This window comes from Cucurbita pepo, chromosome 13 (assembly GCF_057944985.1).
Source record: "Cucurbita pepo subsp. pepo isolate OVF chromosome 13, ASM5794498v1, whole genome shotgun sequence".
Classification (NCBI taxonomy): domain Eukaryota; kingdom Viridiplantae; phylum Streptophyta; class Magnoliopsida; order Cucurbitales; family Cucurbitaceae; genus Cucurbita; species Cucurbita pepo.
The window spans coordinates 9,990,747-10,047,556 of record NC_141810.1 but is presented as its reverse complement, the minus strand read 5'-3'; the positions used below and the strand labels follow the sequence as shown (position 1 = coordinate 10,047,556).

The following is a 56,810-nucleotide window of genomic DNA, read 5'->3' as shown; positions in this document are numbered from 1 at the left end:
ATTCTTATAGGGTTATGTGTTATCCGAATTTAATAAAAAAAAAATTAAGGTAAATGAAAACATAAGAAAAGTATTTATAGAAAATAAAGTTGGATTGATAACATGGTTTAGGTAACAACGGTACAATCGATCGTCAGGGATCTTCTTGGTGGGAAAAGTTTAAGAAAGGGGAGCTCAAGGTAACACGACCATATGTGATCGAGATCATGTACTTTGATCAAATCCAGATCTCAAATCTTACTTTGATCAACTCACCTTCTTGGTTCGTCCATCCCATCTATAGCAAGTTTGACTATTTCACTTCAATTCCAATATACTTGTATTTTATGATTATGCTTTAAAAAAAAAAAAAATAGTTAAAACTTGTAATAGTATATCATTCAAATTACTCTCCACTCAAAAGAATTTTGAATTATATATATACATAATTATGATTTAATTTAGTTTGGTTTGGTTGGGTCAAATGTGATTATCCAAGGGCTTACCATCTTGGCTCCCGTTACCGTACCCAACATCGACGGAATCAATCCAGGTTCCCTTCTTCTATACCTTTAAAACTTTAGGGTTCTTTTCTTCATCAATCTCTCTCCCTAATTCTCTATTCAATTTATCCAATTCTTGTTCCAACACTCGAATCAAATACTGCTACATTGTCTCTGGTGACGATTGCATCACCATCAAGAGTGGATGGGACCAATATGGTATCAAGTTCAGAATGCGGACTGAGACCTTGTCATTTGTCGCCTCACTTGCATCTCACCAGATTCTGCAGGTATCGCCCTTGGCAGCGAAATGTCGGCGGAATTCGAAACGTCAGGATCGAAAACGTCACTGCAATCAACACACAGTCTGCTATCAGAAACTACTTATCTATAGCAGACTATACAATATTGTTGTCCATCATGCTTCCTTGGTCATTTTCATTCGAAACTACTTACTTGTTAGTCTACATTGGTAAATTTATTTCTATCTCAATTGTCATAATATTGTGTATTTTAACTATGTTTGAGACGTCTAACTGAAACATCTTACCTTCCATAGCAAAATCATTTTCATGCATATACTAGCATTTAGTAGCTTACTAAACTATAGCTTCCCATTTACAGTACCAACTTTGCTAAACCTAAACATCATCCATACTTCAATTTACATTTACATTCCATGCAGGTAAATCATAACATATTCTACATTATAATAAACATAGAATCATGGCAACAATAATTTAGTTAACTGTAATATAGTAAATGGTGTCAAAATTCAATTATGAGTCATATTTTATAATGACCATGCAGTAACAACATACCCAATCAATGATGTTTCTTTTTTTTATCTTACGCATGACATACCTGACGGTGACGGGACATCAGCGGTGGGACCATAGAACATTCACAAACTAGACATGTCTTGGTCATTCTTAGGTTCCAAAGAGGTCTACTAGGTTCCTAAAGAGGCAATGTGACTTAACACAAACTTTCAACTTAGGAATCTCTATTCTAACTCCTCAAATCTTTCTTAGTCTGGAAGCACTAGGGTTTAGACACTTGATCACCGCTCATGATCCTAGGGTTTTCAGTCTACTGGATGCGTCTTGATTTAGGTCATCATCTAACTAGCTTGACTCTAGCGCCCTAGTCTTAACTATGTGCAGATAAACACACTTTACAAGGAGAACACACAATCGATCACTTGAAGCTAAGCATAATATATCATGAATTCATTAAACTCAACGAGGGGATAACGTCCATTTGTTGCTTGAAGCACAAACTACAGTATCCCAATCTATTTTCTAGCATAGTGAAAAGTATTTAAATCATCACGCAGCGTAATTCCTCATCCTAGGGGCATTTTAGTAATTTTTCTTAATATAAATAGCATTCTCATCCAAATTACCCTTCTAGTATCCTAAACATGCATATTTTATGTAACGACTCGAAATTTTCTACTTAATTTAAGGTCGCTACTGTATACGTACCATAAACATTGAATGCGGAAGACTTCTTTTAAATTTCATAAAACATAACCTTTATCTTAAAACACAATCATGGACTTACGTGTTTCGAAAACATCCTTAAAATGACACAACAAAAGACTAAATAAAATGAATAAGAGCTTAAGTTAAAAATATCCTATTCTAGCTATGTCTAAGAAAATAAATACCACTATCCTACGCATGTGTCATGGTCTCGAATTGCGATGCCGTCGTCAGCCGTACAGGAAGGCCTTGCCTTAACCTGAAAAATGTAGAAGCACATGGCTTTGAGTATTTAAAGAAATACTCAGTCAGTGACCCCACTATTGGGGTTAAATGCAACAATTACATGCAATGAGACGATGGGATCTATCTTTCATTCCGTTTTTCTTACGGTGCTGCCCTAACGGGTAATTTTGAACGTGTACCATATACTCTACACACAGCCCATACGTGCGAGTATGGGCTCACCAGCTAGTTAGCACACCGCTGGACCACTTTTCTTATCCGGTGGGCATACTCTGGTTGCCCCTTAGGCCGGACACCCGCTAGAACTAGTAACCGTCATGGCAGCGCTATGCAAAGCATAACGACCGTTGTCCTGCCATTAGATGTACACGTCCATACCCTCGTGATGGGATAGAGGTATCCTCCCAAATGCATGAGCACACATAATGCATAAGGTCCCAAAACTTTTCCATTTTCATTATCCTTTAATACAACCCCGCTAGCATTATGTACATATCACATCATTTTTCATATCGTTTCAGATATCGTTCATCATTCATATCATTTCGTTTCTCATTCTTCAGTTCTCAAATCATCTCAAATCATACATAATTCTAACGGGGTTATATTTCATGCCATTTATCGTGATTTCATGTCATTCATATCATGCTGTATACACACAATTTAAGAGACCTAACATAACGTTCTATGTTTTTAACATAACATTTCATCCTATACACATCATACCATGACATATTGCATCACAATGTATCATATTATAAACAAGTCATAATGTAAACACTTCGTAGTCTTATCGTTCTCTAACTTATCATAGACTTAACGTTCTTATACCTATCATAGACATATCATTACGTGAACGTAGCTTAGTCATATCATCACAAGAACGTATCCTAACGCTATCGTTCTATCAATCCTAACGCTATCGTTCTATCAATCTATCACAAACCTATCCCTTTCTACCCGTAACCTAACCGTATTCTTCCATCAATATCTCTTATCCATATCACTACGGTATTTAACCTAACCTCAACGTTTCATGAACGTATTTTACTCCTAGCGCTACATTTCGTTTTGTGCATCCTTCTCGTATCCTATCTCAAACATATCCTTGAACACATCGTATTGTAATTATTATCATACATTTCACATATTATAACATATACATAACATATAAGAAGCATATCGATCCACAGACAATTCACACATATCAATATATATGACACGTGCAGAACCACGGGGCACGTGTCAACATCAAATATAACCATGCCGATAGTAAGGTCACTTACCTGGCTAGCTTAAGTCATTGTCACGAATATATCTTTAATGAAAGTTCGATTTCGTCCTTTGAAATTCGAGTCAACCTATATGAGCCCATGATATTAGTTTCAGGTTTGAACTCTACAACATTATTTCTCTAATTTACATTGGTCCATTGTTAAAAGTCTTGAAATGTAATATATCAATAATTATATTTTTATTAAAAATCTTATATTTCATGGTTACCGTTGTATAAGAAAGTAGATATAGCTAAAGAAAGTAGATATAGCTATTTCAAGTTATTCTAGCCTTTACTCCTCTCTGTATTTACGTTCTGTATTTACCTTCTCTTTATGTTTAGTTTGTGGTTTTTAATTCCCTAATTTTTTTTTATCTGTTTTCTTTTAATTCTAATTCTGTTATCATATATTCCAAATTTACAGTGGATCCTGTTTCCAAATCTTTCCTTTATCTCAATGTTTCCTATTCAAAAGTTTTATTGGTCATTCTATTTTTAATCTATTCATTTGGCTACGGATAAAAATTTAATCTAATAACTAATCTGACCTGATTTACTAGAATAGTGTAAATTATTGACATTTAGTTTCTAACTCAAACCTTGACCATTATAATAATTGAAGGAAAATCTAACTATAATTGGTTGTGATTTTTAAAAAAGATGGATAAAAGAAAATGAAGATTTAATATATACCTTATTGATCAGATATATCTTCACATAAATCTACTGTGAATCTCATGGGTAAAAGCCATTATTTTTTTTTTCTCAAGTAAATCTAACGATGATTGTTTTTCAGTTTTTTTTTTTTACTTTTCAGTAATACTTTCTAGCCTAAGGATGGGTTGAGTAGAGATAATTGTGGGAAGGGAGAGAGGTTAGTAGAGTAGGGGAAAAGTTGTTTTTTTGTTTATTTATTTATTTTTTATTATTATTATTTTTTAACTATTTTTTATAATTATTTTTATATTTTTATTTCATTATTTATTATTATTTTTAGGCTATTACCTTCTAACTATCTAAGGCTTGATATCTCGTATTCTAGCATATCCTCTAATCCCTACAAATATTTCTCCTAACAAGATTATTTATGTTTCAATTTCATTAATGATTTCGAGATGGAAAATGCATGCAAAATTGGTCTAAAATAAAAAGCTCACCATTTCTTGAGGATCGTTGGAACTCCACCTTCCAGTTCTATTCAACTCTGGACCACTCCACGAAGTTTTGCAAAATTCTTTTCAGAAGAACATACTCAAATTTCAGGATCTAATTCTACATCAATCTTTTGGATCTAGAGAAAAACCTCAACTAAAAACTCCAAACCTTTACCTCTCAATCTTTCTTTTTTCTTTTTTTATTTTTTTTACGTATTTGTACCGTACAATTTTCCAAACCTAACTTCTACAACATTCTTAGTAGGTTTCATGGAGCATCCACGAGAGTTTCTACGTGATACCTGGGAGGCTAAAATGACCAAAATGTCCCTCGAACGTTGACTTTATTTATTTATTATGAGTTTTTACTATTATCTTTTATATTTTTCTAAGCGTTTTTCTTTTTAAATAATTTTGTAATTCGGCAGGTAAGACTTTCAATAAAATCCTGTCATTTTAAACTTTAAAGGAAAAATCGGGTATCTAATTATTGTGAGACTCTCAGGTGTTACACACTCACTTAAATTTTTAAAAAACAATAAAACTAAAATAGTTCTATCAATTTTTAATTAAATAGTTAATTTTTTATCGTAAATTTTCATTAAAATGGCATGGAAAGAAAATAATCAATATATCAACTTATTTAATTATCTCCAAATGAGATTCTAGAATATGGAAACTTTTTAATTCATAATTTTGATATTGTCATATTAACATTATTCCTTTGTTTTTAAACTCCTTATTCGAATCACTCCAAAAGAGAGCTCGACCAAAACTGCTTGGAAAACTCTAGCATCCGAATCTCAATACAAGAAATGCAAAGGGACGACCTTATGCCTTAAAAAACAGAACATGCAACTTTCATTTTAATATAAAAAATCTTCCTACCAAAGCAAAAATATGAGATTATTTATAGCCTTGAAAATGTTGTAATTCTCGTGCTGATAAATACGATAATAACTATAAATACGATAATAACTATAAATACGATAATGACTAGTAAGTAACCGTAACTTAAAACCTTAAAAATAATAGTCTAAAATTGAAAAGTACAATGAAACCTCCTAAATCCAAACATTTATGGTACTTGTGTCCACAATGAAGTTTTTGTATCATGATTATCACACCTTGTTTCGTATCACTAAATGTGTAATTTTTTTTAGTACAACAATTATATGGTGTAGGATTTGAACCTTCTATCTCAAAAAAGAGTGTACAACAATTAATTTTTTTTTGCAGGTCAGACCTACACGCTACCAATCAGCATCACCATTCAAGAAATTAACAAGCTTTAGAGATGTGCCAGAGTGCTAATATTTTGGTGTTGTAGTGTAATTTCGATAAATAGTGTGTTGAGAAAGGCATCAATGATTTTTAAGCAATGAACGGAGCCTAAATATTTCTTTTGAATTCGTGAGCTTGCAAAATTTGAGCAAGTCTCTTGGGAAAATTAGGTGCCATACTAAAAAGTTGCCCAATATTATATGAATGAGTACATGGCTGACTAGAACTCTTTGAGAGTTTTGATGCAAATTGGAGCTATGAAATCATGCTAGATGAGGTTCTAAGCATACTTAAGCAAGTAGTCAGGTTGAGTTCTCTTTAAGTGTTACAGGTGGGTATCTTATGGTTTTCTTAGAATTTAAAATATAAATGTAACCCCCACAATATTGTCCTCTTTGGGCTTTTCATTTCGGGCTTTCCCTCAAGGCTTTAAAACGCGTATGCTAGTATCACATGGTTTGCTTAGAATTTAAAATATAAATGTCACGCTCCAGATTCACTGCTAGCAGATAGATATTGTCCTCTTTGGACTTTTCCTTTCGGGCTTCTCCTCAAGGCTTTAAAACGCGTATGCTAGTATCACATGATTTGCTTAGAATTTAAAATATAAATGTAACGCCCCAGATTCACCGTTAGCAGATAGATATTGTCCTCTTTGGACTATTCCTTTCGGGCTTCCCCTCAAGGCTTTAGCTTTAAAACGCGTCTGCTAGGGGAAGGTTTCCACATGCTTATAAATGGTGTTTTGTTCTCCTCCCCAATCAATGTGGGGCATCACAATCCACCCCCCCTTCGAGGCCCAGCGTCCTTACTGGCACACCGTCTTGTGTTTACCCCCTTCGGGGAATAGCGAGAAGGCAGGCACATTGTCCGATGTCTAGCTCTGATACCATTTGTAACGCCCCAGATTCACCACTAGTAGATATTTTTCTCTTTGGGTTTTCCCTTTCGAGCTTCCCCTCAAGGCTTTAAAACGCGTTTGTTAGGGGGAGGTTTCCACACCCTTATAAATGGTGTTTTGTTCTCCTCCCCAACCAATGTGGGACATCACAATAAATGTTATGATAGAACGGAGTATGTTTGAAGACATAGATCATGAGACTAACTTGAGATGATTCTTTGACCATGTTAAGTTTAAATATACCCCAAACATGTTTGATATGCCATATAGGAGCCATTTCACTACTTCAAAGCATGCAATCACCTTGTTTACTTCATGCTTCATGCTATAGTGAGAATAGGGCTTATATGTAAGGTTATAACTTATGTATCCTTGTTTCATTTACGTCTAGCATTGTTTTACGGTTGAGATTTATGGATGTATAGTTGTAGATATATATAATGCATACTTATACATTTTTATAATTTTTATCCTCTTTTTGTTTTTAAATATGAAAATTTTTACCATATGTTCCTTCCATATTTTTAAATTAAAAAAAAATATTTGTTATAGGTAATTTCTATATTAAACAATAGACTTATCGTATGAAATATTAAGTGATTTTTATAAGTATTTTATTATAATATGGTTTGACCTTTTATTTTTCATCTTTTAAATCCATACACTTTCTTTTTTTTTTTTTTTTTTTTGAAAAATAAAACAAATTCACCCTAATTGAACCATAAAATATTTAAGTTAAATTGATTATAAAAATAAAATGTTAATATAAAAACGTTTAATAATTTATTTTTAAATATAAAATTGATTGATTTGGTTTGATCTGGTTCCTAGAGTGAAACTATTTTAACATCCTAATACTTCTGAAACAATTTTAATAAAAACAAACAAATAACCAAAACAAAATGCCAAATTTAAAACCCTTTCACTTTTATATTTCTTTAGACATTGTATTGTCTTTTATTTACAAAGTTGTATGGTCCTTAATTTGACATTTATTCACGCTAAATTCAATCGTTTCCTTTACAACTAAATTTTTACCCTCTAAATAATAATAATAATAATAATAAATTCCTTTTCTATTTTTAATTCTTAAATTATCCTATAAAATCTTTTCTCCTCTTTGATCTAAAAACCTTAAACTCTAAAAGAAAATCCATCATGATCTTCCTCGAAAATCTAGGAAAACCAACCTAATTTTTCTTCTTTTTTCTCTTCCAATCTCCTTTTGGTTCTTTGTTTTCTATCTTTACTTTTCATTGTTTTTTCTTTTGGGTTATTGGAAATAATTATGGTTTTTTTTTTTTTTTTTTGGGTTCAAAACTCGGATTGGTTCTGTTTATTTAGGAACTTTTTTTTCCAAGATTCTTACTTAGGAGAAAATTGGACAATGTAACAAAAGATGAACCCATAAACTCAATTGAATTTTCTTGAATCCTCTTCTGTGTTTTTTCGAAAGGTTACCACACCGAGAATCTCGACAATGATTGTATTAACATTGGTGAGCTTAGCCACCATGGACGCCATGAATCCACGTTTGAGTTCGAACTCTCTGAAATTTCAAGCGAGCAATTGCCGGAAACACTCGACGTTACTGACGGAGTTTGGTGGCATCAGCGACGGAGTAACTTCAAATACTCATGCATTCTGGCAAGCGATTGAACATCTCAGTACACTAGCGGCAGATGGCGGTGCTCAATTGGTCGTGTCGCTGGGAAAATGGTTGACAGGAAGTTTTAATCTGACCAGTCATTTCACACTTTTTATTGATAAAGAAGCTAAAATTCTTGCATCACAGGTTGGACCTTTGAGTTTATTATTTTTATAAAACTAACAACTTTGAGAGTGATGATTTGAACTTTAATCCTTAATTAAATTAGTTAGATTTGTTTCTCTTAAACTTGCACAATGAATCGGAATGGCCACTTGTGAAAGTTCTCCCATCTTATGGGGAGGGCGGGTGGGGGGGGGGGGGGGGGGGAAGAGATGCTCCTTGTGGGCGGTACACCAGCCTCATCTTTGGAACTAATCTTACCGATGTGGTTATCACAGGTGATTATCTTTACCTTTTTAACATTTATTTTCTTAAAAAAAATGGTTAGCAAAATCATAGAGGAATAAAATTGGATTGTTGACATGGTATAGGTAATAACGGCACGATCGACGGGCAGGGGTCTTATTGGTGGGATAAGTTTCACAAAGGGGAGCTCAACGTAATACGAGCTCAACGTAACACGACCATACATGATCGAGATCATGTACTCTGATCAAATTCAAATCTCAGATCTCACTTTCATCAACTCTCCTTCTTGGTTCGTCCATCCAGTTTACATCAGATTAGGGTTTTCGTGAGGGTTCGGGCGAAGAAGACGCAGAGTCGGGTTGGGTTTCGGCTCATTAACCGTCCCACAGACGAACGCGGGCCCTATGTGTTTCGGCCCAACACGGACACGCGCTGAAGCTTTGGTCTCGGCTCCGCATGCGTGCTCTTGGCTCGGCTTGACGTGTACGGCGGCTTGGCTCTGTCAAATCCCGCATCTCGGCTTGGCGGCTCGATATCACTATAATATATTATGTCCAAGGTTTTCAGCCCTTTCGAAGCCGTTTCTTTCCTTAGTTTTACCATCTGAGGTCAGTATGGTTCCTAACCGTCAAAGACAAATTGGGTCGAGAGTTTATTTTGATAAATAGCATGAGATTTAGCTAGGGTATGTTATGAAAGGTTCCTAAGTTTTTATGTGGTTATTATAGGACGTATTTAACCATTGGGATTAGCTTGTTGTGAGTGACTTCGGCCAAGGCCATCGAGGTAAGTGATCTTACTGTTGGAGTTAGCTTACTATGTGTTGTGTGATGGTGCGTGCCCTGTGGCCCCTAAATAATGGTGTTAATATAACACATGCGGAAGCAATTTGGATCTTAGGCACTTTTAGAACATCAATTATAGTAAATAACTAGCATGTTCATAAGTATTAAAACTTAATGAGTTTGAATACTAACCTTTTGTAGTTCAAACTTTTTTTCCTCACGAACCGGTTTCGAACCACCACTAGTGTCTTCTCCACTATCCTCCAGCCTTAGAACGGAATTGTGGAATCCGGTGAGTGACTAAACTTGGGAGGGATTTTGTATATATGAAGAGAGTGTTTGTGAGAGGTTTTTCTCAAGGTTTCTCAAGGTTCATGCAAATTTGAGATCACCAAATTTTGACACTTAAAATTTCACTCAAATGTTTGTGATTATGTGGCAAGCATGCATGTTTGAGTTAACCAAATTTTGACACTCAAAATTTCACTCAAACTTGTGGGGTTTATTTGGCAAGCATGCAAGTTTGGTTAAACCAAATTTTGACACCTCAAAATTCCACGAACATGGATTTTTCCATTAAATGAAGTCAACATTTTGACTTTCTTCATTTTAATTTAACAATTAATTTGAATAATGAATTTCAAATTAAAGTAACATTAAATGATTAATTAAACTATTTAATTAATATTTAATATTAATTCAAATGCCAATCCCAATCAATTCCGACACATAATTGATTAAGATATTTAAATCTTATTTAAATATCTCAAATTCTCTCATTTTGTTTAATTCGTAAATAAAACAAAAATGCGGTTAAATATATCGTATATATGTAGCGCATATTCCCTAATTTGAATTCGAACACTTCGAACTCACTCGTCACACTGTTCTATGGTTTAGTCCGATATGAGCTAGCAGAGGGACCTAATGGACCTATAGATCATGGGCTCCAACGATCCAAGATTAACCAACTAAACTCATTAACCTTGTTAACCAACATTCGTTAACTACTAGGACACTCCACTATAGCCTAGTAGTTGCACTCCCCTCACTATAGATATATTTCTGTCCATTTGATATAACCATGATTAGTAAGTCGATCCTTCACAGGTTGTTCGTAACTAGAGCTGGGTCAATTTACCGTTTTACACCTAAAGTTACTTCTTGTTCCTTATGTCTCACTAATCCTCTAATGAACCATTGGTTTGTGGTCCAACCAGTAAACCGAATCCCTCTCAGGCCAATGAGAGGGTGGAGCTCCTTGTTCAAGACCTGGAGTCAGTGCTTAAGGGAACTACCTTTCTTCTATCCCTAAAAGTGGGTAGGAGTGAATTCCATCTTGCACCCCACGTCCCCAGCCATTCACCCAGTCTTACCTTGAAATGGGAGGCCTATTGAGTCGGCGAACTAGAGTCACTCTCACCCATGCAAATCTAAGGATAATTCTGAATAAACAGGAGTTCATGGTTAGCTCAGGATTAAAACCGGTTACCTAGGTTATCGAATGAAAAGAAAATCAGTCTCAACAATAAACGACATTATAAAGTGAGAGTGGTTTTCTTCATGGTCCGATCTTATGCAATACTCATTGCAAAGGATGCCCCCACTCACATGTCTCCACATGTACAATTTAGTGATCACATTGTTTATATCATATACAAAAGTGGGCCGCATCCATAGTGTCCCCAGAATAAGGTACTCAGCCTTATCCTTATACTATAGATCATTTTGACTATATACTTGAACTTGATCCACTCTTATGTCTCTACATATAGTTCAAGTAATCATACTATAGCCAGAGTGTTTTTAGTTTATTGGATTTATATTAATGATCGTAAAGTTCATTTTATTCAATAACAATCTTTACTGAATAAACAACAACAATAACTTTATTGAAAATAGAATATGTTTTTTTTTTTTACAAACTATGAGTTTTAGGACATAAAACCCAACACTACATGCACCATATTTATGTGATATGACTATGTGATGTATAGATTGTGTTGACTATCGATTGTTTATGTTATGTGATGTATGAATTATGTTGACTGTTGACTGTTTATGTTATGTGAAGTTATAAATGATATGTTAGTAATATATGCCATGAAAATGTTGATCGATGCCATGTATACACGTAGTATTCTCGTGTCATGTCATGAAGTGCTTATGGAACTAGAATGTATTTTCATATTATGTAATATGTCATGTAATGTAGGTCATGTGATATGCCATATAATGTAAGAAATGCATATGTGAGGTCGGCAATGCTTATTTAATGTCATGTTAGATATATTAAGGGACCTCATGCATGCATGTATGTCACTTGTATCGGCATTCTTCCCTTTTATGATACGAAAGAAGGAATTACGATATTTATGTTCGCCATGATATCATGCGGGCCCTTTTCTGTTTTGTGGTGTCCGGCGATGTGTAACACGTGTGCCCGACCAAGTCAGTCCCAGGGGTATGTATACGAGCCCTCCTGGTGGGTCCATGTACGCGTACATGGGCCGTGTCTGAAGGAGTACCACACACCCAACCCTACCCGGAATAGAAAAACGCCCAAGGCTATGTAAAGTTTACGAAAAGTTAGGTCCCCCTCATATGTTGCATGTGTTTGCATTTCTAACCCCAACAGTGGGGTGACTTAATGAGTATTTCATAAAATACTCGAGCCATGTGCTACCTACATTTTTAAGGTAAAGACAAGACGCCAATATACGGTTAACGGCTGAGCTGAAGACACCATAGAAGTTGGACAGGGAATATTTTTAGGAGTTTACGTCTATTTCACTATTTTAAGTTATTGAATATTGTTTTATTTAGATTTATTTTGAATTCAGTTACCGAAGGTTTTATTTTGGGAGATAGGTTTGTTTTTGGATTTGTAAATCTATATGAAAGACTTTGTTGTGTTTTTCGAAGGTTATTTATGATAAGCTTCCCCCTAATGAATTATGTATGCATGGGTGACATCAGCCTTGAAAATAGGTCCAAGAGTATCATGTGGTCGATTGAAATGTTGTAACTCTCATCCCCACCAATACTAGGCCAATATCTAATTGCAACTTAAAACCTTAAAAATAATAATCTAAAATTAAAAAATTAAACTTCCTAAATCTAAACATATATATCCCCTCAAGTTTTTTTGGTATGATCAAAATATTTTATTTTATATCATTAAATGTTTAATTTTTATTTTATTAGTACAACAACAATAGGATCCGAACCTCTTATTCAAAATAAGAGAACGTATATAAATTACTATGACATTATAGTCATGTTAGTGGCATTTTTAAACTAAAACACCTAAATTAGAAATAATTACTGCGAAACTACGAGATCTTCCGTTCTTGCAACCTCCAGTTTGTGAACCTCCACCAATCTAACTACAAAGCTGCATGTTTCATGCTCACTAAACATGTTTGATATATCACCCACGAGCTATTTCACTACTTCAAAGTATGTAAAAACGTGTTTGACTTCCTACTTTAATTTTGTATGATTCATGATTATAAAATAAGTCTGTCTAAGCATGATTAGAACGTCTATATTGAGAATAGACATTATACGTAAAGTTATGAATTTATATATCCTTGTTTCATCCATGTCTAGCCTGGTTTTACTATTGAAATTTGTCATATGTCTAAAATTTCATGAGCAAAAGAATTCAGGTGGTAGGTTTGTGGCTCATGTGCTTCACCTTAAAATACTTAACTTTAACTTCATCTTTCTCACTTTGTTCAAGACTTGGTTCCTTCCATCAACTAGATCAATATTTAATCCATTTATTGCATTACATTGTCCTCTGAGTAATAATAATTTGTTTTTATATCAATACTTTAATTTCATATTTACATATTTCATAGTGGCGCAATTTTCTTTCGACACTACCACTTTTAATGTAACGACCCGAAATTTTCTACTTAATTTAAGGTCGCTACTGTATACATACCATAAACATTGAATACGGAAGACTTCATTTAAATTCCATAAAACATAACCTTTAACTTAAAAACACAGCCATGGACTTACGTGTTTCAAAAACATCTTTAAAACGACACAACAAAAGACCCGAAATAAAATAAATAAGCGTTTTAGTTTAAAACATCCTATTCTATCCTAAGTCTAAGAAAATAAATACCACTACCCTATGCATGTGCCATGATCTCGAGTTGCGATGCCGTCGTCAGCCGTACAGGAATGCCTTGCCTTAACCTGAAAAATGTAGTAGCACATGGCCTGAGTATTTAAAGAAATACTCAGTAAGTGACCCCACTATAGGGGTTAAATGCAACAATCACATGCAATGAAATGATGAGACCTATCTTTCGTTTCGTTTCGTTTCGTTTCGTTTTCCCTACGGTGTAATCCTAATAGGTAATCGTGGACGTGTACCATATACTCTACACGCAGCCCATACGTGCGAGTATGGGCTCACCAGCTAGTTCGCACACCACTGGGCCACTGTCCCTAGCCAGTGGGCATGCTCTGGGGGCCCACCGGGACACGTTAAAACTAAAACCATCACGGCAGCGCTATGCAGGGCATAACGATCGTTGTCCTACCATTTGGATGTACGCGTCCGTACCCAAGTGATGGGATAGGGGTATCCCCCAATATGCATGATCACACAATATGCATGAGGTCCCACTAGTTCTATAGTCATCATTTAATGAACATAACCCCGTGTCACGTTTTCATGCTTACATGTTATTCTCATTCTCATTTCGTTACATATCATACATATTCCTAGCGGGGTTATGTATCATGCAATTTACCGTATTTCATGTCATACAATTCATTAAGTTAAATTTCAATACTCCTACAACAAGCCATAATCGTACAAGGGCCACACATCGTCACATGCATTCATATCACATCAACTAAGCAGCATAAATAACATACATTCACGTTCACATGATTTCGTACTTAAGCACAATAATCTAGCATACAATGTATCATATCATAACCAAGTCATAACGTAAACACTTCATAGTCATATCGTTCTCTAACTTACCATAGCCTTAACGTTCTTATACCTATCACAGACATATCATTACATGACGTACCTTGGTCATATCGTCACAAGAACGTATCCTAACGCTATCGTTCTATCAATCTATCACAAACATATCCCTTTCTACCCATAACCTAACCGTATTCTTTCATCAATCTCTCCTATCCATAGCACTCCGGTGTGTAACCTAACTCTAACGTTTCATGAACGTATCTTACTTCTATCGTTACATTTCGTTTTGTGCATCCTTCTCGTACCCTATCTCAAACATATCCTTGAGCACATCGTACCATAATTATTATCATACAAACCACATATTATATAACATAACATAACATATAGGAAGCATATCGATCCACATACAATTCACACATATCAATATATATGACACGTGTAGAACCACAAGGCACGTGTCAACATAAAAAAATAACCATGCCGATAGTAAGGTCACTTACCTGGATAGCTTAAGTCGTTGTCACAAATATATCTTTAATGAAAGTTCGATTCCGTCTTTTGAAATCCGAGTCAACCTATATGAGCTCATGACATCAGTTTCAAGTTTTATCTCTATAAAATTATTACTCTAATTTACATTGGCCATCTTAAAATTCTGATCTTTTCTGTTGGACAAAATTTAAGGAAGCTCACTGCCTTCTGTTGGACAAAATTTAAAGAAGCTCACTGCCCTCTAATGAAAATTCTGAATGTTTTCTGTTACACAAGATTGAAAGGAGCTTCTGATATTTCCTATTATTGTTAAATACTATTTAACAAATCTTTCCTTACTCTCCCTTCCTCTCTCCCTAATTTTTTTCATTCTGTTAATAGGTTTTAAAATTGAAAGCCCTCTTTCTGTTCGACAAAATTTAAAGAAGCTCACTGCCCTCTGATGAAAATTCTGAATGTTTTCTGTTACACAAAATTGAAAGGAGCTCACTGTATATTTCCTATTATTGTTAAATACTATTTAACAAATCTTTCCTTACTCTCCCTTCCTCTCTCCCTAATCTTTTTCATTCTGTAAATAGGTTTTAAAATTGAAAGGAGCTCACTACCGCCTGATATTTCCTTTTATTGTAAATACTATTTAACAAATCTTTCCTCAATCTCCCTCTCTCTCTCTAATCTTTTTCATTCCGTAAATAGGTTTTTCAATTGGGTAAACTGATATTACTGACCAATTTCCTACGATCTTTTAGTTTATAGATTTGCCACCTAGAATTTTATTGAATCTAACTTATAACCTTATTTTGTATAATTAAAATGCTAACAAAAATCTAATAATTGTATATGGATCTGATTATTACAGACTGTTAAAGATAGGAAAGAAGATTGGATCCTAAATTAATTTCTTATCACCATAACTATAAAGGAAAAGAAATCTGATATAGGATTTTACCGTAATAACTGACAAAAATCTTTAAATCTCCAATAGCCATTGTACTTTTTCTCAGATCTTGACCATTGTTGTTTGTCTGTTTTTTTTTTTTTTGGCAGGTGGGATGGAGGAGAGATAATTGTGGGAAGGGATGAAGGGTTAGTGGGGAGAGGTGGGGAATGATTCTTTTTTTTTTTTTTTTAATCCTAATTTTAATTAATTAATTAATTTATTATTATTATTATTTTAACTATTTTTTTTATAAAGTTTTTTTTTATTTGTTTATTTCTTTATTTATTTTTCGGCTATTACATTTAATATCTGTAGCAGACTATATGATATTGTCGTCCATCAAGCTTCCTTGGTCATTTTCATTTTAAACTATTTACTCGTTAATATACATTGGCACATTACTTTCCATCTCTATCGTCATAATATTGCGTATTTTAACTATGTTCAAGACGTCTAACTGAAACATCTAACCTTCCATGGCAAAATCATTTTCATGCATATACTAGCATTTAGTAGCTTACTAAACTACAGCTTCTCTCTCATTCACAGTACCAACCTTGCTAAATCTAAACATCAACAATACTTCAATTTACATTCACATTCCATGCAAGGTAAATCATAACATATTCTACATTATAATAAACATAGAATTAAGGCAACAATAATTCAGTTAACTATAATACAGTCAATGGTGTCAAAATTCAATTATGAGTCATAGTTTATAATGACTATGCAGTAACAACATATGCAATCAATAATGTTTCATTTTGTTATCTTAAGCATGACATACCTGACGGTGATGGGACATCAGCAGTGGGACCATGGTTCATGCAAAGCCCTACATCGTAAGCTAGTCTACAAAATCTATAACCTAGAGCTCTGATACCAATTGTAACGGCCCTAAATTTTCTACTTAATCTAAGGTCGCTACTATATACATATCATGAACATAGAATGCAGAAATACTTTATAAACTTTTTCATAAAATATAACTTTCATCTTAAAACATTGTCATGGACTTACATGTTCGAAAACATGTTTAAAACGACACAACGAAATACTAAATGAAATAAATAAACATTAAAATTAAAAACACCCTATTCTAACCTAAGTCTAAGAAAATAAGTACAAGTACCTTCTACATGTGTCATGGGCATATACTATATCATAACTTATCATATCTTTGCACGTGTCAATTCACATATCATAACATATCATATATCATAACAGTTACATAACATAACCCGAACATGCCTTCAACATATCACACCATAACATATTGCATCACAATATATCATATCATAAATATATCAATTTAACACATATAGCATAACATTCACGTAACATCTCATTTCATAACAATTTACATATACAAGCATAAGACATGTGAAGCCATGCGAAGCCATGGGCATGTGTCATCAATCACCACACAATTATGACCAAAAATAGTGGGGCTACATACTTAGTTGGGCTAGGCCAAAGTTACTTCGAATCCTTGATGCTTGATGCTAGAGCTACTTAACGCTGCTCTCAGAAATTTAATTCGGTCTAAAGAGTCCAAAATCATAAATTAGAACTACTAAAGGGTTCACTCACCTAATTTTGCATAAAATAATTTTAAACTTATTTCTAATTATTTAATTTAGCTAAGCCTAGTTATACCTACAAACTTACCCTAATAATTTAAACTAACTAAACCTAATTATACATAAATAATTTGGACTCGATGCTAAAAATTTAGGTAGCCAAAAGGTAGTCATACTAACTTTAAATGCTTCCAAAGAATTGAAACTAGGAGGAAAGGGTTCGAGCATATGAGACCCAAGTTAGATCAACCAAAATACTGGCTTTGGGCCGTCAGATATAGTGGAAGCAAACTCTTCACTTCTAAGTTTTAAGCGATGTGGGACGACTTTTTTTTTTTCTTTTTCTAATTTTTGGTTAGTACAAATAATACAATCTTGAACCATATGTACTTCATTTAATGGAGGATCAAGTTCTGAGTAATAATCTAAAGAGTTTGTAGTAAAAGAATAAGGTTGAGTTTATTATATTCGTATCACTATTGATTCGCCGCATTTGTAATCGTTACAAATGATTTGATCCAAATTATTCTTGTGGAGGCATGCGAGTGTGGTTATCTATATGGAGGATCAAGTTTTGAGTAATAATGTAGTAAAAGAATAAGGTTGAGTTTATTATATTCGTATCACTATTGATTCGCCGCATTTTGTAATCGTTACAAATGATTTGATCCAAATTATTCTTGTGGAGGCATGCGAGTGTGGTTATCTATACAATGAATTTGTATAAGACTGGACCACAAAATTTAATTTCTCTTTGTAAATCAATTAATTGAGAAAATTAATATTTTGCATGATGATCATATGTGACTCGATCTTAATCCTCACTTAATTATGAATTCCTATATGTTATGTGTTGTTCATTGATTTGTATGGGTGAGAATGACTTTTGTATCCAATTTAATATCTTTACCATTTTGAGGACTTGGTCAAATAGGTATCTCGAAACATAATTTCATGAAATGGAATTCACGTTTTCTCATATAAGGTAAGTAGATGAATAATGTTCTTATGTGCTGATTTCAAGACTTGAAGAATGGATCCCACCTTCTCAACGTCCCAAGAGGGGCTTAATTTATAATTAGATTATAAACAAATTATTCATTAGAGAATCGATGATATTAAGGTAAAAAATGTAATTACATGGATAAAATGAACTTTTGATCCCGTTGTAATTATGAGCAACTCATGAAGAATTGACTAGCTTGTAATTGTGAATGTTTGCTGAAACCACCGCACTAAATGGTGGTGAGAGTTCTCTTATTTATAATCATTTACCGAACAAAGAAATATAGTAAATTACAAATAATATGAAAAGAACAAGAACAAAAGGAAAGAATAATAAATGAATACAGTATATTTGCCCTTAATAAAAGGGCAATACTAGATATTTGCCTTATAATGAATGGTCAACTATCCTTAACACCCCGCAAGCTGAGCGTCTTTGTATCCAATTCAACTATCATTTAAATGTAAGACAAATAAAAGGGCAAATATTTAATACGAAACACCCATTTAGAGCCCACGATGTTGGTGTTGGCAGGGCGAGGAACCAAAGTCCAAGTATCATTTTGTTGTAACGCTCGAATTTCTTCATCCATGGCAACAACCCAAGCAGGATTCTTAGCCGCAGATTTGAATACTTTAGGCTCAATGGATGCAAGAAGAGCAGAAAGAAGTCCAAATGAGCCCAAAATACCAAGATTTGTTAGATGACGAGTCTTGAATATACTAGCTTTGACTTGTGTGATCGTAGGATGAGTGCCCAAAGAAGAGGAATCAATAGAAGTATCAAGACTCATCCACAAGGTGAGAACAAATATCACACGAGGATGAACTGGATTGAGGAATGTGCGATGATGAAGTGGTAGGAGAGATGAATCAATATGATAAAAATGTGGTTCCAAGATATTTGAAATAGGAAAAGAGGAAAGAGGTTGGGCCTGGGAGCTAGGTATGGCAGAAAAGTGAGTTTCATCAAATGAGCATGGCGGGTGATATATAGCTTAGTGGTGGCGGGATCAAGACAGCGGAACTCTTTATGAGCAGGACTATAACTAAAAAAAAATACAAGGAATGCTGCGGGGAGAAAACTTGTTAGGTATATAATCACGCAAGTAAGGATAAACACGACAACCAAAGGGATGAAAATTGTCATAATGTGGACTGTAGGCATAGAAGAGTTCAAAGGGTGACTTACCTCCAAGAAGTGGAGTAGACAACCGATTGATAATATAAGCTGCAGTGCTGAAGGCGTCAACCCAAAAACGAGGAGAAAGATGAGGGTGAAAGAGAAGGGCCAAGCTAGTCTCAGTCACATGACGATGTCTTCTCTCAACATGACTATTTTGAGAAGGTGTATATGGACAAGAGAGTTGATGGTGGATGCCAAAATTATGTAAATGAGTTTTGAAACAAGTGCTAATAAATTTGGTACCTCCATCGCTTTGAAATACCTTAATACGAGAAGAATATTGATTTTCCACAAATTTTTGAAATTGAAGAAAAATATCAAAGAAATCATATTTAAATTTTAAAGGGTAAAGCCGAGTGAATCGAGAATAATCATCAATAAAAATAACATAGTAAAGAAAACCCGAATTTGATTTGACGGGGGAAGGACCCCAAAGATCACAATGAATAAGATCTAACACATGAGACGACCTACGTTCATTGCAAGAATAAAGCAATCAATGACTTTTCGCAAGCTGACAAGTATTACATAATGATGGAGAAGGCAATAAAGACTTAAGAGAAAGAGATGACCTTTTCTATTTAAAAAAGAAATAACAGAATGATTCACATGACTCAGGCGAGTATGCCATAAAGCATATGGAGCACGTAAAGATTTGTTTCTAAGGACTGAAATAAAAGCAGAGTTGCAGCACTTCAGCACATATAGCCCTCCATTTCTTTTACTGGTGGCCACCACCCTTCCTATTTGACGATTCTGGATAGTAATAAGATTATTAATAAATGTAACGGAGAGAGGAAAATCAGACGTTAATTTACTGATGGAAAGAAGATTTTTAGTGAGATGAGGGACAACCAAGACATCTAATAAGTGAATATTTTGAACAGGAGAAAGAGTACCGGTGTGGGTAATGGGTAGGGATGCACCGTTTCCTACAATCACAGAGTCCTTACCCGTGTAATTTTTAGACTGATCCAAAATAGATGGGTTGGCAATCATATGGGCCGAAGCCCTAGTGTCCAGAAACCAATCAGCAGCATCGGGTCCAGCAATAAAACATGACGTGTTAAAGGCTTCAGCAAGATGAGCATGAGAAGAATCAGGTCGAACATACCGTTGGTTGCAGCGGTCAGCATAATGGCCCTCTTTGCGGCATATTTGGCAATAAGGTGGTCAACGACCCTAACCTGAGTGGGTTCATCCTCAATTGGAAGAGTTGTTTTTGTGGAAATAAGAACGACCTCGCTGGTTGTTAGAGGAACCAAGGTAGCTTCCATGGGTGTGACCACGATTAGTGGATGTGAATGCTGTAGGAGTTGAGTCGGAGGTTTTCTATGTTATGTATTTGTATATAGCACATACCTATACATTTTTTTAATTTTCATCCTTTTTATTTTTAAATGTAAAAAATTTACCATATATTCATTATATATTTTTTTATTAAGAAGGATTTGCATTAAAATTTCAAATATCTACTTAATAATAATTATTTATTGATAAAAAAAATTAGCTAATTTCTATATTAGATAATGACTCTCTATTAAATAGTTTCTTAATAAATAAAAAAATACAAAAGAATAGTTTCTTAATAAATAAAAAAATATAAAAAAAAATTTTAACAAAAATATCAAAAGAATAAATGGAGATTAATATTGAGTTATACTTACCATATTTGAAGAGATTTCTGCCCATATTCAAGTCATGTGAGTAAATAACTGATTTAATTAGAGGTTAATCAAATCAATATAGAAATATCATTTAAAACTAAACAAACAATTCTTTTGAATAGAACATGTTTTAGACCTAATTTAATTTTTTTGGATAGTAAACTTTTTCAATCCAATAAATCCGTATCAAATAATGAATTCGCCTAATCTAACCATAAAATATTCGGTTGATTCGAGTTGTTCGAATAATTTACTAAAAAAAATTTAATAAAAAAAATTACTAATATAGAAAACCTTTGTTAATTTGCTTTTTAAATACTTATTTAGTTTACTTGGTTTGATCGTGTTCTTGGAGTAACTATTTTAACACTCTAATACATATAAAATAATTAAAAAAAAAAAAAAAAAAACAAACAAACAACAAAAATAAGATGCCAAATTTAAAACGATCTCACTTACTATGTTTCTTTACACGTTATATTTTCCTAAACAGTTTGTTGAGCTAATATTTTTAATCAATCCAACCATTTCATTTACCACCCAAATTTTCACCCTTAAAAAAAAAGTAATAATAGTAATAGTAATAAATCCCTTTCTTATTTTTTATTCTTAAATTATCCTATAAAATCATTTTTCCCCTTAATCTAAAAATCATAAACTCACCAAGAAAATTAATCATGGAACTTCCTCCAAAACCCACAAAAATCAATGTAATTTTTCTTCTTCTTTCTCTTTGAATTTCACTTTTTTTTTTTCTTTGTTTCATTCTATTGATGGTGTGGGCTTGACTTGTTATTCTACTTTTCATTGGTTTTTCTTTCCGATTACTTAAAATGATTATGAGTTTTTGTTCAAAATCAGGATTGGTTGATTGAAAAACTTTGTTTCTTTCATGTAACCAACACAAAGATGAACTAATAAACCTAACTGACGTTTTCAACATTATTTTATCGAGAAACAAAAAGAGATTGAATCATCTGTGATTTTGTTCGGCAGGTTACCGCGGTGAGAATCTCAGCCGTGATTGTACTGGCATTGGTGAGCTTAGCCACAGTGGACGCTATGAATCCACGTCTAAGATCGAACTCTCTGAAATTTCAGGCCATCAATTGCCGAAAACACTCGGCGTTGCTGACGGAGTTTGAAGGCGTCGGTGACGGAGTAACTTCAAATACTCACGCGTTCCGAAAAGCGATTGAACATCTCAGCACACTCGCGGCAGATGGTGGTGCTCAATTGATCGTGCCACCGGGGAAATGGCTGACTGGAAGTTTTAATCTGACTAGCCATTTCACACTTTTTATCGATAAAGAAGCAAAAATTCTTGCATCCCAAGTTCGACCTATCGAGTATTTTATTTTTATAAAGCTAACTTTGGGAGTGGTGATTTGAGTACTTTAATCTATAAGTACTTCAATCCAAAATAAATGAGTCAAATTTGTTCCTCTTAAGTGCAGAATGAATCAGAATGGCCACTTGTGGAAGTTCTCCCATCTTATGGAAGAGGAAGAGATGCTCCCGGTGGACGGTACAGCAGCCTCATCTTTGGAACTAATCTCACCGATGTGGTTATCACAGGTGATTATTTTTCTATTACTTTTTCACCTTCTATTTTTTTTTTTAAATGGTTTGCAAAATTATAATGATTATAGGCTTCTGTGCTATTAGAATTAAATAAAAAAAAATTAAAGTAAATGAAAACCTAACAAAAACATTTATATAGAAAATAAAGTTGGGTTGGTCACATGGTGTAGGTAACAACGGTACAATCGACGGGCAAGGATCTTCTTGGTGGGAAAAATTTAAGAAATGGGAGCTCAAGGTAACACGACCATATATGATCGAGATCATGTACTCTGATCAAATCCAGATCTCAGATCTCACTTTGATCAACTCACCTTCTTGGTTTGTCCATCCGATTTCAGCAGGTTTCACTATTTCACTTCAATCCCATTATACTTATATTTTAGGATTATGCTTGAAAGAAGAAAAAGAAAAAAAAAAAAAAAAAAAGAAAAAGAAAAAAGTTAAAACTGGTAATAATATACCATTCAAATCATTCCAACTAAAATTTTATATATATATATATATATTATTATTATGATTTATTTTTAATCTAGTTGGGTTTGGTTGGGTGAAAATACAGAAATGTGATTATCCAAGGGCTTACTATCTTGGCTCCCGTTACCGTACCCAACACCGACGGAATCAATCCAGGTTCCCTTCTTCTTCACCTTTAAAACCTTAGGGTTCATTTCTTTGTCAATCCCTCTCCCTAATTCTCTATTCGATTTATCAGATTCTTGTTCCAACACTCGAATCGAAGACTGCTACATTGTCTCCGGTGACGATTGCATTGCCATCAAGAGCGGATGGGACCAATATGGTATCAAGTTCGGAATGCCGACCGAGGACCTTGTCATTCGCCACCTCACTTGCATATCACCAGATTCTGCAGGTATCGCCCTTGGCAGCGAAATGTCTAGCGGAATTCGCAACGTCAGGATCGAAAACGTCACTGCAATCAATACACAGTCTGCTGTTAGAATCAAAACCGCTCGCGGACGAGGTGGTTTCGTCAAGGACATTTTCGTCCGAAGAATGTTTCTATCCACGATGAAATACGTCTTCTGGATGACTGGAGACTACAAATCGCATGCAGATGACAAGTTTGATCCCTCAGCATTGCCGGTGATTAAGAACATTAATTACAGAGACGTGGTGGCTGAGAATGTTAATATGTCGGCGAATTTGGCAGGGATATCGAGAGATCCATTCACGGATATTTGTATTTCGAATGTGAAGATTGGATTGTCGAAGAAGCCTAAAAAGTTGCAGTGGAACTGTACAGAAGTTGAGGGATTTAGTAGTGATGTGGATCCGCCGCCATGTTCTCCACTGGCTAAGGCAGCAAAAAGTGGTGGATGTGACTTTCCTGAAGATAAGCTGCCAATTGAGAATGTTCAGTTGAAGTCGTGCTCTATTGAAATTCCTGCCTTCTAAGTAGAGACTTTGTTTTTTTAAAAATTCTATGGAATAAATGGTAATGAAAAATTTAATGAAGATATAGATCAAATGTCTTTTCCTTTAAAATTTATAAAACAAATAATAATAATAATAATAATAATAATTTTGAAAATGAGTTATTTCAACTAGATTTGTAATATTTAGTAACACTCAAACTCAAAATCATCAAGATAATACTCTAAATTTGAAAAAATAAAATGAAACCTCTTAAATCCAAATATGTATGAATCTACCAAGAAGTTTTTATGGTATTATTACGACATTGTATCAAATTCTGTGTAATCTTTTTTATGTTTTTAGTACAACAATTATATGAGGTAGGAATTGAATCTTCCATCTTAAAGAAAAGAGTGCATATCAATTACTAAGTTTGAAAGAATTTAGAGAATAAAAGATAAGAACGAAGAGAAAGGAACCTAAAAAGGAAATTAAGTGATGTTTAAAGAGAAAAAAAAAACGAAGAAAATAATTTAGAATCATCAATGAAGAATTAGGAGATTTTATTTTAGTTGTTTTTAGGAAGTGTGGGTCCATATTTGCTCCAATGGACCATGTGTAGAATAGTAAATGGTTAGCAAAATCATAAAGGAATAAAATTGGATTGTTGACATGGTATAGGTAATAACGGCACGATCGACGGGCAGCGGTCTTATTGGTGGGATAAGTTTCACAAAGGGGAGCTCAACGTAACACGACCATACATGATCGAGATCATGTACTCTGATCAAATTCAAATCTCAGATCTCACTTTCATCAACTCTCCTTCTTGGTTCGTCCGTCCAATCTACATCAGATTAGGGTTTTCGTGAGGGTTCGGGCGAAGAAGACGCAGAGTCGGGTTGGGTTTCGGCTCATGAACCGTCCCACAGACGAACGCGGGCCCTATGTGTTTTGGCCCAACACGGACGCATGCTAAAGCCTTGGTCTCGGCTCCGCATGCGTGCTCTTGGCTCGGCTTACGTGTACGGCGGCTTGGCTCTGTTAAATCCCTCATCTCGGCTTGGCGGCTCGATATCACTATAATATATTATGTTCAAGGTTTTCAGTATGGTTCCTAACCGTCAAAGACAAATTGGGTCGAGAGTTTATTTTGATAAATAGCATGAGATTTAGCTAGGGTATGTTATGAAAGGTTCCTAAGTTTTTATGTGGTTATTATAGGACGTATTTAACCAATTGGATTAGCTTGTTGTGAGTGACTTCGGACAAGGCCATCGAGGTAAGTGATCTTACTGTTGGAGTTAGCTTACTATGTGTTGTGTGATGGTGCGTGCCCTGTGACCCCTAAATAATGGTGTTAATATAACACATGCGGAAGCAATTTGGATCTTAGGCACTTTTAGAACATCAATTATAGTAAATAACTAGCATGTTCATAAGTATTAAAACTTAATGAGTTTGAATACTAACCTTTTGTAGTTCAAACTTTTTTTTCCTCACGAGCCGGTTTCGAACCACCACTAGTGTCTTCTCCACTATCCTCCGGCCTTAGAACGAGATTGTTGAATCCGGTGAGTGACTAAACTTGGGAGGGATTTTGTATATATGAAGAGAGTGTTTGTGAGAGGTTTTTCTCAAGGTTTTTCACCAAGAAGAAGAAGACCTTCCATGTACCATGATCACTTTATTTAACGAGTCATATTTGCATGTTCATGCAAATTTGAGATCACCAAATTTTGACACTTAAAATTTCACTCAAATGTTTGGGATTATGTGGCATGTTTGAGTTAACCAAATTTTGACACTCAAAATTCCACTCCTTGTGGGGTTTATTTGGCAAGCATCCAAGTTTGGTTAAACCAAATTTTGACACCTCAAAATTCCACCAACATGCATTTTTCCATTAAATGAAAACATTTTGACTTTTTTCATTTTAATTTAACAATTAATTTGAATAATGAATTTCAAATTAAAGTAACATTAAATGATTAATTAAACTATTTAATTAATATTTAATATTAATTCAAATGCAAATTCCAATCAATTCGGACACATAATTGATTAAGATATTTAAATCTTATTTAAATATCTCAGATTCTCTCCTTTTGCTTAATTCGTAAATAAAACAAAAATGCGGTTAAATATATCGTATATATATAGCGCATATTCCCTAATTTGAATTCGAACAATTCGAACTCACTCGTCACACTGTTCTATTGTTTAGTCCGATATGAGCTAGCAGAGGGACCTAATGGACCTATAGATCATGGGCTCCAAAGATCCAAGATTAACCGGCTAAACTCATTAACCTTGTTAACCAACATTCGTTAACTACTAGGACACTCCACTATAGCCTAGTAGTTGCAATCCCCTCACTATAGATATATTTCTGTCCATTTGATATAACCATGATTAGTAAGTCGATCCTTCACAGGTTGTTCGTAACTAGAGCTGGGTCAATTTACCGTTTTACACCTAAAGTTACTTCTTGTTCCTTATGTCTCACTGATCCTCTAATGAAACATTGGTTTGTGGTCCAACTAGTAAACCGAATCCCTCTCAGGCCAATGAGAGGGTGGGGCTCCTTGTTCAAGACCTGGAGTCAGTGCTTAAGGGAACTACCTTTCTTCTATCCTTAAAAATGGGTAGAAATGAATTCCATCTTGCACCCCACGTACCCAGCCATTCACCCAGTCTTACCCTGAAATGGGAGGCCTATTGAGTCGGCGAACTAGAGTCATTCTCACTCATGCAAATCTAAGGATAATTTCGAATAAACAGGAGTTCATGGTTAGCTCAGGATTAAAATCGGTTACCTAGGTTATCGAATGAAAAGAAAATCAGTCTCAACAGTAAACGACATTATAAAGTGAGAGTGGTTTTCTTCATGGTCCGATCTTATGCAATACTCATTGCATACGACGCCCCCACTCACATGTCTCCACATGTACAATTTAGTGATCACATTGTTTATATCATATACAAAAGTGGGCCGCATCCATAGTGTCCCCAGAATAAGGTACTCAGCCTTATCCTTATACTATAGATCATTTTGACTATATACTTGAACTTGATCTACTCTTATGTCTCTACATATAGTTCAAGTAATCATACTATAGCCAGAGTGTTCTTAGTTTATTGGATTTATATTAATGATCGTAAAGTTCATTTTATTCAATAACAATCTTTACTGAATAAACAACAATAATAACTTTATTGAAAATAGAATATGTTTTTTTTTTACAAACTATGAGTTTTAGGACATAAAACCCAACACTACATGCACCATATTTATGTGATATGACTATGTGATGTATAGATTGTGTTGACTCTCGATTGTTTATGTTATGTGATGTATGAATTATGTTGACTGTTGACTGTTTATGTTATGTGAAGTTATAAATGATATGTTAGTAATATATGCCATGAAAATGTTGATCGATGCCATGTATACACGTAGTATTCTCAGTCATGTCATGAAGTTCTTATGGAACTCGAATGTATTTTCATATTATGTAATATGTCATGTAATCTAGGTCATGTGATATGCCATATAATGTAAGAAATGCATATGTGAGGTCGGCAATGCTTATTTAATGTCATGTTAGATATATTAAGGGACCTCATGCATGTATGTATGTCACTTGTATCGGCATTCTTCCCTTTTATGATACGAAAGAAGGAATTACGATATTTATGTTCGCCATGATATCATGCGGGCCCTTTTCTGTTCTGTGGTGTCCGGCGATGTGTAACACGTGTGCCCGACCAAGTCAGGCCCAGGGGGTATGTATACGAGCCCTCCTGGTGGGTCCATGTACGCATACATGGGCCGTGTGTGAAGGAGTACCACACACCCAACCCTACACAGAATAGAAAATCGCCCAAGGCTATGTAAAGTTTACGAAAAGTTAGGTCCCCCTCATATGTTGCATGTGTTTGCATTTCTAACCCCAACAGTGGGGTGACTTAATGAGTATTTCATAAAATACTCGAGCCATGTGCTATCTACATTTTTAAGGTAAAGGCAAGACGCCAATATACGATTAACGACTGAGCTGAAGACACCATAGAAGTTGGATAGGGAATATTTTTAGGAGTTTACGTCTATTTCACTATTTTAAGTTATTGAATATTGTTTTATTTAGATTTATTTTGAATTCAGTTAGGGAAGGTTTTATTTTGGGAGATAGGTTTGTTTTTGGATTTGTGAATCTATATGAAAGACTTTGTTGTGTTTTTCGAAGGTTATTTATGATAAGCTTCCGCTTAATGAATTATGTATGCATGGTGACATCAGCCTTGAAAATAGGTCCAAGAGTAACATGTGGTCGATTGAAATGTTGTAACTCTCATCCCCACCAATACTAGGCCAATATCTAATTGCAACTTAAAACCTTAAAATAATAATCGAAAATTAAAAAATTAAGCTTCCTAAATCTAAACATATATATCCCCTCAAGTTTGTTAACCTCCACCAATCTAACTACAAAGCCGCATGTTTCATGCTCACTAAACATGTTTGATATATCACCCACGAGCCATTTCACTACTTCAAAGTATGTAAAAACGTGTTTGACTTCCTACTTTAATTTTGTATGATTCATGATTATAAAAAAAGTCTGTCTAAGCATGATTAGAAGGGCTATATTGAGAATAGACATTATATGTAAAGTTATGAATTTATATATCCTTGTTTCATCCATGTCTAGCCTGGTTTTACTATTAAAATTTGTCATATGTCTAAAATTTCATGAGCAAAAGAATTGAGGTGGTAGGTTTGTGGCTCATGTGCTTCACCTTAAAATACTTAACTTTAACTTCATCTTTCTCACTTTGTTCAAGACTTGCTTCCTTCCATCAACTAGATCAATATTTAATTCATTTCTTGCATTACATTGTCTTCTGAGTAATAATAATTTGTTTTTATATCAATACTTTAATTTCATATTTACATATTTCATAGTGGCGCAATTTTCTTTCGACACTACCACTTTTAATATCTGTAGCAGACTATATGATATTGTCGTCCATCAAGCTTCCTTGGTCATTTTCATTTTAAACTATTTACTCGTTAATATACATTGGCACATTACTTTCCATCTCTATCATCATAATATTGCGTATTTTAACTATGTTCAAGACGTCTAACTGAAACATCTAACCTTCCATGGCAAAATCATTTTCATGCATATACTAGCATTTAGTAGCTTACTAAACTACAGCTTCTCATTCACAGTACCAACCTTGCTAAATCTAAACATCAACAATACTTCAATTTACATTCACATTCCATGCAAGGTAAATCATAACATATTCTACATTATAATAAACATAGAATTAAGGCAACAATAATTCAGTTAACTATAATACAGTCAATGGTGTCAAAATTCAATTATGAGTCATAGTTTATAATGACTATGCAGTAACAACATATGCAATCAATAATATTTCCTTTTCTTATCTTAAGCATGACATACCTGACGGTGATGGGACATCAGCAGTGGGACCATGGTTCATGCAAAGCCCTACATCGTAAGCTAGTCTACAAAATCTATAACCTAGAGCTCTGATACCAATTGTAACGGCCCTAAATTTTCTACTTAGTCTAAGGTCGCTACTATATACATATCATGAACATAGAATGCATAAATACTTTACAAACTTTTTCATAAAACATAACTTTCATCTTAAAACATTGTCATGGACTTACGTGTTGGAAAACATGTTTAAAACGACACAACGAAATACTAAATGAAATAAATAAACATTAAAATTAAAAACACCCTATTCTAACCTAAGTCTAAGAAAATAAGTACAACTACCTTCTACATGTTTCATGGGCATATACTATATCATAACTTATCATATCTTTGCACGTGTCAATTCACATATCATAACATATCATATATCATAACAGTTACATAACATAACCCGAACATGCCTTCAACATATCACACCATAACATATCGCATCACAATATATCATATCATAAACATATCAATTTAACACATATAGCATAACATTCATGTAACATCTCATTTCATAACAATTTACATATACAAGCATAAGACATGTGAAGCCATGCGAAGCCATGGGCATGTGTCATCAATCAGCACACAATTATGACCAAAAATAGTGGGGCCACATACTTAGTTGGGCTAGGCCAAAGTTACTTCGAATTCTTGATGCTTGATGCTAGAGCTACTTAACGCTGCTCTCAGAAATTTAATTCGGTCTAAAGAGTCCAAAATCATAAATTACAACTACTATAGGGATTCACTCACCTAATTTTGCATAAAATAATTTTAAACTTATTTCTAATTATTTAATTTAGCTAAGCCTAGTTATACCTACAAACTTACCCTAATAATTTAAACTAACTAAACCTAATTTTACATAAATAATTTGAACTCGATGCCAAAAATTTAGGTAGCCAAAAGGTAGTCATACTAACTTTAAATGCTTCCAAAGAATTGAAACTAGGAGGAAAGGGTTCGAGCATATGAGACCCAAGTTAGATCAACCAAAATACTGGCTTTGAGTGATGTGGGACGACTTTTTTTTTTTTATTTTCTTTTTCTAATTTTGTGTTAGTACAAATAATACAATCTTGAACCATATGTACTTCATTTAATGGAGGATCAAGTTCTGAGTAATAATCTAAAGAGTTTGTAGTAAAAGAATAAGGTTGAGTTTATTATATTCGTATCACAATTGATTCGCCGCATTTGTAATCGTTACAAATGATTTGATCCAAATTATTCTTGTGGAGGCATGCGAGTGTGGTTATCTATATGGAGGATCAAGTTCTGAGTAATAATGTAGTAAAAGAATAAGGTTGAGTTTATTATATTCGTATCACTATTGATTCGCCGCATTTTGTAATCGTTACAAATGATTTGATCCAAATTATTCTTGTGGAGGCATGCGAGTGTGGTTATCTATACAATGAATTTGTATAAGACTTGACCACAAAATTTAATTTCTCTTTGTAAATCAATTAATTGAGAAAATTAATATTTTGCATGATGATCATATGTGACTCGATCTTAATCCTCACTTAATTATGAATTCCTATATGTTATGTGTTGTTCATTTCTTTGTATGGGTGAGAATGACTTTTGTATCCAATTCAATATCTTTACCATTTTGAGGACTTGGTCAAATAGGTAGCTCGAAACATAATTTCATGAAATGGAATTCACGTTTTCTCATATAAGGTAAGTAGATGAATAATGTTCTTATGTGCTGATTTCAAGACTTGAAGAATGGATCCCACCTTCTCAACGTCCCAAGAGGGGCTTAATTTATAATTAGATTATAAACAAATTATTCATAAGAGAATTGATGATATTAAGGCAAAAAATATAATTACATGGATAAAATGAACTTTTGATCCCGTTGTAATTATGAACAACTCATGAAGAATTGACTAGCTTGTAATTGTGAATGTTTGCTGAAACCACCGCACTAAATGGTGGTGAGAGTTCTCTTATTTATAATCATTTACCGAACAAAGAAATATAGTAAATTACAAATAATATGAAAAGAACAAGAACAAAAGGAAAAAATAATAAATGAATACAGTATATTTGCCCTTAATAAACGGGCAATACTAGATATTTGCCTTATAATGAATGGTCAACTATCCTTAACACCCCCGCAAGCTAGCGTCTTTGTATCCAATTCAACTATCATTTAAATGTAAGGCAAATAAAAGGGCAAATATTTAATACGAAACACCCTTTTAGAGCCCACGATGTTGGTGTTGGCAGGGCGAGGAACCAAAGTCCAAGTATCATCTTGTTGTAACGCTCGAATTTCTTCATCCATGGCAACAACCCAAGCAGGATTCTTAGCCGCAGATTTGAATACTTTAGGTTCATTGGATGCAAGAAGAGCAGAAAGAAATTCAAATGAGCCAAAAATACCAAGATTTGTTAGATGACGAGTCTTGAATATACTAGCTTTGACTTGTGTGATCGTAGGATGAGTGCCCAAAGAAGAGGAATCAATAGAAGTATCAAGACTCATCCACAAGGTGAGAACAAATATCACACGATGATGAACTGGATTGAGGAATGTGCGATGATGAAGTGGTAGGAGAGATGAATCAATATGATAAAAATGTAGTTCCAAGAAATTTGAAATAGGAAAAAAGGAAAGAGGTTGGGCCTAGGAGCTAGGTATAGCAGAAAAGTGAGTTTCATCAAATTGAGCATGGCGGGTGATATATAGCTTAGTGGTGGCGGGATCAAGACAGCGGAACCCTTTATGAGCAGGACTATAACTAAAAAAAATACAACGAATGCTGCAGGGAGAAAACTTGTTAGGCATATAATCACGCAAGTAAGGATAAACACGACAACCAAAGGGATCATAATGTGGACTGTAGCCATAGAAGAGTTCAAAGGGTGACTTACCTCCAAGAAGTGGAGTAGACAACCGGTTGATAATATAAGCTGCAGTGCTGAAGGCGTCAACCCAAAAACGAGGAGAAAGATGAGAGTGAAAGAGAAGGGCCAAGCTAGTCTCAGTCACATGACGATGTCTTCTCTCAACATGACTATTTTGAGCAGGTGTATATGGACAAGAGAGTTGATGGTGGATGCCAAAATTACGTAAATGAGTTTTGAAACAAGTGCTAATAAATTCGGTACCTCCATCGCTTTGAAATACCTTAATACGAGAAGAATATTGATTTTCCACAAATTTTTGAAATTGAAGAAAAATATCAAAGAAATCATATTTAAATTTTAAAGGGTAAAGCCAAGTGAATCAAGAATAATCATCAATAAAAATAACATAGTAAAGAAAACCCGAATTTGATTTGACGGGGGAAGGACCCCAAAGATCACAATGAATAAGATCTAACACATGAGATGACCTACGTTCATTGCAAGAATAAAGCAATCAATGACTTTTCGCAAGCTGACAAGTATTACATAATGACGGAGAAGGCAATAAAGACTTAAGAGAAAGAGATGACATTTTCTATTTAAAAAAGAAATAACAGAATGATTCACATGACTCAGGCGAGTATGCCATAAAGCATATGAAGCACGTAAAGATTTGTTTCTAAGGACTGAAATAAAAGTAGAGTTGCAGCACTTCAGCACATATAGCCCTCCATCTCTTTTACTGGTGGCCACCACCCTTCCTATTTGACGATTCTGGATAGTAATAAGATTATTAATAAATGTAACGGAGAGAGGAAAATCAGACGTTAATTTACGGATGGAAAGAAGATTTTTAGTGAGATGAGGGACAACCAAGACATCTAATAAGTGAATATTTTGAACAGGAGAAAGAGTACCGGTGTGGGTAATGGGTAGGGATGCACCGTTTCCTACGACCACAGAGTCCTTACCCGTGTAATTTTTAGACTGATCCAAAATAGATGGATCGACAATCATATGGGCCGAAGCCCTAGTGTCCAGAAACCAATCAGCAGCATCGGATCCAGCAATAAAACATGACGTGTTAAAGGCTTCAGCCAGGTGAGCATGAGAAGAATTAGGTCGAACATACTGTTGGTTGCAACGGTCAGCATAATGGCCCACTTTGCGGCATATTTGGCAGTGAGGTGGTCGACGACCCTAACCTGAGTGGGTTCATCCTCAATTGGAAGAGTTGTATTTGTGGGAATAAGAACGACCTCGCTGGTTGTTAGAGGAACCAAGGTAGCTTCCATGGGTGTGACCACGATTAGTGGATGTGAATGCTATAGGAGTTGAGTCGGAGGTTTTCTATGTTATGTATTTGTATATAGCACATACCTATACATTTTTTTAATTTTCATTCTTTTTGTTTTTAAATGTAAAAAATTTACCATATATTCATTATATATCTTTTGATATATCTTTTTATTAAGAAGGATTTGCATTAAAATTTCAAATACCTACTTAATAATAATTATTTATTGATAAAAAAAATTAGCTAATTTCTATATTAGATAATGACTCTCTATTAAATAGTTTCTTAATAAATAAAAAAAATATAAAAGAATAGTTTCTTAATAAATAAAAAAAATATAAAAGAAAATTTTAACAAAAATATCAAAAGAATAAATGGAGATTAATATTGAGTTATACTTACCATATTTGAAGAGATTTCCGCCCCGTATTCAAGTCATGTGAATAAATAACTGATTTAATTAGAGGTTAATCAAATCAATATAGAAATATCCTTTAAAACTAAACAAACAATTATTTTGAATGGAACATGTTTTAGACCTAATTTAATTTTTTGGATAGTAAACTTTTTCAATCCAATAAATCCTTATCGAATAATAAATTCGCCTAATCAAACCATAAAATATTCGGTTGATTGGAGTTGTTCGAGTAATTTACTAAAAAAATTTTAATAAAAATAAATTACTAATATAGAAAACCTTTGTTAATTTACTTTTTAAATACTGATTTAGTTTACTTGGTTTGATCGTGTTCTTGGAGTAACTATTTTAACACTCTAATACATATAAAATAATTAAAAAAAACAAACAAACAAACAACAAAAACAAGATGCCAAATTTAAAACGATCTCACTTATTATGTTTCTTTACACTTATATTTTTCTAAACAGTTTGTTAAGCTAATATTTTTAATCAATCCAACCATTTCATTTACCACCCAAATTTTCACCCTTAAAAAAAAGTAATAATAGTAATAGTAATAAATCCCTTTCTTATTTTTTATTCTTAAATTATCCTATAAAATCATTTTTCCCTTTAATCTAAAAATTATAAACTCACCAAGAAAATTAATCATGGAACTTCCTCCAAAACCCACAAAAATCAATGTAATTTTTCTTCATCTTTCTCTTTGAATTTCACTTTTTTTTTCTTTGTTTCATTCTATTGATGGTGTGGGCTTGACTTGTTATTCTACTTTTCATTGGTTTTTCTTTCCGATTACTTAAAATGATTATGAGTTTTTGTTCAAAATCAGGATTGGTTGATTGAAAAACTTTGTTTCTTTCATGTAACCAACACAAAGATGAACTAATAAACCTAACTGCCGTTTTCAACATTATTTTATCGAGAAACAAAAAGAGATTGAATCATCTGTGATTTTGTTCGGCAGGTTACCGCGGTGAGAATCTCAGCCGTGATTGTATTGGCATTGGTGAGCTTAGCCATAGTGGACGCTATGAATCCACGTCTAAGTTCGAACTCTCTGAAATTTCAGGCCATCAATTGCCGAAAACACTCGGCGTTGCTGACGGAGTTTGGCGGCGTCAGTGACGGAGTAACTTCAAATACTCACGCGTTCCGAAAAGCGATTGAACATCTCAGCACACTCGCGGCAGATGGTGGTGCTCAATTGATCGTGCCACCGGGGAAATGGCTGACTGGAAGTTTTAATCTGACTAGCCATTTCACACTTTTTATCGATAAAGAAGCAAAAATTCTTGCATCCCAGGTTCGACCTATTGAGTATTTTATTTTTATAAAGCTAACTTTGGGAGTGGTGATTTGAGTACTAATCTATAAGTACTTCAATCCAAAATAAATGAGTCAAATTTGTTCCTTTTAAGTGCAGAATGAATCAGAATGGCCACTTGTGGAAGTTCTCCCATCTTATGGAAGAGGAAGAGATTCTCTCGGTGGACGGTATAGCAGCCTCATCTTTGGAACTAATCTCACCGATGTGGTTATCACAGGTGATTATTTTTCTATGACTTTTTCACATTCTATTTTTTTTTTAAAATGGTTTGCAAAATTATAATCATTATAGGCTTCTGTGCTATTAGAATTAAATAAAAAAAAATTAAAGTAAATGAAAACATAACAAAAACATTTATATAGAAAATAAAGTTGGGTTGGTCACATGGTGTAGGTAACAACGGTACAATCGACGGGCAGGGATCCCCTTGGTGGGAAAAATTTAAGAAAGGGGAGCTCAAGGTAACACGACCATATGTGATCGAGATCATGTACTCTGATCAAATCCAGATCTCAGATCTCACTTTGATCAACTCACCTTCTTGGTTTGTCCATCCGATTTACAGCACGTTTCACTATTTCACTTCAATCCCATTATACTTATATTTTAGGATTATGCTTGAAAGAAGAAAAAAAAAAAAGAAAAAAAGAAAAAAAGAAAAAAAAAAAGTTAAAACTTTGTAATAATATACCATTCAAATCATTCCAACTAAAATTTTTTATATATATAATATTATTATGATTTATTTTTAATCTAGATGGGTTTGGTTGGGTGAAAATGCATAAATGTGATTATCGAAGGCTTACTATCTTGGCTCCCGTTACCGTACCCAACACCGACGGAATCAATCCAGGTTCCCTTCTTCTTCACCTTTAAAACCTTAGGGTTCATTTCTTTGTCAATCCCTCTCCCTAATTCTCTATTTGATTTATCAGATTCTTGTTCCAACACTCGAATCGAAGACTGCTACATTGTCTCCGGTGACGATTGCATTGCCATCAAGAGCGGATGGGACCAATATGGTATCAAGTTCGGAATGCCGACCGAGGACCTTGTCATTCGCCACCTCACTTGCATATCACCAGATTCTGCAGGTATCGCCCTTGGCAGCGAAATGTCTGGCGGAATTCGCAACGTCAGGATCGAAAACGTCACTGCAATCAATACACAGTCTGCTGTCAGAATCAAAACCGCTCGCGGACGAGGTGGTTTCGTCAAGGACATTTTCGTCCGAAGAATGTTTCTATCCACGATGAAATACGTCTTCTGGATGACTGGAGACTACAAATCGCATGCAGATGACAAGTTTGATCCCTCAGCATTGCCGGTGATTAAGAACATTAATTACAGAGACGTGGTGGCTAAGAATGTTAATATGTCGGCGAATTTGGCAGGGATATCGGGAGATCCATTCACGGATATTTGTATTTCGAATGTGAAGATTGGATTGTCGAAGAAGCCTAAAAAGTTGCAGTGGAACTGTACAGAAGTTGAGGGATTTAGTAGTGATGTGGATCCGCCGCCATGTTCTCCACTGGCTAAGGCAGCAAAAAGTGGTGGATGTGACTTTCCTGAAGATAAGCTGCCAATTGAGAATGTTCAGTTGAAGTCGTGCTCTGTTGAAATTCCTGCCTTCTAGTAGAGACTTTGTTTTTTTAAAAATTCTATGGAATAAATGGTAATGAAAAATTTAATGAAGATATAGATCAAATGTCTTTTCCTTTAAAATTTATAAAACAAATAATAATAATAATAATAATTTTGAAAATAAGTTATTTCAACTAGATTTGTAATATTTAGTAACACTCAAACTCAAAATCATCAAGATAATACTCTAAATTTGAAAAAATAAAATGAAACCTCTTAAATCCAAATATGTATGAATCTACCATGAAGTTTTTATGGTATTATTACGACATTGTATCAAATTCTATGTAATCTTTTTTATGTTTTTAGTACAACAATTATATGAGGTAGGAATTGAATCTTCAATATTAAAGAAGAGAGTGCATATCAATTACTAAGTTTGAAAGAATTTAGAGAATAAAAGATAAGAATGAAGAGAAAGGAACCTAAAAAGGAAATTAAGTGATGTTTAAAGAAAAAAAAACGAAGAAAATAATTTAGAATCATCAATGAAGAATTAGGAGATTTTATTTTAGTTGTTTTTAGGAAGTGTGGGTCCATATTTGCTCTCATGGACCATGTGTAGAATAGTAAATAAACATCTAAACGCGCTTAGGATAGTCACCTAAGAGAATACAACTTTTAAATGATAGGTCTCATTCATGCTTGCATGTACGGAGTATTTGTTAAAATACTCAAGCCACATGCTACTTGCTACTTATATTTTCTACATTTGCAAAGCATCATTGCACAGTTGACGGCGACATGGCCATTTTATAAACCATGACACATGTATAGAATAGTTGTATTTAATTTCATAGACTATAAGTTAGTATAGGGTATTTATGTTTTATTTTTACGGATGTCTATTTTAATTTTATGTTGTTTTGTTTTAAAGACTTTTTATTAAACATTAAATCCATGGCAATGTTTTATGAATACGTCTCAAATGATTATTTCCGCATAAAATGGTTATATTATGTATATGATAAGGATTTTAAGTTAGTACTTGAAAGCCCGTAAAACAGTGAAATTCCAACAAGTTTACAAGGAGTTTGAATGGAAGATGTGATGTGATCAAGCCTGTTTTGGTTTTCCTTCTTGGCTTGATGTGCTCTCAGTCCTTGAATGTCGAGACCTACACACTACTAACACCATTCATGAAATGAACAAGCTCTAGAGATGTGCCAAAGTGCTAATAATTTTATGTTGTAGTGTAGTTTTGATAAGTAGTGTGTTGAATAAGGCATCAATCATTTTTAAGCAATGAACCTGGCTTCGACATTTCTTTGGAATTCATGACCTTGCAAAATGTGAGCTCTCATGGGAAATTAGGTGCTCTACTAAAAAATTTTCATATGGTATATGAGTGAGTGTAACGACCCTATATTTCTACTAACCTAAAGTCGTTACTTTCATCATAACATACTTTCTTGTGTGGAAATAAACATTTAAAACTTCATCATAAAACATTTTCATGGACTTACATGCTCAAAAACATCTTTAAAATAACATAATGAAATATAAAATAAAAAAATAAACATTAAAAGTAAAAACACCCTACATTAAATCAATTAATTGAGCAAATTAATATTTCACATGATGATCCGATCCTATTCCTCGTTGAGTTATGAATTTCGACTCTAAAGGGTTGTCTTTTGAATTGCATGGGTGATAATTACTTTTGTAGCCAATTCAAGATGGACTTTGGGGACCTATGCCTTTCCATTTTGGAGACCTGGCTAAATATGGAATATAAAGCATAATTTCACGAAATGGAGTTCACTTTTTTCAAAGGTAAGTAGTTGAATAGTTCTCTTGAGTGTTGATTTTGGAACTTGAAAAATGGGATCCCATTTCTCAATGTTTCGAGAGAAGCGTAGTTTCTAATTAGATAATAAATAAATTATTTATAAGAGAATCGATGGTACTTCAGGCAAAAAAATGTAATTACATGGGTAAAATAAACTTTAACCCAATTATAATTATGAACAACTCACAAAGAATTGACTAGCCTTGATAATTATATTAATGGACACAAAGAGTTTAATTTCTAATAATAATTTTGGTTATTTGATTTATACCTTAATATTATCTATGGTATGAAAAATTCAAGATTATTAGTATAATCTTGAACAATATGTACTTCACTTATTGGAGTATCCACGTTCGAGTAATAATCTAAACAGTTTATAGTAAATAGATAATGTTGAGTGTCTTATCCTCGTAATACTAATGATACCCCCACATTGTAATTATTAAAAATGATTTGATCCAAATTATTCACGTGGGAACATGCGAGTGGGGTATCCTATACAATGAGTTTGTATAAGACTCAACCACATATATTTAATTTCTCTTTTTAAATCAATTAATTGAAAAAAGTAATATTTCGCATGATGATCCAACGCGACTCGATCTTAATCCTCACTGAGTTATGAATTTATGCCTGTGAAGGGTTGTCTTTTGATTTTGTATGTGGTGATAATGGCGTTTTGTATCCAATACAATGTGCCTACAATTTTGGGGTCCTAGCCAAATAGGGAGGTGGAAACATAATCACAAAATGGTTCCCATATAAAGTAAGTTGATTAATAGTTCCCTTAAGTGTTGATTTCGAAACTTCTCAATGTCTCAAGAGGGCCTTATTTTGTAATTGCATGGATAAAATAAACTTTTGATCTAGTTGTAATGATAAACAACTCAGGGAAAATTCACTAGTTTGTAATGATGATATTAATGGACACAACTTGTCATATATAGTACATAAAAGTGTAACTCTAGATTTATAATAGGGTATCCTATGGTTAATGAATGAAAATTAATTAATTAAAGATTTTAATTAATCAACTTTTATCTTGCCAACTCATAAGACTTAATTTGAAGTGCTTAAATTAATATTTAGTTATAGGCCCCTACTAGACTCAATTAAAACACATTGACATGATAGAGTTGAGGTTGTCAGATTCGATACCATGTACCCTATAAGCATCGGCCATCATAGATGAGGCACATTCTTATGCCAAAGAGATAGATTCAGATTAGTCTCACTACGATTAAACCTTACTTAGAACTCAATCTGTTTCGAGTATATGGTATCATGTGTGAAAATAAAGTAGAGGCTCTTATCAAGATTTCTGCTTCATAAACCAACTTTGAATGGATTATGGACAACATGAATACACTATGAGATACCATACTTGAGGATCCCTCCCTCCCAAATTATGACATGATATTATGATCCGACTTTAGTCATCACCTATTCCATAGTATGTATGCATCCGGTCACAATTATAGAACCATAATATCCCTAGACCATATATCATGTGCGAAAATGATTTTGTGCTTCAACAAGACCTTTGTTTTGAAACTAGTCCTTGGGTGGACCAGATACCAAATGGATATATTATGAGATGGGAGAAACGAGTGTATGGCATGATGTTATGGTCCTACTTTAGAATTGTAACGCCCCCTTAGGTTTAATAAAGAAATGGTTTAATATATATATTAAAATATAAATAACAAAAAAAAAAAAAAAAAAAAACTGACCACCTCTCCTCTAATCTCTCAGTCCCTCCCCTAAAATACCTCCCTCGTTTAGTAAACAAAACAGAAACTGTAAGAAAATATTTTCTGGAGGAAAAAAAAATGCATACAATGGAGAGGTCGTTAGACAATAATGATAATAATGATGGAGATGGTTAGACAATAATTGAAAGATCCAGGAGAAGACGGATAATAAGACGACAAATAAAGAAAGAGAGATGTCATTTGAAAAGGTTAGTAGTCAGATTTAGTTCATAGAAGTTTCTACGAATAATATTAGGATATATTAGCGATTATTTAGATTTAGGTTAGAAATTTAGAAATTTAGAAATTATCTGTTGCAATGATCTATATTAGAAATTATCCATCCTATCAAGAGTAATTTGTCAGGAAAAAAAAAAACAGATAGATAAGAAAGAGAGGAAGATAGGGAAAAGGAAGATGAAAAACAATTTCAAATAAAAAAAAACTAAGATTTGGAAAACAGGATGAAAAGAGGGGGAAAAAATGAAAGAAAGGTTGAGAAAGAGAGAAAGATTAGGTAAACAAATAATAAAAAAAAACAATACATGGAAAGAGAGGAAGATTAGATTTGGAAATAAGCCAAAAAAAAAATTTGGGAATAGAATTAAACTGATGAATGAACAGAATTAAACAATTTAAAGAATTAAACAATTTAGATATGGGAGTAGAATTAAACTGCCAAGAGAAACTGATTAAAAGAATTACATTTAAATTGCTTAAAATAATTTAAATTGCTTAAAATAATTAGATATGAAGGTAGAATTGAACTGCTTGAAAAAAAAATGGGAAGGAAAATGGAATGTTCAGAGAAATAAAGTGAGGGAAAGAAAATGGAAGAAATGAGAAATTATTATATTTGTATCTATAGGATATATATTAAAGGTTAATTATTCAAATTGCTTCAAATATTAATAATATTGAGATATCTTTAATTTAAGTTTTAAGTTTTATTATCTTATATAATTGAGAAACAATGAAAACATAGAACTCGATTTTTATTGAGGTGGTTTAGAGCTGTATTTCACAATGTTAGTTGGATTATTAATTAAAATGTGAAATACTAATAAAAGGTGACAAACGATGTGATAGGAAGCAAACCTTGGCAACATTTAGTGTAGTTCTTGAGGAACGGGAGCTTACGTTAAAAAAATTAGAGAATACTTCGGCTAAGGCCAACCAGGTAAGTAGCTCACCCGTCGTAGGTTACGCGTTATTTGCTGTATGTTGGCACGTGCCCATGGATATGCACGTGTCATCAAATTGTATGCTAGTTTAAGGTGCTTAAGTACGAAATCATGTGAACGTGAATGTATGTTATGTATGCTGCTTAGTTGACGTGATATGTTATGCATGTGATGATGTGTGGTCCTTGAACGATTATGGCTTGTTTGTATGAATATTTGAATGTAACTGCATGAATTATATGACACGAAATACGGTAGTTTGCATGAAACATAACCCCACTAGGAATATGTATGATATGTAAAGAAATGAGAATGAGATTGACATGTAAGCATGAAAACGTGACAGGGAGTTATGTTCATTAATGATAACTGTAGGACTAGTGGGACCTCATGCATATTGTGTGTTCATGCATTTGGGGGGATATCTCTATCCCATCATGAGGGTACGGACGCGTACATCCAATGGCAGGACAACGATCGTTATGCTTTGCATAGCGTTGCCGTGACGGTTCTAGTTTTAACAGGTCCCGGTATAAGAGGCTCCCTAAGTATGCCCACCGGCTAGGGACAGTGGTCCAGCGGTGTGCGAACTAGCTGGTGAGCCCATACTCGCACGTATGGGCTACATGTAGAGTATATGGTACACGTCCACGATTACCTGTTAGGATTACACCGTAGGGGAAACGAAACGAACGAAAGATAGGTCCCATCATTTTATTGCATGTGATTGTTGCATAACCCCGATAGGGGGTCACTTACAGAGTATTCTAGAAATACTCAAGCCTCGTGCTACTTTACTTTTTCAGGTTAAGGCGAGGCACTCCTATACGGCTGACGACGGCATCGCAACTCGAGACCATGGCGCATGCATAGGGTAGTGGTATTTATTTTCTTAGTCTTAGGCTAGAATAGGATGTTTTTTAAAACTTAAACTCTTATTCATTTTATGTCGTTTTAAAGATGTTTTCGAAACATGTAAGTCCATGCCTGTGTTTTAAGATAAAGGTTATGTTTTATGGAATTTAAATGAAGTCTTCCGCATTTAATGTTTATGGTATGTATACACTAGCGACCTTAAATTAAGTAGAAAATTTTGGGTTGTTACAAGAATTGTCATCTATGAGTTAGTATGTATGCATACAGATATTATCAAAATCATAATGTCCACAAGCCATTAGTGCCACTCAAACAGAGGTCGTGCATCACCATGACATGCATGGATCACTATATGGTCGTGCCTCACCATGGCATGCATGGATCACTATATAGTCGTGCCTCACCCTGTGCATATATATGTATGTATCACACAGCACACGCGCTCATTTATATTAGAAACATATCTACATGCATAAATACATACATACATATACATATATACACATCAACATATATAACATGTATGTACTTATACATTTTTATAATTTTCATCCTTTTTTATAATTTTAATATTTTTTGTTTTAAATGTGCAAAATGTTACCACATATTCCCTCTATGTTCAGTTTATTAAAAAAATATTTTCCAAATAATTGTAAAATTTGGAAGATTTCTATATTAGATAATAACTAATAGTCTGATTATTATAAATACTTTATTATAATTTTATTTGATAACAAATGATTTTTTTTTTCTTTTTGAAAAATAAAATTATAGGTCATATTCAATTCCGTTTAAACATAAGTTAAGAAAATTTCTTAAAAAAGAAAAAAATATAAAAGAAAATTTTTAACAAAAATATCAAAAGAATAAATGGGAATTAATTTTAAGTTATTCTCTTCCGCCCCTATTCAACTCATTAAATTTTAATCAAATCAATATAGAAATATCACAAATAAACAAATAAAATATTTTTGGTTGAATATGTTCCTAATTTAATTATTTGGATAGTAAAATTTTTCAATCAAATAATGAATTCGGCTTAAGCTAATCATAAAATACCTATGTTAGGTTGATTCGAGTTATTGGAATAATTTATTAAAAAAATTAATATAATAAAATGTTAATATGGAAATGATTTTATAATTTGTTTTTAAATACGAATTTAGTTGACTTGGTTTGATCCTGTTATTTGAATAACTATTTTAACACCCTAATAATCATAAAACAATTTTTAAAAAACAAACAAAAATACGATGACAAATTTAAAACGCTTTCACTCTTTTATGTTTTCTTATCTGTTATATTATTCTAAATAGATCATGAGACTAATATTCTAGGTTAATGTTCAATTACCTGTTATATTATTCTAAACAGATCATGAGACTAATATTCTAGGTAAATCCCATGGTTCCACCTTTTATGCAATAATGAAATAGCAATAATAAATTCATTTCCTATTTTTAATTCCTATTTTTAAGCAATAATGTAATAATAGTAATTAATTTTTTTTTTCTTTTGCAGGTGGAGACCTACACGCTACCAAATGAGAAATTAACAAGCTCTACAGATGTGCCAGAGAGCTATTATTTTGGTGTTGTAGTGTAGTTTTAATAAGTAGTGTGTTGAGTAAGGCACCAATGATTCTTAAACAATGAACAAGTTCTCTACATTTCTTTTGGATACATGGCCTTGCAAAGTGTGAGCAAGTCTCAAACGAAAATTAGGTGTCATGCTAAAAAGTTGCCATGTAGTCAATGGCTAGAATTCCTTGAGAGTTTTGATGCAAATTGGAGCTATGAAATCATGCTAGATGAAGTTCTAAGTATGCTTAAACAAGTAGCCGTGTTGAGTTCTCTTTAAACATTACTTGTGGATATCGTCATGGTTTGCTTAGAATTTAAATATACATGTTATGATAGAACTGAGCATGTTTTTAATAGTAATTTTGATTATTATATTTACAATTTGGTATTATTCATTGTATGAAAAATTTAAGAACGTGTAGTCTTGAACAATATGTGGTTGACTTATTGAACGATCTTGATAAACTAAAGAATCTATAGTATATATGTTTATATGTATGTATACGTGTCGTCTTGAACAATAATATATATGTATGTATGTATACGTGTAGATATATACAACGCCTACTTATACATTTTTACAATAAATGAAAAATAATTCATCTAATTAAATGTAAATCAAATCAGTAAATAAATAAGATTGTAAACTTTTTCAATCGAATGAAGTCTTGTCGAATAAGGAATTTAGTCTAATCTAATACTAAAATATTTAAGTTAAATTGATTCAAGTGGTTAGAGTAATTTATTAAAAAATTAATTTTTTTTAAAAATAAAATGTTAGTATAGAAAACATTTAATAATTTATTTTTAAGTATAAATTTAATTGACTTGGTTTGATGACCGAGTAACTATTTTAACATCGTAATGAAACAAATTTAAAAAAATAAATAAATAACCAAAATAAGATGCCAAATTTAAAAACATTTCACTCTTTAAATTTTTTTAGATGTTGTATTGTCTTTCTTTACACGTTGTATTGTCCTTAATTGGACTATTATTCACTATTCCATTTACCACTCAAATTTCCTCTAAATAATAATAATAATAATAAAAATAAAAAAATAAGAATAAAATAAATTCTTTTCCTATTTTTAAGTCCTAAATTATCCTATAAAATAGTTTGTCGTCTTGATCTAAAAACCATAAATTCAAAAAGAAAATTCAACATAAATCTTCCTCCAAAACCCACAAAAACCAATGTAATTTTTCTCCATTCGAGAAATGAACATGCTCTAGAGATGTGCCAAAGTGCTAATATTTTTGTATTGTAGTGTAGTTTCGATAAATAGTGTGTTGAGTAAGGCATCAATCATTTTTAAGAAATAAACAGGGCCTCGACATTTCTTTTGAATTCATCACCTTGCAAAATGTGAGCTTTCATGGGAAAGTTAGGTGCCCTACTAAAAAGTTTTCCTATGATATATGAGTGAGTGTAACGACCCTATATTTCTAGTAACCTAAAGTCGTTACCTTCATCATAACATACTCTCTTGTGCGGAAATAAACATTTAAAACTTCATCATAAAACATTTTCATGGACTTACATGCTCAAAAACTTCTTTAAAATAACATAATGAAAAATAAAATAAAAAAAATAAACATTAAAAGTAAAAATACGGTACACTGAATCAATTAATTGAGCAAATTAATATTTCACATGAGACTCAATCTTAATCCTCGTTAAGTTATGAATTTCGACTCTAAAGGGATGTCATTTGATTCACATGGGTGATAATTACTCTTGTAGCCAACTCAATATGCCTTACCATTTTGGGGACCTGGCCAAATATTGAGTCGAAAGCATAATTTTACAAAATGGAGTTCACTTTTTTCAATATAAGGTAAGTCGTTGAATAACCCTTGAGTGTTAATTTCAGAACTTGAAAAATGGGATCCCACCTTCTCAATGTTTCGAGAGGGGCGTAGTTTCTAATTAGATCATAAATAAATTATTTATAAGAGAATGGATGGTACTTCAGGCAAAAAAATGTAATTGTATGTGTAAAATAAACTTTAACCCAATTATAATTATGAACAACTCACAAATAATTGACTAGCTTGTGATGATTATATATTAATGGAGACGAAGAATTTAATTTTTAATAATAATTTTTGTTATTTGATTTATAATTTAATATTATCTATTGTATGAAAGAGTATAATCTTGAACAATATGTACTTCACTTACTGGAGTATCACGTTCGAGTAATAATGTAAACAGTTTATAGTAAATGGATAATGTTGAGTGTCTTATCCTCATAATACTATTGATACCCCCATTGTAATTATTAAAAATGATTTATCCAAATTATTCACGTGGGACATGCGAGTTGATTATCATATACATGAGTTTGTATAAGACTCACCACATATATTTAATTTCTCTTTTTAAATCAATTAATTAAAAAAACTAATATTTCGCATGATGATCCAACTTGACTCGATCTTAATCCTCATTGAGTTATGAATTTATGCCTGTGAAGGGTTGTCTTTTGATTTTGCATGGGTGATAATGACGTTTTGTATCCAATACAATGTGCCTACAATTTTGAGGTCCTGGCCAAATAGGGAGCTCTAAACATAATTTCACAAAATGGATTGCATATAAAGTAAGTTGATGAAAAATTCCCTTATTTTGGAACTTGAAAAAAAACGGGATCCCACCTTCTCAATGTTTCAAGAGAGGCTTTTGACCTAGTTGTAATTATAAACCCCTCAGAAAAAATTAATTAGTTTGTAATGATGATATTAATGGACAAACTTGTCATATAGTACATTGTAACTCTAGATTTATAATAGGGTATCTTATAGTTAATGAATGAAAATTAATTAATTACAGAGTTTAATTAATCAACTTTTATATTATTAATGGAGCTAGGCGTCCCCTTGCCAACTCATAAGACTTAATTTGAAGTGCTTAAATTAATATTTAGTTATAGGGCTCCTAGTAGACTCAATTAAAACATATTGACATGATAGAGTTGAGGTTGTGAGATTGGATAACATCCATGTACCCTATAAGCACAGGCCATCATAGATGAGACACATTCTTATGCCAATGAGGTAGATTCATAGTAGTCCCACTACGATTAAACCTTACTTAGAACTCAATCTGTTTCGAGTATATGGTATCGTGTATGGAAATAAAGTAGAGGTTCTTATCAAGATTTTTGTTTCATAAACCAACTTTGAATGGATTAGGGACAACATGAATACACTATGAGATGGCTACGTGAGGATCCCTCCCTCCCAGATTATGACATGATATTATGATCCGACTTTAGTCATCACCTATTCCTTAGTATGTATGCATTCGGTCACAATTATACAACCATAATATCCCTAGACCATATATCATGAGCGAAAATGATTTTGTGCTTAATAAGACCTTTGTTTTGTAAACTAGTCCTTGGGTGGACCAAAGACCATATGGATATATTATGAGATGGGAGAAAAGTGTATGGCACGATGTTGTGGTCCTACTTTAGAATTGTCATCTATTATTTAGTATGTATGCACACAGATATTATCAAGATCATAACATCCACAGGCCATCAGTGCCACTCAAACGGAGGTCGTGCATCACCATGACATGCATGGATCACTATATGGTCGTGCTTCACCATGGCATGCATGGATCACTATATGGTCGTGCCTCACCCTATGCTTATATATGTATGTATCACACAACACACACGCACATATATAATAGATACATATCTACATGCATAGATACACACATACATATACATATATACGCATCACACATATATATGTATGTATGTAGTTATACATTTTTATAATTTTCATCTTCTTTTATAATTTTAATCTTTTTGTTTTGAATGTGCAAAATGGTTCCATATATGCCCTCTATATTCGTTTATTAAAAAAATATTTCCCAAATAATTGTAAAATGTCCAACATTTTATATTAGATAATAATCTTTATATTAAATAGTCTGATTTTTATAAATACTTTATTATAATTTTATTCAATAACAATCGATATACTTTTTTTATTTTTTTATTTTTTGAAAAATAAAATTGTAGGTCATATTTCACTTCGATTTAAAAATAATTTTTGAAAATTTCTTAAAAAAGAAAAAATATAAAAGAAAAATTTTAACAAAAATATCAAAAAAAAAAAAATAATAATTTTGAGTTACTCTCTTCGGCTCATATTCAACTCATTAAATTTTAATCAAATCAATATAGAAATATCAAAAACTAAACAAATAAATATTTTGGTTGAATAGGTTCCTAATTTAATTATTTAGATGGTAAAAAATTCCAATCAAATAATGAATTTCACTTAAGTTAATCATAAAATATTCATATTAGGTTGATTGGAGTTATTCGAATAATTTATTAAAAAAAATTAATAAAAATAAAATGTTAATATGGAAATCAATTTATAATTTGTTTTTAAATATTAATTTAGTTGCCTTGGACTTGGGATTCGATGAAAATGATGATTTCGAGCTAACCTTTGGCGATCTTGACGGTCTTTTCCTTCCCTATGAGGCTAACGATTTCCTCATCTCCGAAGATTTGGATCAAACTACCAATTCGTTGGATCAAACTCCCATGACTACCAAACTTCTTGAATATCCTTAAAATTACACCTTATTCCAATTCCCGAAGATGAGGAAATCGTAGTTTGATCCAAATCTTCGGATATGAGGAAATCGTCAACCTCATAGGGAAGGAAAAGACGGTCAAGATCGCCAAAGGTTAGCTCGAAATCATCATTTTCGTTGAATCCCAAATCCAAGGTCGTGAAATAAACAGAAGGGTCACTAGGGGCGGCATAATTGGCATCTTTTGTAGAAACATCATCTTGATGTACAACGTTTGTTGGCTGGTCAAGAACCTCAGTGGTTAAGTAGTATTCCCAAATTGGATCAAAGAATTTTTTCTTACGTGTACAACATTTGCTTTTGATTCTTGCATTTTGACTCGGCAATTTGGCTTAATATGGCCTGGCTTTCCGCAACGATGACACACCACAACATTTGCTTTTGATTCCTGCATTTTGACTCGGCAATTTGGCTTAATATGGCCTGGCTTTCCGCAACGATGACACACCACTTTCACCTGACAATCTCGTTTAAAATGGCCAGGTTTTCCACACCTGTAGCAAGCTTTAAATGGCTTTTTTGACGACTGCTCACTCTTGAATTGATTCACATTGCTTGATGAAGGCTTTAAATGAAAATTTTCTCAATGAAAATTTTCGAAGAAGGCTTTAAATGAAAATTTTCTCAATGAAAATTTTCTCCTTTGATCGTTGACATACAACGCATCTTCTGACTTTGGGAAAAACTCGTTGCCGCTGGTCATTTGCTTAACCAAGACTCCCTCATTTGAATGAAGATTCTCCAGTTCAATTACCGTAGGCTGATTTGTCCACCTTTGTATTGAGGAAACCAAAGGCATAAATTCTTTTCGTAATCCACGAATAAGATAACGCCGTAATCGAACATCACTCACTGGCTCCTCAGCATCTACTTCTGAAATTTCAGAACATAGATTTTTCAATAGAAAAATTACCTTGAGTTACCACAGCTAGTTGATTCTCTATAAATTGCAATCATATTTTTCTTAGTGAACAACTTTTGAAGGGGTTCCCACACTTGCTTGGGTGACTTTAAATCACGAGCATTGTCAATATACTCCTTTCTAATCAAAGTTCGCAAGGTAAATAAGACTTTTCCACATTTTATCTTCCATTGTTGGCGTAATTTTGCATTTTGTGGAGTATCTGCGAAATTGTTGTGTCATCACCTTCAATTAAATCCCACAAATCTTGCCCTTCAGATAAGCTTCCATGCATAACTTTCAATAACTAAAGTTATTGACAACAATCTTTTCCATAGCTACACCCATAGAAGCACCTCCACCATTCATCTCGTTGAGTAATAATATCAAACCGTATCAACTTGGCTCTGATACCAACGGTCACAATATCTCACGCTCAACGGTGGGAATAAATATGAAATTATTATTACTCAAAGAAGATAATACAGGAACAACTAAAATAATAGTGGCATGTGTTTTAATAAGGCGGAGGGCTCCTATTTAAACAAAAATAAATCCTATAAATAGCTCCTACAAAAACTCTACTGAAATAAACTATTCCTCTGTCAATGGCTTAACATACAAAAACTCTACTGAAATAAACTATTCCTCGATAAATGGCTTTAACAAGTTGACTAATTCCATCTAACAATAAGTTGCACTCATTTTGACAATGATTTGTGTTTGAGTGTTGCACTAATTTTGACAATTACTTGTGTTTGAGTCATAGTAAGTAATTTTTGTTCTTTTACTGTTTTTGAAAATGTATTAGAGAAAGTTTGACTTTCAAATTTTTGTATAGCTTAGACCTCTGCTACAAAAAACATGTGTCTCTTTTGCCGAGTGGTTAAGGCGTGTGCCTGCTAAGTACATGGGGTTTCCTTGTGAGAGTTTGAATCTCTCAGACGACGTCAAATAAACTTTTAATGCCGAGTTAATAAGATATTTGTATTTTTTTTTTCTTTTATTTTTTTTCAAAACCTATTAGAAAAAGTTCAACTTTCAAATTTTTGTATAGCTTAGATCTCTACTACAAAAGATATGTGTCGCTTTGGCCGAGTGGTTAAGGCGTGTGCCTGCTAAGTACATGGGGTTTCCCCGCGAGAGTTTGAATCTCTCAGGCGACGTGATAAAATTTTAATGCCGAGTTAATTAGGCTTAGACTTCTACTACAAGGGACATGTGTTGTTTTGGCCGAGTGGTTAAGGCCTGTGCTCGCTAAGTACATGGGTCCAATCTCTCAATCGTGAACTAAAATTTTAATGTCGAATTAATTAGATACTTGTTTTTTTTTTTCTTTTATTTTTTTTAAAATCTATTAGAGAAAGTTTGACTTTCAAATTTTTGTATAGCTTAGACCTCTACTACAAAGGACATGTGTGGCTTTGGCCGAGTGGCTAAGGCGTCTGCATGCTAAGTACATGGGGTTTCCCCGCAATAGTTCAAATCTGTCGTCAGGTGATGCAAAATATACAAACGTACCTATGGCAGCATGAAAACAATTGGGGGTGACACTCGAGGAAAAGATCATGTCACACCCGAATAAAGGAGGGTACATGAATGAAGTGAGAGGGATCCGAATGAGAGTACTTCTAAAGATATAATGACTAAGAAACTTAAAAGTTACCATCTTTACCAAAATGGTGCACTTTCCTTCGGTAGGTTCAACAAAGAAATTCTAAAATTAAGTATGCTTTCCTTGGAAATGTTTTTTATGTTGTGTGACCTTAGAGAAATATTTTTATAAAGCATGTGAATGAAGATAGAGCATGCTCAAAAAATTTGCGTCAGTTTGTGGGGATAATCTTCACTCTTAGAAGTGAGAAACAAATACTATGACCATGTTGGAGTAGAATGTTGGGGCCATCAAGTGCTAAATCCAGATTTCAAATTTGGGATTCAAAATTCTAATTTGAATCTTAGACATGTGTAGGTTAACACGACATCAATGAAAAATAAAATAGTTTAAATAAGTTGTATAAGGAGGTAATCTAATTCTAGTTTTATCTCTGGGTTGATCCAAATTTTGTACAATGAGGTGTTAATCTCTTTGATTCAAGAGTTCTTGCTTCAACAAAAGCTTGGATAGCTGGGCTGAGAATTATGGTTTCCTTATCACCGGTTCTCACAATTTTCTTTATGGTTCCAGAAATTAGACTTCAAGATGGATCTATTAAAGATAATTTGGAGCAACCGAATACCAAAAGCTCAAGAACAAAGGACCCGAATGTCAACGTCGAGGTAATAGTCATCTTAGACTTTTCTTAAGAAATACTTTAGAAATCATTTGGATTTCATTAGGGAACTTAAGCTAAGTATGAATTAATGGAACCGTGAGTTTGTTGGGTTTTATGTCCTAAAACTCATAGTTTGTAAACAAAAACATATTATATTTTCAATAAAGTTATTATTGTTGTTTATTCAGTAAATATTGTTATTGAATAAAGTGAACTTTACGATGATTAATCTAAATCCAATAAACTAAGAACACTTTGGCTATAGTATGATTACTTGAACTATATGTAGAGACATAAGAGTGGATCAAGTTCAAGTATATAGTCAAAATGATCTATAGTATAAGGATAAGGCTGAGTACCTTATTCTGGGGACACTATGGATGCGGCCCACTTTTGTATATGATATAAACAATGTGATCACTAAATTGTACATGTGGAGACATGTGAGTGGGGGCGTCCTATGCAATGAGTATTGCATAAGATCGGACCATGAAGAAAACCACTCTCACTTTATAATGTTGTTTACTGTTGAGACTGATTTTCTTTTCATTCGATAACCTAGGTAACTCGGTTTTAATCCTGAGCTAACCATGAACTCTTGTTTATTCGGAATTATCCTTAGATTTGCATGGGTTAGAGTGGCTCTAGTTCGCCGACTCAATAGGCCTCCCATTTTAGGGGTAAGACTGGGTGAATGGCTGGGGACGTGAGGTGCAAGATGGAATTCACTCCTACCCACTTTTAGGGATAGAAGAGAGGTAGTTTCCTTAAGCACTGACTTCAGGTCTTGAACAAGGGGCCCCACCCTCTAATTAGCCTGAGAAGGATTCGGTTTACTGGTTGGACCACAAACCAATTGTTCATTAGAGGATTAGTGAGACATAAGGAACAAGAAGTAACTTTAGGGGTAAAACGGTAAATTGACCCAGCTCTAGTTACGAACAACCTGTGAAGGATCGACTTACTAATCATGGTTATATCAAATGGACAGAAATATATCTATAGTGAGGGGAGTGCAACTACTAGGCTAAAGTGGAGTGTCTTAGTAGTTAACGAATGTTGGTTAACCAGGTTAATGAGTTTAACCGGTTAATCTTGGTGTTGGGTTTTATGTCCTAAAACTCATAGTTTGTAAACAAAGATATATTCTATTTTCAATAAAGTTATTATTGATGTTTATTCAGTAATAAATTGTTATTGAATAAAGTGAACTTAACGATCATTAATCTAAATCCAATAAACTAAGAACACTCTGGCTATAGTATGATTACTTGAACTATATGTAGAGACATAAGAGTGGATCAAGTTCAAGTATATAGTCAAAATGATCTATAGTATAAGGATAAGGCTGAGTACCTTATTCTCGGGACACTATGGATGCGGCTCACTTTTGTATATGATATAAACAATGTGATCACTAAATTGTGCATGTGGAGACATGTGAGTGGGGGCGTCCTATGCAATGAGTATTGCATAAGATCGGACCATGAAGAAAACCACTCTCACTTTATAAAGTCGTTTACTGTTGAGACTGATTTTCTTTTCATTCGATAACCTAGGTAACTCGGTTTTAATCCTGAGCTAACCATGAACTCCTGTTTATTCGGAATTATCCTTAGATTTGCATGGGTGAGAGTGGCTCTAGTTCGCCGACTCAACAGGCCTCCCATTTCAGGGGTAAGACTGGGTGAATGGCTGGGGACGTGGGGTGCAAGACGGAATTCACTCCTACCCACTTTTAGGGATAGAAGAAAGGTAGTTCCCTTAAGCACTGACTCCAGGTCTTGAACAAGGGGCCCCACCCTCTCATTGGCCTGAGAGGGATTCGGTTTACTGGTTGGACCACAAACCAATTGTTCATTAGAGGATCAGTGAGACATAAGGAACAAGAAGTAACTTCAGGGGTAAAACGGTAAATTGACCCAGCTCTAGTTACGAACAACCTGTGAAGGATCGACTTACTAATCATGGTTATATCAGATGGACAGAAATATATCTATAGTGAGGGGAGTGCAACTACTAGGCTATAGTGGAGTGTCCTAGTAGTTAACGAATGTTGGTTAACCAGGTTAATTAGTTTAATCGGTTAATCTTGGATCGTTGGAGCCCATGATCTATAGGTCCATTAGGTCCCTCTGCTAGCTCATATCGGACTAAACCATAGAACAGTGTAACGAGTGAGTTTGAAGTGTTCGAATTCAAATTAGGGAATATGCGTTACATATATACGATATATTTAACCGCAATTTTGTTTTATTTACGAATTAAACAAAAAGAGAGAATCTGAGATATTTAAATAAGATTTAAATATCTTAATCAATTATGTGTCGGAATTGATTGGGATTGACATTTGAATTAATATTAAATATTAACTAAATAGTTTAATTAATCATTTAATGTTACTTTAATTTGAAATTCATTATTCAAATTAATTGTTGAATTAAAATGAAGAAAAGTCAAAATGTTGACTTTCATCTAATGGAAAAATCCATGTTAGTGGAATTTTGAGGTGTCAAAATTTGGTTTAATCAAACTTGCATGTTTGCCAAATAAACCCCACAAGTTTGAGTGGAATTTTGAGTGTCAAAATTTGGTTAACTCAAACATGCATGTTTGCCACATAATCCCAAACATTTGAGTGGAATTTTAAGTGTCAAAATTTGGTGATCTCAAATTTGCATGAACATGCAAACATGACTCTTTAAATAGAGTGATCATGATACTTGGAATTTATTCTTCATCTTGATGAAAAACCTTGAGACAAACACTCTCTTTCACATATACAAAATCCCTCCCAAGTTTAGTCACTCACCGGATTCCACAATCCCGTTCTAAGGCCGGAGGATAGTGGAGAAGACACTAGTGGTGGTTTGAAATCGGTTCGTGAAGCAAAAGGAGTTTGAACTACAAAAGGTTAGTATTTAAACTCATTAAGTTTTAATACTTATGAACATGCTAGTTATTTACAATAATTGATGTTCTAAAAGTGCCTAAGATCCAAATTGCTTCCGCATGTGTTATATTAACACCATCACTTGGATCGTTGGAGCCCATGATCTATAGGTCCATTATGTCCCTCTGCTAGCTCATATCGGACTAAACCATAGAACAGTGTGACGAGTGAGTTCGAAGTGTTCGAATTCAAATTAGGGAATATGCGCTACATATATACGATATATTTAACCACATTTTTGTTTTATTTACGAATTAAACAAAAAGAGAGAATCTGAGATATTTAAATAAGACTTAAATATCTTAATCAATTATGTGTCAGAATTGATTGGGATTGGCATTTGAATTATATTAAATATTAATTAAATAGTTTAATTAATCATTTAATATTACTTTAATTTGAAATTGATCATTCAAATTAATTGTTGAATAAAAAATGATGAAAGTCAAAATGTTGACTTCATTTAATGGAAAATGCATGTTAGTGGAATTTTGAGTTGTCAAAATTTGGTTTAACCAAACTTGCATGCTTGCCAAATAAACCCCACAAATTTGAGTGGAATTTTGAGTGTCAAAATTTGGTTAACTTCAAACATGCATGCTCGCCACATCATCCCAAACATTTGAGTGGAATTTTTAGTGTCAAAATTTGGTGATCTCAAATTTGTATGAACATGCAAACATGACTCTTTAAATAGAGTGATCATGGTACATGGAAGGACTTCTTCTTCTTGGTGAAAAACCTTGAGAAAAATCTCTCACAAACACTCTCTTCACATATACAAAATCCCTCCCAAGTTTAGTCACTCACCGGATTCCACAATCCCGTTCTAAGGTCGGAGGATAGTGGAGAAGACACTAGTGGTGGTTCGAAACCGGTTCGTGAGGAAAAAGAAGTTTGAACTACAAAAGGTTAGTATCTAAACTCATTAAGTTTTAATACTTATGAACATACTAGTTATTTACTATAATTGATGTTCTAAAAGTGCATAAGATCCAAATTGCTTCCGCATGTGTTATATTAACACCATTAGAGTTAAGATTCCGAACTAAGTGATTTGCTCGAGATTCGATTAACATTAAAATTATCAACTAAATGAACTCTGGTGCCCATGAAATTTTAATGCTAAGCATATGATAGCATATTAAGATTATATATGAAACTTTTTTGTCGTTAGAAAAGATTAAGTAGCTAAACCAAGTAATGGTGTAAAATAATCGTAATGCCTCTAAAGTAACCTACCTTCGATTCATGTTCCGAATGATCTCCAAATGTCATAAAATTGTTTCAGAC

The 56,810-nt window shown here is 33.5% G+C and overlaps 1 non-coding gene and 2 pseudogenes across 1 annotated transcript; all 3 read left to right on the top strand.

Moving 5' to 3' along the window:
- The first annotated feature begins 23,329 nt into the window (after nucleotides 1-23,329).
- On the top strand, nucleotides 23,330-24,530 carry LOC147789713 (putative polygalacturonase pseudogene; annotated as a pseudogene).
- A 12,156-nt stretch (nucleotides 24,531-36,686) lies between these two features.
- LOC147789712 (putative polygalacturonase pseudogene) lies at nucleotides 36,687-37,602 on the top strand (annotated as a pseudogene).
- Nucleotides 37,603-51,372: 13,770 nt separating this feature from the next.
- On the top strand, nucleotides 51,373-51,454 carry TRNAS-GCU (transfer RNA serine (anticodon GCU)). Its single transcript has one exon. It is a non-coding gene; the product is annotated as a tRNA-Ser (tRNA).
- Nucleotides 51,455-56,810: the final 5,356 nt, after the last annotated feature.